The following is a 72,089-nucleotide window of genomic DNA, read 5'->3' as shown; positions in this document are numbered from 1 at the left end:
TGTATCATGTATGATAAGTGCTTCATGATACTGTGGTGTGTTTAGGGCTTGGACACATACCAAATCTCTTTCCAGCTGTCTTATATGTAGGCCATTGTTTCAAAGCTGTGTACTCAGATCTGTGTAAAACATGTTTCACAGTGGGGGGACATTTGTATTGGTCATGATACGTTGTAAGTTATCATGTTGCACATATACATTTTATCATGTAACTTGTCCATCTGCAAATTGACAGCACCAAGCCTGGTCCACCTAGCTGGTACATGTGTGGATATATTTAGGTATTATGTGTTAACAACATACATTTTCAATTTTCAGTGACTCAAACTTTTATGTTATTGGCAGATTGATGAAATTGAATACAAACTGTATGGCCGGGGTACTCTCATGCAGTTATGCCACCCTAGTCATCAGTGTTCCTGTGGCACTTTGACTGGCCACACAGGGCCATTGTTGCATGTATGAACACCGGTTGACTGTGGTCACCTCAGCTCAGTTCACTGTGTGCAATCAGCAGGCCCCTGACTGTGTCAAGGGTCAATGCAGCATAATCAAGGGTTTGAGGGGGCGTTGGGTGGTGATCTGCCACCCTCATGATGGATCAACAGCACTGCGATGCACAGTCCCCTTCAGACATACACCTGCTCATTTGTGATCCCATGGCCAAGTATTTGTTATTACCTTTGAGGTTCTTGATATCAACTTGCCCTATCATATACTGGGGACTGGCAGGTGGTGTGTGTGAGACATGTCTCATCAATCTCCATTGTTTTACACGATTTGCCATGAATCAGTGTGGTTATTCCTGGGTTGCCTGGTTAGGTCATTGATAGTTTGTGGAACTGGGTCTTGTCTGTAGACTCAGGGTACAGATACTGTCCTCCCTTCTTTGTGGATGACCACTATGGAAGCCTGGTGCAGGTCTAACAGGATTACTGACCCCTTCTGGCTCTTCTCATACATCTACTTCAGATGTGAGGCAAGCTTAGTGGCTGTCAACTTATAGGTTTGTATTGGTACCCTGTTGTGCCCTGATGCTTTGCCGGGCTTCACATCCCTGATGGCTCATACAATTTCCTCAAGGGAATTTGCATCTTCTAAGGCTTCCCTATCCTCTGTAGTGAGGCTTGGGAAGGGGGTGTTACCCAGAAGCTTGCCTGCTTTGCTTTTGTGGTGAAATACCTTGCATAATCGATTTTCCCATAGTAGTGGGCAAATATTTGGGCTATGGTTTGTCCACTACTAGCAAGTTCTCCTGATTCCTTCTGGATCCCAGGAACCCATCTATATGCTGCCCCCTACCTGTCCACCCGGCCAAAATGTTTCCTGTGTTTGCCCCAATTACATTGATGTGGTGCTGTGTTGCACTATGGTGCACATTAGCATCTTCCTGGGCCACTTCTCAGTATTCATTTTGCTTCAGGGCCAGGATGTGGGTTCCCTCTGATCCCTCCTCATCGGTTAAACCGGCCTCAAGGGACAAAAACTCTTGTTCAAGACCCTTCAATTTGGCCCTTTTTTGTTTTTTTCCTTGCGCCATCATGGTGAGACCCACCCCCTTGACTACTGTCTCATAGGCCGCCCACAACGTGAGTGTAGACTCAACTGAAGTTCTGTTTCCCTGAAAATAATGGTCTTTTACAGCTAACATCCAGTCTCTAAATGTGGGCTTTTTAAGATACTAAGGGCTCAATATGATGTAGGTAGTGTTTGGCCTCTCTCCACCATACACCAGCCACAGGGGAGAATAGTCAGAAATACTCCTGGTTAAGTTGGTGGCCTCCCTGACTTTTAACAGCTGGGGGGTTGGCTTGAGAAAGTGATCAATTCAGAAGAGACTATGCACCCCCAAGTAATAGGATGAAGTGCTGGGTTGCTGGGTTAAGGGTACAACATACATCTGCCAGTCCCTAGTCAGTGAGGAAGTCTGTTAATGGTCGTCTGAATGAGTCCAGGGCCAGGGGGATCATGGTGAATGCTATCACTCAGTGTTGCATTAAGGTCCCCTCACATGATCACTTCCCCATCTGGAAGACTGTGTAGCAGAGTGGCTAGGGCTGGTATTACCGAATCGTGAAGTTATATTGTGAAATCTATTGAAGGTATGTTTTAGATGCCCCCTCCTAGGTCTCAGAGAGCCCCTCATAGGGATCCATCGGATCAGGCCATATTTGCCAAATGACCAGGGGCAGCGTTCTCCGCAGCAAAATCACTACTCCTCCAGAGGAGGTTGTATGGCCCACATTAGCAGCCTTTTTATTTTCCCAATGGTCAAGGAAATTACACCTATTACCTAGGAAGTGAGTCTCTAGTAGAACAATTTCAGGGGAGTTTCGTTTGATGTACTGAAGCACCACTCCCAATTTTACTGTGATGCCTAGGCCTTTGACATTCCAGGATAGTATCCTTAGGGTTGACATACTAACTTTCGGCATCCCACTGAATGGTTAATTGACCACACCAGAGGGGTGCTCGGGCCAAATCTGCTTGGGGTTCTGACTGTGAGAGTGAATATCTTGTATGGCTCATCTATGTTGACTGGCTGTATGTATCTTGCCTGAACAGTAACTACAACAGCTATCCAATTACCCATCTTCAATCACCACTCCCTGCTACACTGCACTGCAGAATTCAAACTGCCCACCTCCCCAAATGTGCATAGCACCTGTTGCCCCAACCAAACTTCTAACTAGGAAGCGTCACTACCACCTTTTATTTTTCATTAAACTTCTATTTCTCTATCTAACGGTTGGCTTTACTGTGAGTGATCACATTCTGCTCTTCCACATGGAGCATATTGGCACACAAAGTAGTTTTGTTCAGAGCCAGGAACTACTGTGGCAATCAGTGGCTTAATAAAACTAGAGGGGGCCACCCTGCAAAGAACATAGAGGGCCCCCTTCAGACTCACTCAGAGCAGGTGCTCTGCTGAGGGGCCGCCTGGAGGGGACTGAGGGGCTTTTGTTATGCCACTGGTAGCAATGTGTTCTTTTTAAGACCAAAACATTTGTTTTTCTTTTTGCCAGTGTTTGTTACAATGGTGAGGGTCTTGCAGCTCCCATCACAATAAAGTGTTACAAAAAAGACATGTCAAAACAAGGCACTCATTGAAGAAACCAAAAGACCGCACAAAAAATGTTGGATTGGTAGGCTTTGCCAGTGTTTGTTTGTTTTGATGCTTCCCATGATCTTGTTGAAAATGGGTACACAGATTTTCCATTAGGAATATATTTTGGAAATACTAGCATGCATCAACACATTTTACTACATGATGCTTCAAAGAAATAGCACCTAAAATTTCATAGTAGCGGAACGTTTTTTTTCCTACTTGCATTTTTTACTTAACATTTTATTTTGAAAGCAAAGAATCATCATTCTTGCTTACAAGCTTCTGCAAACATTTGCATCTAATCAGAGAGCATTCTGGTAGCATAATACTCAGCCTGTTAAACTTTTCAAACATGTATACACCTTTTTTTGTACTGGAACCACTGTCAGTAGTGCAGTGTGACCTTAAAACATTTATTTTCAAACGCTCACCCTAATAATGATAGTTTTTTATTAATGAACCATAAATACAAGTTTGAACACATTACAATATCAGCACCCTTATTACCTCGCCTGCAGACAGTTCCTTTCTCTGTAAACTAGCAGCCAAAGGACATGAAAACTTGTTGCCCTTGACCCCAGAAAATATGTCCTGGGCATTGGGCAAGAGGAATTCCACATCCCTGCAAGTTTCACTATTCTCCTTTGCCATGCCACCAGCTGGTGCCTCTTTGGACAGTGTCTTAACCCACCTGACATTCGATCCAGCCAATCACAGCCAGCTTCTGGGCTTGATAAAGAGTGAGTTTTGCATGCTGCGACTAATCAAAGCTGCACCTGATAAGTCATTGCTTACTGGTGATCCCATTCCCTCAGAGCCTTCTTCACCTAGAGGAAACTGTGCCACAGCCTCTGGACCCAAAGACAGAAATGGTGAACAAGGTAAGCCGAGCTTTACCTATAAACAATGGAGGGGCACTGCAAGCTGCTTGGAGAATCACGTCCCAGTAAAGGATGTTTATGAGTCTTGCTATGATGGGGCAAGGGTGTGCTCCAGGCTTTCATGGTGAACCTGGGATGTGGTGGGCTCCCTCCACCTAAAGGATTTCTGGAAGTATTCGTGTTTGCAGCTCTTTCAGGATGTGATCATCCACAAACATGGCTGAAACCTTGGTACTTTGAGGAACCACTAATATCCATACATTATTACAGCAGGGCCAGCCCTTGAAGTCTTCCTACTTCTATCACAACTGTTCTACTGTAGCTTCACATCATTTGTCATACATAGCCACATGCTCACATTTGCATTCCACAACCTGCACAACATTCCCAATGAGTGTATTTTGATAGTGTGATTACTCATGTCAGCTATGAGTAGAGGGAATGACACAATCAAGCTTTCCATTGCATTCTTCACACATACAACTTACCAAGGGTCTGTGACTTGTTAGTGCATTGCTTGACTTACTTGCACATTCCTAGTTAATTGGGTGTGATACACCTAAACATTTATGTGTATTGATTCCTGTATGTCACTCTCTTGCTAATATATGAAAGTGGAACTGAGAAGTATGAAATCAGTACCCATGTGATATTGTCATTCAGACTTAGCTAGGTAAACTAGCAGACACAAACCTACCACTGTAGGTGCTTGCTAGGCTTTTCCTACCTAGCCCATACATCTATACAGCAGTCTTCACGTATATTTCTAGGATTGCTACAGGCATATGTCAAGCCAACACACTTGTGTGATATGTGTGTGGCAATGTTAAATGTGTTAGCTAGAGACAATGCCTACATTCAACTAACACATTAATGTGGCGGTGAATTACTTTAAAGATGTTTATTGTTCCTGACTATGGGGAAGATTACAGTAAAGTAGCACAGCATCCAGTGCAGGGCCATTTTTCTTTCCCCCCTTAGCATCCCACTGTTGCCACTATGTGTGCCCTGTATTTTTAAGACTGTGCACCTTGGGAATGGGTAGGGGGCAATAGCGTGTAAGGTATTTGATGCAATTGACGTACTGTTCAGGGTCTGAGCTAAAGTTTTGGCCCTTACCTTGAACAGTACTTAGGGTCCCATTGGTACCAAGGATGTGCCCACCTTAACCAGCTGTTCTCAGCAGGTGTCAAAAGTAGCAGCAATATATGGCACAGTTGTTTTGTTAGATTCCACTGCACCATTTTGTCTCCCCCTCCCTGTTTTAGACCCCCTCGTATACTAAGGGCAGTATTCATAGGCCCCTTCCCACACAGCACAGAGCGTGGAAGGGGCATGCAAAGGGGGCTGCTGTGGGTGTGCCACAGCAACACCCATTGCATTTTAACGCTGCCTCAGATTTATGAAATTTCGTAAACCTGAGGCACCGCCAAAATCTAATACCACCCCCAGGGGTGGCATTAGCAGGGCGCAACAAGGAAGAATACTTTTGTTCCTCCTCGTTTCTAGCTTTTTCTGCAGCATGGATAGAAAGAGCAAAATGCCAGAAACTATTGCTTATGTGTCCCTTCCTGCACATAAGCAATCATTTGAAAATGACGCTGTGCAGCACACACAGAAGTGCCAAAGCGCCATTAAGGATTGTTTATGTGCAAGGCGAGACACCTTCCCACACATAAACAATCACACCCCTCACACAAACATCGATGGTACAAGGATGCATGCATTGGCGCTGGCAGCTAAATTTAGCACCAGTGCAGGGGGAAATACGTATTCACTTAGATACTGTGCATCTCTGTGTTTCTAAAGTGACGCAGCGCAGCGCTGCCAATTTTGGCGCGGCACCGTGCTGCACCACCTTTCCTTAAAACTGGCCCTTAATGCCTGTCGCAGGCATTTTGTGGCACAAGGTGTTACAAACTAGTACAAGGTGTTACAAACTGGCACACTGCCTGACCTGCGCCACTGTGAATTTCTGCTGCTTAGGTATTTGCATAGTTGGGCCACATTAGTGTAAGATGCTTGACCCTAATGTTAAACAAGGACGCACCAGGCCTTCTTAAATCAGGGCCTATGTTCCAAAGTTGTTTACAACTGTTGTAGTATAGTCATGTTCTCTGAGATATGCACAAGTTACAATTGGTATGTGATGGTGTAAAAGAGTACGCCATGTCCATTCTGAGTTTACTTGATTTCATTGAATTATTTACATAGTGATTCTTGGAGTACAGTTTTATGTGAAAAAGATTTGTTCAATTAGTTCTCTTCTGTGTACTCCAGCAACAGTGTTTTGTTGTTTCACTCCTCCTGTTGTATACCATTGTTGTCATCCTCCTCATTGGGAACATCTACTTGTTCATCCCAGGGGACGTGTGTGCGTACACAAATGTTGTGCAAAATGGCACACACAAGGATAATTTTGCAGACAAGGGGTGGTGCATATAACTGTCCTCCACCTGTAAGATGTAGGCACCTGAGCCTTGATTTAAGGAGGCCAAATGTATGCTTCACAACATTTCTGGTCCTTATGTGGGCTTCATTGTAGGCCCGCTCTGCATCTGCTGTAGGATTTCCAAAAGGTGTCATGACCCGTGGCTGGATGCCATAACCTTGGTCAACTGCAAAGGAATGTGAGAACATGTGTCAATCATGCACATTAGTTAATTGCTAGATGCCATGTCCCATATTTGTTTTGAGTGGAGTGGTGTATCAGACTTACATCTGGTATTGTGGGTGTTCCTGTTTGGATTGATGGTTGCATTGGTCTGTGGAGGTGCACTTTCCAATCATGGGTTGGGCCTTAGGTACAATGGTGATTGCAATTGGAATTTTTATCTGACAGTTCACCCATGCCAAATGTGTGCAGTGTTCTCTACATTTGAGCCAGGGGCTCAAATCTACAAGCCCCTAGCACCTCCTTGCACCACAATAGCCTAATGTTTGTAATCACTATTGTGGGCCAACTAGGCAAATAATCACAGCGCCATGTTTACAAAGGGCCACTACCCATGTAGTGCAACACCTAGTGAACCTTTGAAACACATTATGCCTGTGCAAAGCATCATGTATGCAAGGGGTGTGTTCCCACATTGGGAAAAAGCAAAAATGATGCAGAGGAATATAAGAGGATTCAATGCATAATTTTTATCTGGTACTTTTGATGCCTTCACAGAGCAGCCATAAGTATGGGGCACATCATTGCTTTAAGTGTGCCTCTATGTACTGTGCAGGAATTGCACCATACATTTGGCAATCATCCTACACAGTCCATCAATGCCATCCATCATGTTGATACTATTGCACCTACTCTGTGCCATATATTGAATATGGCACACACATGTTGGGTGCTGAGGTGCGCAAGTAAAGTAGCACTGCTTTAGATGCTGCCCAACTTTTCTGACATATGGCCCTTAGTGCCTTCACTTTAGACCTGCAGAAGAGTGAGGTAGTGGACTTGTGTACCTATTTTCTGTGTTCTGAGTCATGTAACAGATGTAGGGCCCTGTGTGTTGCATGTGAATCCTACCCCTTTGCCCTTGAAATATCTCCCTTTCACAAAGTTTTGTTGTGGGCAATTGCTGGCTGGCATACATATAAGCATGAGGATCATATGCGCAGAATGGGACAGTTACATTGGATGTATTGTGATATATGCAGGTTTGTTCAGACAGCTGTGGGACAGGAGAGAGCATGCTGTGCTTTTCAGCCTTGCCCTGTATCAGGAGCTTAGCCCTGCTAAGTCCCATGTATCTTCATTCTAATGTAGTCAGGCCTCTCCCTGTACATTGTCAGTGGTACATCTGCGGCAGTCCATTGTTCGTACCCTTGTATCATGGTATGGAGATGTGGAATTTACAGGTATGTTTGTTGGTGTGCTGTGAGGTGTCCATTCCTGCACATGATCTTTCATTGATGGTGATGTTGTATTTCAACGTGGGTTGCACTATGCACCACACAAGGCAAAGTTGTACACAATGTGTATATCAATTATATTCTGCTGATATGTAGATGGTGATGGGACCACTTGGTGGCAATAGATATCAGTGCTGCCTGAGATTTCTACACCATAGTAAATGTGAGACAGTACCAATATGTGAGTTGTTTGACGTTTGAATGGCCAATGCAATTCACATAGAAGAGTGATTTCTTGGTAAGTGTTATGTGTGTGGAGGAGGCTGGCCTGGTTTGTAGTGGGTACCTTGGGTACTTGCACCTTATACAAGGTCCAGTTATCTCTTATTAGTGAACTGTAGTAGTGTTCTAGCAGCTTAGGCTGAGAGAGGTAGCTGTAGCAGAGCATCTTAGGCTGAACTAGGAGACATGCAAAGCTCCTGCAATACCACTATAGTTACACAGTACTTATAATCAATAAAAGACAATACTCAGTGTTACCAAAAATAAAGCTAGTTTATTTTAGTGACACAAGGCCAAAAATATCTTAGAGGCAATACTCCTTCTGGTGTAAACATTGTACACAATATATACACTAGACACCAAAATAAGGTAAGTAATTATTCATAGGATAGTGCAAACAATAGAAAATACCATGGAATGCAATAAGAAGAAATAGGTATAGGGGCAACACAAACCATATACTAAGAAAGTGGAATGCGAATCACAAATTCCTCCCTAGGCAAGTGTAGTGTGTAGAGAATCGCTGGGAGAGTAGGAAAACCACAAAGGTGAGTAAAATACCCCACCCCAGAGCACAGGAAAGTAGGAGTAAAGTACTGCAAGTTTCCTTAGGACACACTACAAGTCTTAATTAGAGTTATTGCAAGAACCAAGCAGGACTGCAAGCAACAATGGTGGATTCCTGGACTTGAAGACCTGTAAAGAGAGGAGACCAAGTCCAGAAGTCACAGAAGATTCCAGGAAGGACAGGAGCCCCTGCCAACCTAGAAGATGGTGCAAAAGAGGATACCCCGGTTAGAAGAAGTCTGACGAAGAGCACCAAAGAAGATGGCTGCGGGTTCCTGCATGATGCAAAGGATGTCCCATGTGGAGATGTTGGATGCAGGTGAGGTGCATCGCTGGATTCGTCCAACAAGCCTTGATTCAAGCAATGTCGCAGATTGATTTAAAATGGCTCTGCCTGTACCCAGGAGGGACCTGGGGGCTTTAACTCAGACTGAGGAGGCAGAGGGGGCTCCAAACGCTGGAGGGAACCCACAGATGACCAGACGGCACCCACGGAGGTCCCAGGTCACAAGGACAAAGAAGGTGCAAATTGCGGTTGTTGCAGAACTACAAAAGAAGGTCCCACACCGCCGGAAAACAACTCAACGAATTGAGCATAGCAGGATAGAGTGCTGGGGATGTGGGCCAGGCTGTGCACAAAGTATTCTTGCAAATAGAGCAAAGAGACCTCAGGAGGTGAAGATGACGCAGTGCACAGGGGTACTGTCGCAAATAGGGAAGGCAAGCTCTTACCTACTTGGACAGCAGGATCTTAGAACAGTCTGTGTCGAAGGGATCCACCACCTGTGTTCCAAGGAGCAAGCTCATCACCAGGAGAGGAGTCCAAAAGAAGCAGTTGTCATCTTAGAAGGTGCCTGCTGGAGCAGGTAAGGGACTCTGCCACTCCGCAGGAGATTTCTTCGGTCCTTCTGGTGCAGGGTGTGGACAGGGAGTCCCCAGATCATGCACACCATGGAACCCATTGCAGTTGCTGGCTGGAGCTGAAGTTGCAGAGTAAGGTATCCCTTCTGGATACTTTGTTGCAGTTACAGTGGCTCCTGGAGCAGTACGCGGTCAATCCGAGGTCAGAGGATGAAGTAGTAGTTGCATAGGATTTCTCATGTAAACTTGCAAGCAGAATCTGAAGAGAAACCCACAGGAGAGACCTTAACTAGCCCTGAGAGGGGGATTGGCTACCCAACCAGGTATGCACCTATCAGGAGGGGTTTCTGAGGTCACCTGCTGGCACTGGACACTCAGAGGCCTCCAGAGTGTCCCCACACCTTGGAAAACAAGATGGCTGAAGTCTGGGACACACTGGAGGAGCTCTGAGCACCACCCCTGGGGTGGCGATGGACAGGGGAGTGCTCACTACCCTTTCCTTTGTCCAGTTTTGTGCCACAGCAGGGATTGGGGGTCCCCAAACAAGTGTAGACTGGCTTATGCAAGGAGGGCACCATCTGTGCCATTCAAAGCATTTCCAGAGGCCCTGGGAGGCTACCTATAGGCTACATCTATTTCCAAAGGGAGAGGGTGTAACACCCTCCTCCCAAAGGAAATGTTTTGTTCTGCCTTGCTGGGAGTGAGTTGCTCAGACCCCAGGAGGGCAGAACCCTGTCTGTGAGGTGGCAGCATTTGTAGCTTCCGTACAAGACTCAGAGAGCTGGTTTGGCAGTACTGGGGGTTCATGGTGGAGCCCCCAGGATGCATGGAATTGGCTCCCAAATACGAGATTTGGAATGGTGGGACAATTTCATGATCTTAGACACCTTCCAGAGCCATATTCGGAGTTACCATTGTGAAGCTACATATAGGTATTGACCTATATGTAGTGCACACGTGTAATGGCGTCCCTGCACTCACAAAGTCCGTGGAATTGGCCCGGAACTGCATGGGGGCACCTTTGCTAGTGCAAAGGTGCCCTCACACTTAGGCCCATATTTATACTTTTTTAGCGCTGCATTTGCGTCATTTTTTGACGCAAAAACAGCGCAAACCTACAAAATACAATTGTATTTTGTAGGTTTGCGACGATTTTGCGTCAAGAAACGACGCAAATGCGTGGCTAAAAAAGTATCAATATTGGCCTTAGTAACTTTGCACCTAGCCTTCAGTAAATTAAGGCTAGACATATAGGTGACTTATAAGTTACTTAGGTGCAGTGAAAATGGCTGTGAAATAGTGTGTGCACTATTTCACGCAGGCTGCAGTGGCAGTCCTGTGAAAGGGTTTGTCTGAGCTCATTAAGGGTGGCAAAATAAATGTTGCAGCCCATAAGGATCTCCTGGAACCTCAATGCCCTGGGTACCTAGGTACCAGATACTAGTGACTTATAAAGGAGGTCCAGTGTGCCAATTGGAATTGGTAAATGAAGTTACTAGCCTGTAGTGACAAATTTAGAAGCAAAGACAGCATAAGCACTGAGGTTCTGGTTAGCAGAGCCTCAGTGACACAGTTAAGCACTACTGACAACACACACATTAGGGCACAAACTATGAGCACTTGGCTCCTGGCTTGCAGGATCCCAGTGAGACAGGCAAAACACACTGACATAAAGGGTTTTCACTATGAGCACTGGGGTCTGGGTTAGCAGGATCCTAGTGGCACAGTAAAAACACACTGACACACACTCACAAACAGGCCAAAAGTGGGGGTAACCATGCTAGAAAGAGTCTACGTTCTCACAGTGTGAAGGATCTGTGTTTTGTTTTGAACTTGTGGACACATGTACTTGTTTGAGTCCAGCTTTTGTATTCATAGGTGACATTGCTCCACCTGTCCGTCCAGTGATGTGTCAGTCAGGTGGTGCCAAGGACTTGTAGATATGGGCGTATGTGAGGGTGATGTGCGTTGCATGCAGTGTAGAGTGGCATGTGGCATATGTATTGTGGTCTATACATCTGTGTTTCCCTGTCCAGGTATGTTTGGTGTTGTGTTTGTATTGCTTGTACTACAAGTTTGCTGTGTTGTGTGTGTTATGATTTGTATGGTATCTTACCTACAAGTAGGCCATTGCCATATTGTCCATCCTGGAATTGCGTCTTCAGGCACTGTACTATAAATGAACAATTCCAGGATGGACAATGTAAGAATCATGGATGCTTCCTGGATATTTTGCAACGTTGTTTGTGATAATTCTGCGGTGGTCCACGATGGCCTCCATATTGATGGAGTAGGTATGTTTGCGGTTCGTGTAGAGGTGTTCGGTTGCTGCAAGAGGGACAAGTTGAACATGTTTGTAACCCATTGCACCCAGCACATGCGGGAAGCCAGCAATTTGGTAGAAACATTGCTTGGTCTCCTGCTGCAGTTCCTAGGTGTTGGAGAACTGGATGTGGTGGAGTGTGAGTCTGATGATGGCGTCCAGGACCTTGGTAAGGAAGGCAGAGAGGGATGGTTGGGAGATCCCACCCAATTGCGCTGCAGTCATCTGGCATGAACCTGATGCCAGCAAGTGGAGGACAGCCAGGAGTTTGGTATGGGTGGAATTGCTGTGTGACCCTGTACTCTTGTTGTGATGTCTGGTGCATATGCTGGAGCAGGCGTGAAATGAACTCCTGCCGCAGACGGTAGAGTCTGAACACCTCTTCTTCTCTGAGGGCCAGGATGCCTGCACACTGGCGAAAGGTCCTCTCCCGCCTTCTACAATGCATTTGTGGTACTGGTGGCACTTGGTGTCATTGGTGTCATCTTCTATGGGTGCCAAGCTGTAGGAGTAAGAGTTCTATGGTTTCCAGTTGCTTTCCAATGATCCTTCTGTGTGTTTCCCTTATGTAGTAGTGTGTGGACCTCACTTTAATGCCTGGTCTGATCAGGCTTTAACATTTTTATGCTAATCGGACTTAGAGTAATTTTTTGGGCACGCTCCTTTGCATGCGTCGTTTTTCCGTCAGGTTCTAAATATGGTGCTAGGACCTAGCACAATTTTTTTGTTAAATGACAGAATGTGAGGTGGCGCACCCAAAAAATGACACTCAGGCCCTCATCACAACGTTGGCGGGCGGCTGAGGCCGCCTGCCAATGTTGAACTGCCGGGCGGCCGCCAATGCAGCCACACTCCTGTGGGGTCTATTATGAGATCCCCGCTGGGCCGGCGGGCGGAAACTTTGTTTCCGCCCGCCGGCCCAGTGGGGATCTCGCCCGCCACACAGGAGCCGGCTCCAAATGGAGCCAGCGGTGTTGCAGCTGTGCGACGGGTGGAGTTGCACCCGTCGCGCTTTTCACTGTCTTCATAGCAGACAGTGAAAAGCTCCATGGGGCCCCCAGGGGCCTCACGACTCCCCTTTCTCCCAGATTTTTCATGGCGGTTCTTACCACCATGAAAAGGCTGGCGGGAGGGGGACTCGTAATGCCCTGGGATTTAAACCGCTGGGACCAATGTGGCGGGAAACTGCCGGTTCCGGCACTGCGACCGCGGCGCTTCCGCCGCAGTTGTAATTCCCCTGGAAGCACCACCAGCCTGTTAGCGGTGCTTCCTCCAAATGAGCCCTGGCGGTCGAAGATCGCCAGGGTTGTAATGACCCCCTAAGTCATAAAGATTGACGTCAGAATCCTCTAACGTCAAAATATAAATATGCTGTTAAGTTAGTGCTGCTTTTGAGTCGAACAAAATGGCACAAAGGCAGCTTTAACTTTTCTTAAATCTGGGCCTTAAGGACTTTACACACCCTTACGCATGTAGCTCTGTCATACGAGCTTCATAACAACTCTGCAACTCCCTTGCAGATTTCTTTGTGGAAAAAGAGGAAGCAATTTACCCAAATAAACAGGAGCAGTTTAATTATGTTATTCCGCTGGCACCTTACCATGATTCTCTCCCATGCTTGGAAGGATTCACTCCTATGACTGAAGAACATGTCCTATCTGCTTTGGAGGAATGACAACTCTGGCTTACCTATGGATGTTTGTCCCCAGTACGGTTGCCATTCTGTCAGTTACACTTGCCCTGGTGGTTCTTGTCTCTATTGAATCTATCCCTTGAATCTGCTAAGGTATGATGTAATGATGAATGACAAACTGGTAAGAGCAATTCTTTATTCAGGAAAATAAACCGTTAGTTACAGGAGCCAATGTCAGCAAATTCCTCACCCAGGACTGTCGACCGCTTCCAAACGCGGCCCACCAAACTTTTCACCTCCAGCATTCCCTTATGATGTAGATTGAATGTAGATCTACATTCGATCTACGCTCCACACATCTTTCCCCTTATCAAAACAAAAAAAACTAATTATCCTATTATTATTATTATTTTTTTTTTCTATACGAAACAACACATAACAATATATACATATAATTCTTTTTTTCTAAATTGAAGTACCATAACAACTACTTATTTACTTCCCATCACAAATTCATTGAAATGCCCTGGTCACTTCCTTTCTCTCTGACTTTTAAAAATAGGTATCATACTATTTCCACGATACCTAAACTCATTCTCATCAACACCACCAGAACGCACTTCATCTGATTGCAATATGGAATCGTCTCTACATAAGTACTCATTAGCTACATCTGGATCCTCGCACCTCTTCCCATTAGGAATACCACATGCTTTAAACAAACTCACATGCCACAAATTACGTATTCTCCCATCGTCAAGTTGAACAGCACCATCCAAAACCTTCACAGGACGCGACCATCGAGAATCCCCTTTATGTATCAATCCAGGATTCTTTATGCATACCTACTGTCCAACCACCAACCTCTGCATTGCTTTTCCACTGTTAACTCTCCTCAGCACTTTACCTTCATACTCTTGCACTCGTTCTGTCACAGAACTAAAATCATTTCCATCCAAACTCATTGGTTTTCTGTTCTTTAACCACCAAGGAATCAATCTAGAAGATGGTTTCCGACCCCTCAATAGCTCAAAAACTGAATGTGGTGTAATCATGTAAGATAACAACATACTTTGGATAGTGTCCTTCCAGGATAAATTAGATACCAAAGCTAATTGCATAGCTTTCTTGATTACTTTGTTAAATCTTTGGACCTGACCATTTCCCTCAGGATGATACAATAATATCCTCACATGATTTACACCACAGCTGTTCAAAAAGGATTGTATTTTCTTAGAGGTTAGTTGCACCCCATTGTTTGAAACAATAGTTTCGGGAATGCCTCCCTCGCAAACATGTCTTTTAAAAATTCAGTAACTGTATCAGTAGTTATATTGCCAACCATACAAACTTACGGCCATTTGGAAAAATAATCAATCAGGACAATAGCATATGCTTCCTCAGCAGGTAAAGTAACAAACGGCCCCATAAAACCTATTGCAACTTTACACCACGGGCCATCAGGCAGTTCAACCATTTGTAATGGCACCACTAATGGTTTTACAGATTTATCACTCAACATACATTTACCACATTCTCTTACCCAACGGTCCACCATACCATCCAGATCTGGCCACCAATAGATTTCCTTAATCTTCCTACTAGTACTTGCCTTGCCACCATGACCTTCATGCCCCACCCTGACAATAGTGCCACGCATACCATAGGGAGGCACAATTTTTCATCACCTCTCAATATAATGTCATTTGACACTGTCAAATCTTTTTTAACCTTCCAGTATGTACTGCACTCACCTTGCAAACTCAGTTCCGTTGGTCACCCCTTCAAAATAAAATCCCTCACTTGCAACAAAATCTCATCCTTCTGCATTTCCTTCATGCACACACATTCAGATATATCCCACCATCCATGCTCCCATTTTGCAGGAATATCACATCATCCTGAGTGAACGCAAAATCACACTCACCATCGTCAACCTCCTCAGCACTTCCTGGAGATAGTGGTAAACAAGACAACCCATCAGCCGCACAATTACTCTTCCCTGGAAATGCAAAATGTTAACCAGAGGCTTGTGATCTGTAAAAATTTTAAATTTGCGCCCCCATATATACATTCTAAATTGTTGCATAGCCCAAGTAGTAGCCAACAACTCTTTTTCAATCACAGAATAGTTCCTTTCTGCATTAGATAAAGTACGAGATGCATATGCAACTACCCATGAGTTCCCTTTCTATTGTTGAGACAATACTGCTCCAATATCATATCCACAAGCATCCACTGATATAGTACATTCAGCAGTCTTATCAAACGAGCTTAGACAAGATGCATTCACTATTTCTTCCTTTATAGTTGCAAATTACTTGGCATGTATTAGTTCCCAGCAAAATGTTGCATTTTTCCTCAGCAAAACACGAAGGTTCTCCACTTTGGATGCAAAGGTTTCCACAAAACGAGAGTAAAATTCAGCTAATACTAAAAATGATAGCAATTGTTTCTTGTACTTGGGTTCTGGAGCTTCACGAATAGCCTTCCCATGACTAATCTTAGGCCGCATACCATCCTCAGAGATAATATGGCCTAAATATTCCACCCGGCTCACTCCAAATGATCTTTAACAGTTAGTCCGAAGTCTCTCAGTGCCAGCAAAACTGCCTTTAAATTACTGTCATGCTCGATTTGATCTTTTCCATATACTAATATTTTGTGTTGGAACACCTTTGCACCCTTTACTTCTGAAAGTATTTTGGATAACTCCTTTTGGAAAACTGCAGATGCAGTAGCTAATCCAAATGGCATCCTTTTATACTGGAACATTCCTTCTGGTGTAATAAACGCTGTGCAATGTTTAGACTCAGGATTCTAATGTATTTGATGATATACACTTGCAAAATCAATAGTTGAAAATACTGTAGCAATGGAGGACATCAATTCCTGCAAATTTGGCAATGAAAATGCATCTATCCAAATAGCATCATTGAGTGCCCGCAGGTAAACACACAGCCTAAGGTCCACACTAGACTTCACTGATATTACAATTGGAGAAACCCAATCTGAGCACTCAATTGGTTCAATAATATCCCTGTCATTTAAATCCCATAACATTTCCTTTAATTTCCCTCTATATTTAAAGGGAACATTCCTCAACTTTTGTCTTACGGGAGCTGCATTCTCTTTTAACGCAATTGTATGTTGGAAATTTTTCATACTCCCCAAATGACTGCTAAAAACTGTTAGAAATATCTTCTTTGAGTCAGAGTACCAGTCATTCTGCAACTTATCCACACTCACAGTATACACTGGCGGACTGGCACTAGGATCTACTTTCAACCTCAATTCACATATGCGGCCAACCTAAAATCGTCATCCCACTTTCAGCTATGAGAACCTCCCCTGAACACTTCTTCCCAGCAAACTCAATTTCTGCCTGTATTTTTCCCACGCTCGCAGTTTTATGTCCTTTATAGCTACAAGGGCTTGTTTTAGTGTTTTGTAATTCTCTTCCAGGCCATAACTGATTAAATAACGGTTTCCCAATTATAGTGTAACATGCACACGAGTCCACCATGACTTCCACCTGAACTACATCAATACTTACACAACACTTGGGAAACTCATGGTCTCTTCCCTTAACATTACTACTTTCAATACTTAACACCATATTCTGCATACCTTCCTCAATTTCACCATTATCCATGCTCTCCACAATGCAACTCACCTTCCTCCCAAAACTTTTATAAACTTGTGCAAAATGTGAATTTTTTCTTGCAAGTACTGCAAATTTTGCAAACAGTCGGACAGCCACTAAAATGTGCAAAATGCGAACTGGCACCACACCTAAAACACAATTTTATATCGTTATTCGTCCCAGTTTTGTTACCCCCGCCAACAGAATTTGTTGCAACCCTTTTTTTTTCCTTACAATCCCTGTCACTACTCACAGAACATTCGGTGCCATTATCCTTGACTTCTTTCCCCATAATTTGTATGGGACTCTCTGTAACCTCAATACTTCTTGCCACATGAATAGCTGTTTTCAAGGATTTTTCTCGTGAAGACCATAGTTTCTCTTGTATTTTTTTAGATTTAGTCCTAATTAATAATTGATTCCTTAAAACTTGGTCATATGTCATGTGATCAAAAGCACAATAAACTGCAAGGCCTCTTAATAATGCCATATACTGGTCAATAGATTCATCCACCTTTTGTTCCCTGGAATAAAACTTATATCTTTCCGTAACTACATTAATCTTCCTGCCATACGTTTCCTGTAACTGTTTTAACACACACTTGTACACATCTTCTCCATTCACATTTTCTACACGTGGCAAATTTTTTAATTCCCTCAAACCAACAGCCCCCAACCGATGTTTAAGCAATGTGAAATGTCTTTCAGGCGAACATTCACCTTCTTCCAATACATCTACGTACGCCTCAAATAAATCCAACCACAATTCCACTGAACAGGAGGATCTCTTGGTTCATTTAAGAAAAATGGGGGAGTTTGAATACTAGACATTTTACACAACACATTAGAAAAGTATTTTAGAAATATATTTTTTTTAACAGTCCTATATGTATATATATATATATATATATGGACGACAAACTGGTAAGAGCAATTCTTTATTCAGGAAAATAAACCATTCGTTACAGGAGCCAATGCCGGCAAATTCCTCAGCCAGGACCGTCGACCGCTTCCAACCGTCACCCACTGAACTTTTCACTTCCAACATTCCCTTATGATGTAGATCGAATGTAGATCTACATTCGATCTACGCGCCACACACCATCGGTTTGGAAGACAGCTCCGGTTGTCCTTCTACAGAAAAAAACTAACATCGATCCCACCAATCTTAGCAATTATGGTCTGATCTCCTTACTTACTTTATTAAGAAAAACTCTTGAGTGTCATGTGAAGAAACAGCTCATGATGTTTTAGGATGATCATTCAATCCTAGATGCCTCCCAGTCATGATTCTGAGCAGCACATAGTACTGTAACTGCTTTAGTAGCTGTGACTGATTCTATCTATCTTTCTTTTGATGGTGGTGCACTGGCCATGCTGGAATTATTAAACCTTCCAGCAGCTTTTGACACAGTTTATCATCCAGTTCTGATTAGCAGACTGCATGAGATCGGTGTCTGTGGGATCACCCTGCAGTGGTTACCTGACTTTCTAAAAGATCAGACCCACATTATTACACTGGGTTTGTTGAAATCTCTGCTGGTTCCTCTCACCAAGGGAGTGCCTCACGGTTCATCACTGAGCCCAACGTTATTTAATATTTATGTTGCTCCCCTGGCAAAGCTGGTGACATTCCATTGTTTGGAAGTAATATCATATGCCGTTAATATGCATCACTATAGGACAAGATGTTGAGTACACTAGACATCACTTCCAAAACTGTATGAAAGATATCTCTGCCTGGATAACTAGAAACTGTCTTCTGCTCAATAGTGAGAAGATGGAGGTCCTCAGTTCTGGCCACCAACTGGTGGTCAATGGAGCTGGGCACATCCCCAGCCACCAGTCACTCAGTGAAAAATATAGGGATTAAAATTGACCAGGAGCTGACAATGAAAAATCACGTTGTTTCGGTAGAAGGGGCTTCTTTTGCCCCATGGGCTGCCTGAAGGAGGGTTTCCCTTGGCTCACTTCCTTGGCCAGGAAAACACTGATCCAGGTTCTGGTTATTATTGGCCTAGATCATAGCAGTACCTTGTTGATGACAGCAAGTGACACTCTTCTCATAAAACTTCAGGCTCGTATATAACACAGCTTCCCGACTGATCTTTGACCTCCCAGAGGGTTCTCCTTTGGCCCCTATTTTAAGGTTCATGCACTGGTTGCCAGTCAGGAAATACATCTTTTTAAAGACTTGCTGTCCCACAAAGCCCTTTTAGGAAAATCTCCTTCAAACTTGAAAACTAAACTATGCCATTACTGTCCGAAACACACATTGAAATTCAGTAATAAAGCACTCGGATTTGACTTTCCAGATATGGAGGTAGACCTTTTTCATACACTGCTCCAAGGGTATGGAACCAACTTCCTGTCCATCTGCATGGTTGTGCAGATTTTAGTCAATTTGAGAAGCTGCTGAAAACCCATCTATTCTAGATCTATGAGGATGGTTCCTGAAGAGGTTAGCGCCAAGAGTCACCATCGGGTGTGATTCATTGTGTTCTTCAAATGGTTATCATGTCATATCACCCTCGTAGTAATTTACAGGGTGGCCTCCTGAGGTTCTGGTACACCACTGATCACAGATTCGGCAGTATCTGTGATTCAGTGGTTATCAAAAGTGATGAAACAATTTAGGTGAACTGTAGGACAGCTACGAGGTCTACTGTGCATGCATTCTGTAAATATTATTTCTTATATTTCAGACTCAGAGCAATTCCAAGCAAATGTGTTTGCTTGATGTCTGGCCTGTACCTATGTAGTCTCTACTGCTCTGTTTTTTAGCTTCATAATTTCTTCCCACAAGTTGGGACTAAAGATGAAGAACAAATAAATGGTTATCTTGCTTCAACTGTTGCCTTAATTCAATGATCATTTTTTGGCATCTTTTTCCCTCAACCCTTAACTCACCTTTGGCTGCAAGTAGGCTGATATAGATTTTTAAACAAGAGCAGGACAAAATGCTGACAAGGGAAGCTTGAGGTTAATGGTTCTGTATCCATTCATGAACCACCTAGGAATCAGTGTCTCGTGAAATTGGTGCATGCAATGCTCAGTGGTTGAGAATTCATATTAACCAAAGCTGTGCAGACCGCATCACCTCTGATGGTTTAGCCTCACTCTCATTTGGCAACTCTTTTTTAATGGTTAGCGTGGCAACTGGAAGTTACCTACTTGTGTAATTCCATAAAAGCTTGTGAACTCTTATCTTGAGAAAACATTGTACCTACAACATCACCTGTTCAGTTTCTGTGGCCTTTGCTCAATCAATTCAATGCCTAAATGTGAAAGGTTATAAACATTTCCAGTAATGTGGCATGGATACCTCCCATAGGTGCTCATTGCTATGAGGGGATAACCTTGATGCTTTGTGTTTGTAATGTTGCATTTGGCTTATTTTTTGCCGAATAAACATGTTCAGGCTTCAAATAGGTGTGTGAGGGGTTTCTTCTCCAACTAATGGCTGATGGTGTGACATGGATCAATTGTGTGTTGTCTTCTTCTGTTTGCTGTAATAATCAAGTCATTCTTCATCATAATTTACCACAGAGAACAGTCTGTTCTCAAGTTGCTTGCTACGCACGTGGATCTAAAACTATTCCGACAAACTGAATTCCCTGCTCAGAACTACTCAAAGCCATTTTCCCAGCTAATAATCTTCTAATGTTGGCTCCCGCAAAACTGGAGCACCTCTGGAATAATGTGACATTTTTTTTTAAAGTTAACATTCAGATAATTAAAATGAACTAATTCTGGAAGTGAAAAACACTTATTCTCAACACTCATACACGGGGGTGGTGGTCACAAGGAGGTGGAATCAGACTCTGTCAGCCTCTGATCAACTTGTTGGAATTAAATATTGTCATAAACTCTTCCCTGAACAAAATGTATGCAGCAATCTACCATCGTTCAGCTGTTGTGGCTTACTTTATCTAACCCAAACAGATCACATTTTATTAAAATGGATATATTCCACATTTTCTTTGAGGTATTTGGCCAAACCAGGTAAAAACAAACTGCCTCATTATGAGTTTGGCGGTCTTCAAACCGCCAAACTCACAGTGGTAGTTGGACCACCACAATCCTGGCGCTCCGACCGCCAGATTACAATACTGAGGGTCAGAATGCCAGATCCAGGGATGCAGATGGCCTTGCGGCAGGCAAAGTCGTAGTCAGCCACCGCAGTGCCGAGTTTTTCACCGATGTGCTGATCAGGACTTTCCTTTCCGCTAGTCTTTTTATGGTGCCACACTGATTTCACCGGGCTGAGTGGCAGGAACATGGTAATATGGCGTTTACGCTGGTCAGCCCAGTGGAAAGATTGTAATACGATGGTGGCAGGGCTGCAGGCTTAATGGGCGTCTTACCACCGCCGTATTGGAGTATGGGCGGTCCAACCATCGAACTCGTAAACACCCCCAAAGTCTTCTTCCTAGCTTAAAATAATACATTCTACATATTGTCCAAACATTGTACTTCTGTTTTCATCTTAATGTTTTGGTCATACTATTTGGTTTTGTTTCTTAGCCAGAATTAGAACGCAGGGATTCAGGTAGTAAGGTGAAAATAAGTACATTTGAACGTGATAACAATATACACTTTTTGGGTGGCAGCCTACCACAGAGCGCAGCAGTTTGCTTTGCTAAAGACATCTTGGGATCATTCAGAAAGATGACCTAAGAATGCATTCTGCGCATTGCCTGCCATAGGCTTTGTGGTTTGTAACTCACATTTTTTTGCTTTCCAATTCATGGCTATATTTATTTTAGGCTGTCTAGCTTTAGTTTATACCTTCCCTTGCCCAAAGTGTATTTACAGTATTCTTCTGAGTGCCCCCTTTCTGTAAACAGGCCTGTAAATCTTGTTCTTACCTCATCATATTTGCCGTGTATTCAAAGACCAAGGTCAAATATCAGGTGCTGTTTTCCGAGGGTGCTTGTTCACTTTTCTTTCTCTGACTTCAAAGTGAGAAGATTTATGTGACAATATTGCTGGATACTGGGGATAGGAAAGAGTTTTTTTCTACCACACGAAAACATTTAAATGAACTGTGTCAGCATTTCAGAATATATCAGAACTAGGAACACATTGTTTGTTATTTCTAAAGTGTGTTGGTAATAAAAACTTTAATATAATCAAAACAAATCATTACACTAGGTAATGCAATTTCCACACATTTTTGTCTGTGCGCTGTAGAGTTTTATTAGTGAAATGACATGTCTGTGCAAATGTGATGGTCATTTCAATTGAAAATGTATTGTCAGAAATGTCAGTGTGCTACCACACCATGAATGCTCCACTCTGCGCTGTTGCATACTCCCCAGCACAGGAGCTTGAACAAGAGCACACCATACACAGAGCTCATATTTAACATCTTTATTCAGCATAAAACGTTCAACTAACTTCTCAATTTCCCATAGCAGTTAAAGACCACACCTTAACACCTCTCAGATTGATTGCGTAATCCCTTTCCTTGAGTCTGCCCCCTACCCATGGGGTATTTAATGCTCACAGTCCCAAGGCACTACATCCCCCTTGTTAAACAAAAAGACACACAAAGAAACATGAACAAATAGCAGCATTACAGTTCCTCGATCAACTCTCTGGGTGCACACATAGGTCTCCCAGACCAAGTGACATCAGGTAGTTGAGTTGTACCAGGGGTGGACCCCGCGTGTACAGGGTCTGACTTTGATCACGGTTTTCAGGTGGAACAGCTTCCTCTGGGTTTGCAGGGACTGATAAGCACCTAGACAGATGTCTGAAGTAGGATGGATTTGCCAGGTTATGGCACTGTTATTATACCTCCTTTGCTCTGCACAACTTTCAGAGGTTCAGCATCAAGCAGAGGGCCTATGTTTTGTTTCTGTTTTTGTTTACGAAAAAACCCAGTCACCCTTATCGAACACAACGTCCTGGGTCCAACGACATTGATCAGCATATGTCTTCATCTGACATTTACGAGCAGTGTCAGTAGCATGAACCTCATCATCTTTCAGAGTTTGCTCAGAGGTCCACTGCTGTTATTTAGTTCTTATAACTCTCCCAAACATCAGGGTGGCAGGACTCTCACCAGTGGTAGCATGGGGAGTCAATCTATGGGCACAGAGGGCTGGGCACAGAGGGCTTAGCACAATGCTTGACTCAGCTCAATGCTCTACATTGAGGCAACTGGATCACTTATTTTAGGGTCCCCATAAATTGTCCTACAACACAGTTGGCTTGAGGCCACAAGGGTGTGCCTTTCGGATGCTTACTAGTGAGTCTCATCAGAAATTCCTTAAACTCCTTGCTGTTGAACAGCGGACCATTGTCTAGCTGCTCAATAAGTTTATTGTGAGTTGTCAGTGACATACCCTCCACCAGAGGGAACCGGAATACTTGTCAATGACCAGCTTGAGATGGTGTCCATTTGCAAGGGACTCAAAGAGGTAGATAGCTTTACTCTCCAATATATTTGCAGGAAGATCGGACATGGTTAGAAGATGCTGGGTCATGGTTAGAAATTGGGGATTGCATAAATGACACTAGTTTAATTCCCTCTCTACCTTCTAGTCCAAGCGAGGGAACCTAACTCCATATCTCAAAGCCCTCTTGGTGGTTATAATGTCCTTCATGAGGAAGTTCAATGACTTGCTGTCTCAGACTCGCAGGTGTGACAATCCGAGATCCTCTTTGCACAATGCCTTTTTTGGTGGCTGACAGTTCATCTTGGACATTTCAGAATTTTTGAAACTCAACATCATCACTTAGAGGTCGAACAATGTCTCCATTGTGCTGGGACTGTGAGATTGTGCAAGCATGTCTTTATCAGCATTTGTGGTGGCAATAACCTGCTCAATAGACAGAGTCACAGGTGTGCTAGACTTTACAATGAAATTGATGTATTATTCAGCAATTTGTGACGTTGAGCTGTGCACTACAGGAGCACACGTGAGAATTAATCTGCAGAGTTTTGATTCTTGCCTGGCTTGTGTGCAGTCGTGTAATCGTACTCTGGTACATGCCACCCACACCTTTCACCGTGAGAGGGCCTTTTGGCCTTCAGATTTCCAAAAATGGTGAGTACCATCTGTTGGTCTGTGACAATCCTGAAATGCTTTTCATACAGAAGCACATGAAAGTGTTCACAGGCCCATATTACATCCAGATTTTCTTTTTCTGGCTCGTGTACCTGCCATGCAGTTTTTTCATCAAAAATTGCACTGCAAATATTACATTGATAGTATCAATGATGTTATCAAAGATGTAATGAGTGCCATAATTTGTTGGGTAATTAGCAGTGCATGGTGAGGGCGCAAGTTATAGTTACCTTAGGGCACGAGTTATAGTTACTTGAGGTAACTCTAACTATAACTGGTGAATTTCTGTGGTTTTGTCATTTAAAATATGAACCTAACTATAGATTCCCTGTCACCTTTACTTTCTTAATTGCATTTTGATGGATTTAAAAAAATATATATTTCCTAACTATAACTATATTTTCAGTAAATTTCTATGTTTTTCAAGGTATAGCAATTTTCATTACTATACGTTAATCCAACCATCCCTGCGCACAGCCGCGGTGGTTGGCCACAGAGGCCAACTCCCTATAAACACCCAACCTTGCACCAGGCATGGCTTTCTTCTATGGGCAGAGGAGGTTGTCCGCAAGACCTGGCCTGAAGCCAGACTCTGCAGCCAACCCCCTAGCCACCCAAACCAGCTCCTTGGCCATGCACAGCAGGAGTTGGCCACAGCCTCTAGGGGGTGAGAATAGATGTGAGATGGTGTATCTGGGTGTGAGAGTGGCTGTGAGAATGTCTGTTTGAGTGTGAGAATGCGTATATCAGTATCACTATATTTTAGTGGGTGAATCAGTGTGTGTGTGGGTCTGTGAATGGGTGCAAGATGGTGTCAGTCAGTCTGTGAGGGGTGCGTACCTATCTGAGTGTGTCTGTGAATGGATGCGTGAGGGTCTGACTGGGATTGTGAGTAGGTGCGCAAGGGTCTGAGTGGGCGCATGAGTGTCTGAATGGGTCTGTGAGTAGGTGTGTAAGTGTCTGACTGGGTGTGTGAGTAGGACAGTTATTGAAAGAGATAGAGGTAGAGAGAAAGAGAGTGGGAGGGAAAGAGATAGAGAGTTTTTTAGGCTTTGATATATGATATACCTAGAATGAGATCTCTCTGGACAAATTGAAAAGAAAAATGTATTTGTCATTTAAAAAGAGTAAGATCACCTTCCAGTATTTGGCCCCGTACATATATATTTAATCACCCTGGGGAGGTGGTGGTCCTCAGGGATGTAGGGGAGGCCCGAAGTGAGGGAGGCCCCTCACATATTAAAAGTGCTTTGACTCGGGGTGGTGGTCCCTGGGGCATGGAGGCCCACACTTATTTAATTAAATGTCCCGGGGAGGTGGTGGTCCCCGGGGTAGGCCACTGGGCCTCGCCCACATATTAAAAGCATTTTGCTCGGGGGGTGAAGCGGAGTCTCAACATGGCTGACAGCACTTCCTTTTTGAAGTGTTATTAGCCAATCAGATCTCAGCACAAGATCAGGAGGGGTCTGGAATACTTTGTGTCCCTAGAGATACAAATTTGGATTTTCCTTAATTTCTCTAACACTACTGAACGGGTTTACACCAAATAACAAAAAAGGCTCTTTCTGGACCAAGAGCTAGCTTTCTGCCACATTTGGTGGAATTCCGTCCAGTGGTTTGGCACTATCACTGTTCAATTTCTCCTACGGGAATTAACATTGGACACGCTCTGAATTTCACCCTCCTTTATCCTAGCCCCCGCTTCACATATCAACCTGAAACTTTCCAGACAGCAGCTCACGTGACTTTCAAATTGTTTTGAAAATGTTCCTAAAGATTCATCAAGCAGTGCCAAAGATATAGGCAAGCAAAAAACTGCTTTTTCAATAGAAACTAGGTCCCAGCTATAACTACTTAGTGGCAACCACCACTAGGTAATACATACATACAAATATATATATATATGCATATATATATATATATATATATATATATAAAAATTAACTGTGACCACAACCACTTTCAGTGAACCATAGGAACTGAACGTTTTGTTTTGTCAGATCTTGCAATGGGGCAATCAATGTGGCAAAATCACAAATGTACCGTGAACAATAGCTTGCCATGCCCAAGAAGGACAGATTACACCCTACAGCTCAGTCTTTTGTATCTGAACATATCAACATGAGTTGAAAAAGTGTACCTGCAGTTTAATTCCAGTTTCAGTTGATGGTATCCTTTGTTCAAGTCAAGACTGGAGAGGACTTTGGCTCCATTCTGCTGCACGATCATATCTGTGATGTGCGGACTAGGATGTCTTTCTCTCTTGATTGCTCTGTTGGCCTGGCACATATTCACACAGATGTGCACTGCACCTCCACTCCCCTTTTTTTGCATTACCACAAGGGGCAACACCTATGGTGTGGGACCAGTAGAGCGCTCAATAGTATCATGTTTTTGCAGGGCTTCTAGTTCCTTCTTGAAATGCTATCCTGATGTGTCGCTGTACAACAGGTTGGATGTCTTCATTGATGTAGAGCTGCATCTCCATTGTCTTGAGCCTTCCTAGGCCATGAAACAGGGGTAGGCTCTGATGCACAATGTCAGATTGCATATTTAGGCTGTAATTTATAGATATCAGTCCAATGTCAGCAGCAGTTGCAAAACTAAGTGAGCATTCACTCGATGGGGTACCTTGAAGAATGTGGATCTGGGCCTGGACAGACGTCTTCTTGTGCCGCAAGGTTGCTGTGAATGATCCTTGACTTTGTAACGGGTTGGAAGCAGCCCATGCACACACCTTCATATTTTACATTTTAGAACACCGGAACAGTTGTCAAACTGTGAATTTGTTTGATTAGTATGATGTTGATCGATGTACCACTATCAATCACAAAGGTTATGGGACAACCATTGACCTTGATGTCCATATGAGTTATTTTGTTTTGTTAACTCACTTGTGTATTGTATTCGTTTGCCTTCTTTGCACGCTGCAAGGCCCACATGTGCATGCTGCTCCTTTTTATTTATGATCCACACACATTCATCACTCTTCGACCATATAAAAGGTGCTTCAAACATAAAACAGAATGGATTTGTAAGAGAAAACATGATTACATTGGTAATACATAGGTCAGAAATGAAGGCTGTCTTGCTAAGCAAGGACAGTTAGAATTTTGTTTTAAATTAGGGCTTTCGGTGTTCCATTTTTACTGATTTTTACAGATAAATACAGACAGAAAACTATTTTTGCCCTGTCTGTATTTAATTTTAAATACAGAAAAATATGGTAAGTAGAATTTTTTGGATGATTTTCTCTACTGTCAATCATGAATGTCAGGTCGGTAGGGGTACAGAATGACAGGTAAAGGGATGAGAAAAAGACAATAGATTTCCTAATTAAGCTTAATTAAGTGCAGATCTACAGTTGTTTATGCTAAGCTACAGTGTAAGTGTTTTCAGGTAACGCTCCTGCACTGTAGAATGTTTAAACATTTTAGACATTCCAGTGCGAGTATACATTTATCAGTTAGATAAGTGTGGAAAAATACCAATTGCAGCTTCATTTTTACAGTAAATACAAAACTGCATCAAGACAGTGCTAGATCAACAAATGGCTCACAACCATCAGACTTAAACCTGATTTCGAGCAAAGAATAACTTCCTCAACCTCAATCCAGTGGATTCTCAGGAAATGTCAGTACTAAGAGGAGCAAGACAGGCTCATTCTGAAAACAGAATCACTCCAAATAATTACTATTTGGAACAGGAATCTCACTATCCAAAGTATATTAAACAATGTTGTGGCATAGAGGTTAAATGTCCTCATTCAGCAATACCAGCTACTACTGCTCACCCTACCTCTGACAATGTAAATATCAGGAGAACTGACACGAGCATGGCTGAAGTAAAACATTTCTTCGATTTCTTTCTTGAAGTCTACACAGAATTCTTTGAGCTCAGTTCAGTTTGAACATATTGCATTAAGTTGGTTAATTTCAATGACGTAGTCATTAGTTCTACTTACATTAATTTTGATGGTAGTCAAAGGTCTTTGAGCTCTTCTAATTACCCACTTACATGCCTGTTGCGGCTAAAGGGGTCCACTTGGTTTCCCTGCATGTATTTACCTTCAAGCTGTGGGTTAGATTAGAGTTTGGCAGACAGGGTACTGAGTGACAAATGTGACAGAGTAATCTGTATACTAAACTCTCTGTCTGATTTGTTTGAGATAAGCAGACCCTCAGCTTTCTGCCAACCAAGCTTCAACTGGCTCTTGCAATGAAATGTTTTCACTGAAGACCAGACAGAGGACCTGATTATGAATTCGGCGGATGGGATGACCTGTCCGTCGCACTTCCAACAGGAGGTTGCTGCCATACTGGCTACCTCCCCGCCATCCTATTACAACTTTCCCGCTCGGATGATGGGCGGAAACCAGAATGGTCGCCGGCTCATAATAGAGCCTGTGGCACTGCTGTCACCTCCAGGGCGCACCAGCACCCTCGCATTGATCACTATCTGCACAGCCAAACGTACCACCAAACACTTAATTTAGTGGTCAGACGGCCAAACTGGCAGTGTTCAGGACTGCCTTCGCGAGGCTTGTGGTCTCAAGAGAGCCAGCCTCATAATGAGACTCAGGGTCATGGCTATTGGAAGAGGGGCACACACTTATCGCCCTATATAGGATGGATGGTATCATGTTCTTTTTTACTGTCCCTCACCTGTTGGTGACGATCAGAAAAAAATAATGACCCCCACGCCCAGGGAAATAAACTTTTAGTCATCAGTTTTTCAATAACTGACTACCACTTTGGGAGTTTGTTCATGAAAAACAAGCGCTTTGAAAACATTACAGTTGGTGAATGCCCATCAGAATGATGGCCATCCATCACACTTTTTGGACCCTAAAAGCAACCACCATGAAGGCAGTTCCTATCAAGGTACAGAGATCATCAGTGGGCAAGTGATGATCTCTAAATTTGGTGGACAGTAGACAGTCAGGACAGGGGACTTAAAGCTCTCCACAACCCTAGCAAACTTTACTCTGTCTTTTAAGTTTAAGGGCCTAATTACCAGAATGGAAGACCGAGGACCACCAAACCAATGGTGACAGTAGCACCACTGCACTATTGGCAGTCCAACCACCAGATTACAACCCTGGCAATCAATGGATCCCGACGAGGTGGTGGTGATTGGAGTCGTGGTTAGCCACTGTGGCATTGAGTTCAACGCTGCCACACTTTTCACAAGTCCTCTTTCCGCCAGCCTTTTCATGGTGGAATCCCTGCCATGAAAAGTCTGGCGGAAAGCTAGCGCTGGGGGCACAGGGGCATTGGCAGTGCAGGGGTCCCTTGTCAGCACCTTCAGAATGCGCACTGTCTGCTCTGCAGACAGTGTGCATTCCAAGGATGCTGTTGTGTCATGGCATTGGCCTCGACTCCCACAAGGGAGCTGAGGCCAATGTCGTAGCACTGTTTCTGCCAGGCTGACCAGCGGAAACATCGTGATACAATGTCTCCACTGGTCAGCCCAGTGGAAACATCGTAATATGCCTGGGGTGGAGGCTGCCGGCATGATGGTAGCCTCCTCCCCCGGGCTTTGGCACTTGGCTGGTCCAACCACCAAAGTGATAATGAGGCGCTAAACAGGGTCCTATGTTTGCACCTCTTGGTTCTTTCCAAGGAATGTTTATGAGTTTGTTATTGTGTTTATGAGTTCTAATCCTCCTTCCTAAAGGTAACTCCTTTTGGGGTTATTTACAAAGGTAATATACACTTGTGAGTAATTTATACATGTAATTTCCTCTTACACTTTTGGTAACTGTTTTAATTTTGGGCTATTCACAAAACTCAGAGTGGAAAGGTACTCAAAAGTGTAAACTTACATGTCTCCACCTCCAGGAAAAGGGGTTGAAGACAAATTTACAAGTGTAAGTTGCTATCATCAAAAGTAACAGTACTAGGTCCAGTACCACACATGGGCAGTCACTGGTAAAGCACCACCCTCCCTTGGAAAAAAATTAAGTTAGGGACGTACAGCCTCATTACGAGGCTGGTGGTCCTAAGCCCACCAGCCTCGCAGTGGCGGTCAGACTCCCACAGCTGTAGTGATCCAACCACCACATTAAAAGTTAGACGGTGGACCCACCTAAAAGCTGCTGTACCTGCCGGGATCATAGATCCCAATGGCATGGTGGCGGTCTTTGTTGTAATAGGCCAGAGCGGCACTGAACTCAGCGCCACCTTCTGATTAGAACCTTGTTCTCTGCCGGCCTTTTCATGGTGGTTTCCCCACCATGAAAAGGCTGACGGAGAACAAATGCAGGGGGTCACATGGCAAGGTCAGTGCAGGGCCCCCCCTGCCCAGCACCCTCGGAATGCGCACTGTCTTCTTTGCAGACAGTGCGCATTCCGAGGGTGCTGGTGAGCCTCATCTATTAACTTCATTTTTAACCAAATCTTTAATTGATTGAAATATTTTATATATAAATAAAAAATAATGTTTCACAAGTTTAAAGTACACAATATATTTACATTTAAATCAATTATAAAAAGTTATATATTAATAAATATTATTATATTATTAATAAATATTAAAAGTGATGTGTAGAATTAAGTGTAGGTTGATCACATTTTAAGTAAAATGAATGTTACATTAATTTATAGATTCAAAAAGATAGTTTAATATTTTATACTAATACGTTTTATTTTAGATTGTCTTCAACATCAAATTATATTGTTTAATGTTTTTAAATAATTTAATTTCCTTTTTTATTTTATTCTAAGGGGGTTATTCTAACTTTGGAGGAGTGTTAATCCGTCCCAAAAGTGACGGTAAAGTGACGGATATACCACCAGCCGTATTACGAATTCCATAGGATATAATGGACTCGTAATACGGCTGGTGGTAAATCCGTCACTTTTCCGTCACTTTTGGGACGGATTAACACCTCCTCCAAAGTTAGAATAACCCCCTAAGTGTCTAATTCCATTATTTTCCACAGGAGGTAGTACCAGTAATTGTCCATGTGTGGTGCTGGACTCTGAGACGGAGTGATTTGCTACTGCTTTGGATACATTTTTGATTAAAGTAACTGCAGTTTGTGACTAATAATGGGCGAACTAATTTGTGAGTAGATGCATGTCCCTCCCTAAATTCCTCCATAACCCTTGCTAAACCCTTCCTTGTTCTGCCCTAAAACGCCCCACTTAACTGTAAGTATGCCACTTTTTCTAGCCACTACCCTAGTCACTCCCACATTTACTACTAAGTAGTAAACTTACATTTTTGACAATCACCCCATAGAAAATGTGAGAGGTGGAGATTTATGCTTCTAGGTTTGTTGTATGTTTAGTAATAATATTGTAATACTACTACAAAATATGTACTACAAAATGCAGTTTGTGAATAGGCACACTTGTTTTCACTATCCTTTCATGACGAGTTTCACTTTCTTACCCCATGATCCGTCCACCACATCTTAGATAAATATGCATGTGCTCAAATACAGAGTTTGGTGTAGCAAGAGCTTCCCCATACAAATGCACGGCTCATGTCCAACCAAATTCAAGCTTTCCCTGCTCCATTTAAAGGTCTATAATCACTAGATTTCTAATCTTAGCTGGCTTCTTAGTTGGAAACCAGTGGCCTGGCAGCTTGTGAGGCTCAGGATTTCCAGGTGGCAGTGTCCCTGACCTGTTCGGAGCCAGACCTCCACCACTAAGTTTCACTACCTCCATTCTCCATGGGTGGCCTTGCAGACCGGGGCATGGAAAACAAACAATATCCCAGCACAAAGGAAGAAACCTCATGGCACACCTGGGTCATTGTTATTTTGTGCTTATTGTTATTTTATATTGCTTTTCTGTACCAATATTGGGTGTTTAATTCTGAAATGCAGAAGAATACACGGCCTCAGATCAAATTAACAAGAAGAGGAACCTTGACCCAGCCAGGTATTAACTGAACTGCCTATTCATCTGTTTAAAACAGCCACCTTTGTGCAGTCCTTCATCTTAATCTCCAGCGACCTACTACTTTATCACCAAATTGGTTTCTGGGTTTGCGAAGGTACCACATTTACCCTCATCTCAATCTGTGGTGACATGATGATGTTATTGACAGGAATGGATTTCCTGTGGATATCTCTGCTGCCATTCACACAGTAAACTAACTCTGCCTTCTAATTAGGCTAGTAGAACTTGTGATTGAAGGAACCACCTTGAAGGAACTTTCAAGTATTACCCCCACCCCCATTTCAAATCAACTTCTTACTCTATCAATTCCAGTATACCATAATTGTCCCTCATCTATCCTAACCTCTTCAGCACATACCTCAGTCTGCTCCTGAATCTCATAAAGGCCTTCAACTTAACATGATTTAGCTACCCTGATGCCAAGGTACATTGAGAAGCCAAAAAGCAAAATGATTCTTCTAGACTAGACCATTTTCCACAAGCTGTCAACTGTTTAAGAGAAAATGAAATATGAAGGAATTGCACTACATCAGAAAACAATATAAAATCATGTGCAGTGAAAGAGCAGTGTAGGCCTAAGCTTTGTGTTGACCCCAGAGAGATGAAGAGTTCACTTGAAAACAGAATGCATGATCAGCAAGAACATAGTTAAAGGAAGGCCTGTGTTTGTGAGTCTAAAGGAATGTATAATCTTAAAGCACACAGTCACATATTCTGTTGTCTCAGTAAATGACAAACATGATTGAAGAACTGGAGCAGGAGATTGAATTAGCCTAGGGTATGTAAAAACTGACAAGAGATCTTAGGATCAGAGTGATAAGGCACACACCCAAATACACATGCATTCAAGAGTAATACGTTTGTTTGTTATTGTTAAGTATTGTTAGAATTGCAATAAACAATGTGTAAAAAATAGGTTATAGGTTTAAAGGGTCACTTGTGATGTGATTTTCCAACAAGTTTGTAGTTGAACTTATTGATTAACCTTTTGTATTTGTTGGTACTGCTGTATAAGTGGCTGCCTGTGAAGCAGCAAACTGAGTCCAGCTGTCTACATGTGTGAGGATAGCTACTCTTCCTGCCGAAAAAGTAAAAGGCTGTGTTTTATCCTAAGTTTCCCTGCAACACAACAAATGAATACCAATGAACCACTGAAAGCCAACTAATCTAAAACTAAGATTCTCATTTGTGGGGAATGGAAGATTCTGATATGCCCCAGGGACTTGAGCTCTGCAAAATTAATTGAAGAAGAATCCTGTGGGATTCCCATGCAGCACTGATTTTTTACAGCATAGGAACACTAAAATATATACATTTTTGTTATGTCATTTTGTGTTAGTTTTTGTTATGTTATACAGATTTGTAGGGCAACCTATGTCTCTGGAGGAATACTGGAGCCTCAGAGGGAGAACGGTCTAGACCGGCCTGAGGTGAATTTATTGGAAGAGAGACTGGTTTTCAGTTTTTTTTCAGAATTTGAGATTAGAGCCAACAGCTCTGATGTGGTAGGAGAGCTTGTTCCAGGCTTTTGTGGTAGCGTAGTGAATGGCAAGCCCTCTGGCTTGGTTCAAGCAGGTTGTGGCTTGGCAGTTTGGGCTGGACTGTTCCCATTAGAGTGAGTTCAAGGTTCATTTACAGGGTGAGATCGCGCGCTGGAGCAGCTAAGATGGCCGCTCGATAACGACGCTCCCGAGCTGCCGAGGACGTTTTTCTATCGGAGGGAGGCGTTTGTGACAGCTGGCTATTTCTTTTCCCAGAATTTGATGTTGGAACAAGCAGGGAGCAGTATGGTAAGTTTTTTCTTTTTTTTAAACTCTGGTATTTTACAGAGTTTAATCTTTTCAACCTACTGCTCCCTTTCTGACAGGAATGCGGCCGCTTTTTGAGAGGATTTTTTTTTTGTATTCCTAAAAAATATTTTCTGTTTTGTCTTTTGGCTACTTTAATTAATGTGAAGAACTTAATACTTTTTTGACACTCTTGGATGCCACTCTTGAAGCTGTTATATTCATTTTATTCTGGATTTTCTACTATAATTTTCAATATTTGTCCTCTGAAGTGACTTAATCGACGTTGCAGGAACATTAACTAAACTATTGTATTAAATATATACTATGTGGCTGAAATGGAAGCCCCTCACACTTCCAAAATATCTGTATCCTCTGTCTCTAACTCTAATGGTCGTAAAGACTCCGGGGGCCACAAAAGAGTTAAAAAAGACCCATCCTCTCCATCTAAGTCTCCATTGCCCCTCACATTGGATGACATTATGGATGAGCTTAAGCTAATAAAGCCTTATGTTATGGAGACAAATATTGCGTTACAGTTAATTGAGAAGAAATGGTCACGTCTGGATTCTAGACTTTCTGAGGTGGAACAGAGGATTAGTGACATACAAGATACTACTACTAAAGTTGATAACTTGACTAAGGAAGTCACACTACTTAAAAAACAGACAGAAGATTTGGAAAATCGCAATCGGCGAAATAATCTTCGCACTTATGGCATTCCGGTAGGCTCAGAAGGCCAAGATTTGATAACATTCTTGCAACCTCATATTCCAAAGATTGTTGGTCTTCGGAATACTACTGCTCTCAACATCCAGATAGCCCATCGAATTGGTCCCTCTTCTCCATCAAAACCAAGAGGAATTATCGCCGACTTCCTACAGTACTCAGATTTAATGACTGTTTTGACTATCGCCAAACAACGTAAACAAATGTTGTGGTCGGGCCAACAGATTTTCTTTAGCCAGGATGTGGCCTCGGCGACCGATAAACGAAGGAAGGAATTTCTGGATCTCCGACCAGCCTTAAGATCTATGAATGCTAGATTTGGCCTTATTCACCCTTGCTTCTTTAGGGTCACCTTCAAGGACAGAACAACTACTTTTGAAAATCCCTCTGATCTGAAACAATTTATATATACTCACAAAGGGGAGGCAATGGAACTCAGCAAGACTTGATTGGTTAATGTGAAATTCTTATATAATTTATTTCTTCTTTACAGATATTGAAACCATTGAAATCTCAGGTTGAGAAAATCCCCTTTCCAATTGTGTCTATATTCCTGTATATCTTGACATCATAGTGTTCTTTCCCTTGTTGGCAAGTCACATCGTCAGTTGTTCATATTGTAATGTATTTATTCTGTTTCCTCATCTCTCCTCTCTCTTGTTATCCAATCATTATAGTTCCACTGGGGTGCTGTTGCTGATTGGCCTCTTTTTCTTTTCTTGCACCTCCCTTTCTCCCATGCAAAGTATTTTTATTTTCTTTAAGACAATTATGATTGAAGCTTCTTGGCTTTTTGTCATATTTTCTTTCTTTTATCAATGGGGTGCTTTTGCTACCCCTTTCTTTTTCTCTCTCTCTGTTTTTTTCTCTTTCTACTTTTCTTTCTTCCTTTATTATTTTTTATGTCCTACAATGCAAGATTGGCATCAACACGTAACCTCACTTAGATATATGTTCATAAGTTTCCCTTCCACCTTCTTCTATGATTCAAATTTTGTTTGTCTCTTAGGTTTCGGTAAGGTTCTGTTGTCTAAATGTCTTCCACTAGTTACATGACCAGTCTTCGCATTATCTCATGGAATGTTAAGGGTTTACGTAATCCAGTTAATAAACAAAGAGTGCTCCAACATCTCTCTAAATTGAATTGTCAAGTTGCTCTTGTACAAGAAACCCATCTTAAGGAGCAGGATTTTAAAAGTTTGAATAGAAATTGGGTTGGTCATGTTTTTGGTTTCTCTGCAGCTCATAATAAGAATGGGGTAATAATATTGTTTCATAGATCTTTACAAATACAAGGTATGGAGGAGATTAAGGATGATATAGGAAGATGGATTTTACTGACAGTTAAGATTAATGTTATTCTGTCTCCATTTGCAATGTTTATGGTCCAACTGGAGTAGAGCCTCAATTTCGGGTTAACTTTTCTTCTTTATTATTATCTTGCAACTCTGAAAATCTTGTGGTAGGAGGTGATTGCAATCAACTTATGGATCCTTTTATATATTGTCGCTCTCAAACTTGTTATATCCCTAATAAAATGCCAAAAATATTGTATCAAGCAATCTCCTCCAGAGGTTTACGAGATGTATGGAGAATTGCTCACCCAGATTTATTAGAATTCACGTTTTATTCTCCAGTACACCACTCATATTCTAGAATAGATTATATGTTTGCTAGACAAAGTGTTATACAAACAATTTCACATGCTTATATTGGGTCTATTCTTTTATCAGATCACGCCCCAGTAATAATTGATATGAAACTTACAGGAAATTCCTCCTTTTCTAATCGCTGGAGGTTTAATAACACTTCATTGCAAGATCATTCATTTATTGAACAATTTACTATATTTTCTAAGGATTTTTTTATGCACAATGTACCTTCTGATACTCAGATGAACTTTATATGGGATGCATTTAAATCTACTGCTCAAGGCTTTATTATAGATTATGTTGCCATTAAAAAGAAAGAAAAATCTAAAGTTTCCTCTCAACTGCTCACACATATAAAATGTCTTGAGCATGAATATTTCTCATCTAAAAAACCAGACACCTTATCCAGGATGATTGATGCTAAATTCCAATACAATAAGCATTCCTTGGAAAGTGCATGTGGAACTCTACTCAAAATAAATTCCAAACTTTACGGGGTGGGAAAAATAAAGCGGGTAAATTATAGGCAAATTATTTAAAGATCAAAAAACAAAAGTCTAAAATTACTGTTATCACAGACACATTTGGAAATAGACACACTAAAGATTCAAAAATCCTGGAATGCTTTACCGACTATTATACCACATTATATACTCCCGAAAATACTCCTAATATGACTAAAGTAGATACCTTCTTCCACTCTATTCCTTCGAAACAAAAAGTAGATTTGTCACCATTAGACTCTGACCTATCTGAAACAGAAGTAAAAAATGCCATTATCAAGCTTCCTAAAGATTAGGCTCCTGGCCCAGATGGCTTTTCAATAGAATTTTATTAAACTTTTGCATCTATTTTAGTTCCAAAGCTAGTAACACTTATACAATATTTCATATCAAAAGATCAAGCAAAGGGCACTTTTTCTGAAGCTGTGTTGTGTTTGATTCCTAAAAAGAATAAGGATTTATCCGAATGCGGTAATTACAGACCTATATCCCTTATTAATGTCGACTGTAAAATCTTTGCAAAAGTTCTAGCCTTATGGATGAATCATTTTATCCAAGACTTAATAGATATTCATCAGTCAGGTTTTGTTAAGGGGCGATACACATCGGATAATTCTAGAACTTTTCTTAAGATTATCCATCTTGCCTCTAAATCCAGGGATCCTATAGCTGCCATAACTCTAGATGCTGAAAAAGCCTTTGATCGAGTTTGTTGGGATTTTATGTTTGGAGCATTAAAATGGCATGGTTTTAGTCCTCATATTATTAAACTTATTAGACTTTTATACTCTTCACACTCAACATCAATTTTAGTCAATGGTAAACAATCCCATTACTTCCCCCTACACAGAGGTACTAGACAAGGTTGTCCTCTATCACCTCTGTTATTTATATTAGCCCTTGAGCCCCTTATAGAGAAAATACGTAGGTCATCTGATTTTTATGGTTCTAAGCATAAAGACACTGAGATTAAATTCACAGTTTATGCTTTACTTTTTATCTCTAATCCTCACAATACTATTCCGGATTTTTTTAAATTATTACAGGAATACTCAAGTGTCTCAGGTTAGAAGCTTAATGTAGATAAATCAGAGGTTTTGCCATTAAATGCTTACTGTCTACCAGACATGTTTAAAGATACTGGGTTTACATGGAACTCTAAGCATATCAAATGCCTGGGTATATCCTATTCCAGCTCTCTCAAAGACACTATTCGAACTAATCTCAAAGAGGTAGAGTCAAGGATTGTGAAATTACTTGACAGATGGTATCCTCTTTATTTAACTTGGTGGGGAAGACTGGCCACAATTAAAATGATGTTGTTGCCCATTTTAAATTTTTATTTATCTATGCTCCCAGTTAAACTTCCTTCTAGTTTTTTTTTTACTATAAATGCATTATTTTTATGGAACAAACGTAAATCTCGTATAGCTCTAGTTAAACTGCAGGAATCTAGAGATAATGGAGGTGTACATTTTCCATGCCTTAGAAGATATCACTCTGCATTTGTTTTAAAACAAGTATGGTTGTCCCTCTCTCCCACTTTTGATAAAGGGACCTCTCTATGGAGTCAATTGGAACACTCACAAATTACACCATTTACATTTAGAGATGCAGTTCGGCTTTCAAAACCTCCTAAATCTCTTTGCTCTCCGATAAATAATAACTCATTCTATTTCTATTGCCAGACCATTACTTCTTGCCTCTCACTCCTCATATGAGAACCTTAGGCAAACTCATATATGGTACAATGATGATATTCAATTTCATAATAGAATTTTATTATGGAAAGAGTGGATGCACAAAGGCATTATAACTTTAGATCATTTAATTCTAGATAATGCTGTACTTGAATTTCAAGATATTCAATGGACATTTCATATCTCCACTTATTACGCTGTGCAATATCAAACTCTCTTAGCTATCCTTTATAACTTATTGTCTCACTCTTTGGAGTCTCCCACTTCTACACAGCCTAATTCCCAACCGTATAATTTTTCCTCACAATTCCCAGCGTCTTTTATATGCTGAACCCTTACACTTACCAGTCTTGTGAGACCAAAATCTAAAATAGAATTAGCAAGGCAGCAGGATTTCAATCAAAACATTCCTATATCTACATGGAAAAAAACATGGTCAAAACTCCATACAACATCCCGTTCAGCATCTACAACCCAAACGTTATTTTACTTTTATAATAGGTTATACTATACTCCTGTAGACCTTTATAAATTTAAACTTACTACAGATAGCAAGTGTTGGTCGTGCTCTAAAGAAAACAGTCATTATATGCCCATGTTTTTTGAGTGCCCTGCAGTTCATACTTTTTGGGAACAAGTTTGGGATAAAGTTAATCAGATTTTCTCCATTAATGTACCTTTCAATTTATTACATGTTTTTTTGGGTAGTACTTCATCTATTTGGTATTCCCAACCACTGCTTGCTAAATTGGCTGATTTGCTCATTGCTAGTGGACTGCAAATTATAACTTCAAATTGGAAAGATACTACGAAAATATCTGTTGTAACTTGGTGGAATCTGATCTGTTATAATCACAGAATGGATCGAGCAAATGCTAATACTACTCAACTATTAATTAAAAGGGACATGCTTTGGCTTCCTCTCACCTCTTTCCTTTCGCAACACAAGACCTTTCATACTACTGTTAATACTTAATGGTTGCTTTATTGTAACTATGTGATTTTTAATTTGCATTGTTTTAATTTTTCTTTTCTTTCCTTTCTCTCTTCTCTTTCTTTCTTTACTAAAACATAACAAAAAATGCTATTATTCTACGGTACAATAATATAGTCTGGTTGTGTATACAAATTGTTTCTTATAGATATAATTATCTTTATGATTATGATTAATTTTCTTTTTATTGTTTTTTCCTCTGGTTACAATGTATATATTCTATTGTACCAGTGTATGCTAACTTATTCAATAAAGCATTATTAAACACACACACAAAAAAAGGTTCATTTACATACGTCTGTTTCCAAACTAAAGTGACATGGTGTGAGAAACAATGATGTACTGGGATGGGGCCTGAGTATCTACCAGTGGCTGACATTTTTTAGTGTGTTGCCCTAAGTGAGATGGGTATGCCCAGACATGGGTTTTGTGCATACTATGTCACTGGAACAAAGCTATGAGCCCATCTAGGGGAAAACCAGTCCTGGTTTGCTTGTGCTCTGGTTCAGGGAAGACCAGACCTGGCATTTGAAGCTGGACTGTGGCCAGTGGAGCAGGATCAAGACTGATTTGCATATGGCTGCATCCGGAGGTGGCACAGTGTGTAAATAACAATGCGCTGGTATGCAGCCTGAGTATTTACCAGTGAGGGAGATAAATTCAAGAATTCCGTCCATCACTTTTATGTATACATTACTGCATGGCCCCAAGTGGGACATGTATGGCCAGTGGTGGGTTGCATTCATACTGTGTCACTGGAATCAAGCTATTCCAGGCTGATGACCCCTAACTAAGGTGAAACCTGCCCTGGGTTGCTTGTGTTCTGGGTCAGAGAGAAACTGACCTGGCAGTTCAGTCTGGACTGTCCTCATTGGAGCAGGGTCAAGATTGTCCTGCAATTGGCTCAGTTCAACTTCGGTTGCATACTGTGCAGAAAAAGTGGACTGTGATGCAGTCCAAACAATTACCAGTGCCCGAGATTAATTTAAGTATTCCATCCTTCACTTTTTTGTATATTACAGTGTGTTACCAAGAGTAAAATAAGTATGTCCATAGTTGGGTCCCATGCTGATTGTGCTATTTGAACAAAGCTATACAGCCATTCCTAGGTTGCTTTTATTCTGATTCAGGGTGGACCTGGCCTAACAGATAAAGATAGGTGTTTCATTGTAGTAGGAATAAGATTGATTTATGTTTGGCTAGTTAAAAATTGAGGTTGCATGGTGAAAAATTGATGGACTCGGATACAGTCTGAGTCATTACCAGTGGCTGAGATTACTTCAAGCATTCCATCATCACTTTTTGTATACTTTAGTGTGTCACGCTATGTGGGACAGCCATACCCAGATTGGGTTCCTGTGCACACTAAAGGCTTGATTACGAGTGAGGCGGTCTTGCTACTGCCACACTTGCAGTGTTGATCCACACGTCTCATAATAAACCTGGCGGTCGGACCACCAGCTCTGCCAGGGTCTTGGACTGTTTGGAGGTGGTGGAAATTCTAATCGGACAGGGCAGCGCTGCCTGGGGATTACAACCTTGTTCTCCATCAGCCTTTTCATGGCGGTAACACCTCCAAGAAAAGGTTGGTGGAGAACAGGTGTGTGGGTTATTGGGGGCCCTGCACTGCCCATGCACTTGGCATGGACAGTGCAGAGGCCCCCCGCCCAGCACTGTTGCAGTGTTCATTGTCTGCTTTGCAGACAGCGAATATTGCGAAGGTGCTAGTGCACCCTGGGTGCTACAGCATTGCTGATGGCTTGATTACGAGCCAGAGGTAATGCTGTAGCATGTTTCCTGCTAGAAACTTTGGTTTTCGCCCAGTGACCTAGCAGGAAACTCTTAATAACTCTGGTGGAGTCTTCGGTACGAAGGCGGCAGCCACCCTCTCAAGAGTTTGTCAGACTGCCTTTCCCATCCGCCAAACTCAAAATGAGTGCATGGGCAGTGCAGGGGCCCCTCTGCCCAGCACCCTCGCAATGTTCACCGTCTGCTGTGCACCCTGCCTGGTACAGGATTGCAACCGGCTCGATTATGGGCCAGAGGCAATTCTGTAGCTTGTTTCCCCCTAGGCCAGCAGGCAGAAACGTATGTTTCCGCCCACCGACCTAGTGGGAAACCCTTAATAACTCTGGCAGACAGATGAGCCCTAACTAGGGCAAAACTAGTCCTAGGTTACTTGTGTTCCAGTTCCAGGAGGTCATGGCCTGGCAGTCCAGGCTTGAATGTTCCAATTGGAGCAGAGTTAAGACTGATTTGCATATGGCTTTGTCCAAATTGAGGAGTCATTGTATGCAAAATAGCAAAGGACTGGAATGCAGCCCGAGTAATTACCAGTGACTGAGTTTATCTAAAGCATTGAAACCAACACTTTTTGTATACTTTAGGTTGTTGAGTTTGAGGCAGTACCTGCTCATCCAGTCTGCCACAAAGCAATGCAATTGATGGAGTTTGCTTGGGTGGTGAAAGTGTTTTATGATAGGAAGACGATGATCTGTGTGTATTCAGCTTAAGAGATGATGTTGATTCCATACAAGCGGATGGTGCTGATGAGGGGGTCCATGTAAATGCTAAACAAGGGGGACTAAGAGAGGAGTCTTGGAGCAGTCTAGAGACCAGATTGGTAATGTCAGAAAAATAAGGGCTTGTGCTGACAAAGTGGGTGCATTCGGAGAGGAAGAAGCTGATCCATCATAACACTGGGCCGTGAATTCCAGCCTAGTGGAGAAGTTGGATGAGGATGGGGTGGGACCCTGTGTGAGTGCTGCAGAGATGTCTAGTAGAATGAATACTGCTGTGTCAAAGTCGCAGTAAAAAGATCCTTTATTTCGGACAAAGACATAAAAGCAACACTTACATAAAACATTACATAGTTCACTAATTCTTACAGGGCAACATTTTTTAAGCCTAATCGCATAACTTATTAGCAAAAGCAGGTCTAAAAACACAATTATAAAATGTTTGCATTGAAATCTAACATGATGTGCACCATAAAAGTAAATTAGAGTGTTCAAAGTTAAAAACTAGTGCAATAGTTGCAACAACTGCAACAACAAGGTCAATAGAGGCTTCTAACAGGTTCTGTAACACAAACCCACGCTCATAGCGGTGTACTTATCTAGGTCCCCAGCATCAAACTAATGTCCTTTAGTACGTCTAAGCTGGATCAGAGTAAGGTACCAACCGTGACAGGATCTTAGGTGTGGGGGCATTCCGACTTTGGTGGTCCAACCCGGGACCACCAAAGCTGTGGAGAGGACGCTGTCACCATGCTGGCGGCATCTCCCCCGTCATATTACAATGTCCCTACCTGGCTGTCCGGTGGGAACATTGTATTACGATGTTCCCACCTGTTAGACCGGTTAGACCCTTAAGGGAGTCAAAGCCAATACTGTATCACAACGGAACCCTCAGAATAGGCACTGTCTGCTGTGCAGACAGTACGCATTCCGAGGGTGCTGGGCAGTAGGGTCATGCACTGCCCATGCCATGGGAATGGGCAGTAGATGGTCCCCGGTGGACCCCAGCACTGTGTTTCCTCCTGCGTTTCCATGGCTGAAGAATGCCTCCATTTGCTAGTGAGGCTTCCAAGGGGTAATGTCCCCTGCCTGAATCTTATGTAAAGGGATCTAGTGAATGGAAAGCCAATTTTGTCAAGAAACATCTCAAGCATTGGTGTATGCTTTATTTCTAACAACCGATCAATCAGTCTACCATGTTGGATTGATTGGACTGTTTTCCCTCTTTCATTTTCCCTGAAAATCAAGCTTCACAAGTTTAATGGAGAAATTCGTGATGGATCTGAGATAAATCTACAAATATGGCAAAACCAGGTGGAATAGAGTCTGATTAACATATTTCAGCCAGGGAACTGTCACTGAACCTAGATTACCTAGGATGTTTTTTAGTCCTGGCATACAGGGTTCTATCTCATCAATTATCCATATCCATAACCAATACAGGATCGGTGCACAGATGTCTAGTAGATTGAGGACTGCTATGTTACCTAGGTCCATGATGAGGCGGATATCATTGGTGACTGCAGTGAGCTCCGTTTTGGTGCTGTGATTGGGTCTATGGTCTAAATGGTGGTTTGTGTTGAGGTGGTTGACCTAGTGGGTGTCGATGAGCTACCTTAGACTTTGGCTGGGTAAGGGAGATGGGCCTGAACTTGGCCATGATTAGAGCGTCTGCCGATGTTTTCTTGAGAAGTGGTAGGATGATGGCCTGTTTCCAGGAGTCTGGGTAAGTGGTTGTGGATAGGGGTTGAGTATTGGTGTGAGAGTTGTGCAGATAGATGGGTTTGAGACCTTTGGCAAAGATGTAGTGTTGTCACAAGACCAAGCCAAGGGGGCTCCTAAGTGGATGGAGTGTATAGGGTTAGTGCTTTCCTTAGATGTGATGGATGATGGATGTCCAGAAGTTCAGGGTGGTGTCCATGGAGTTGCTGTCTTCAACGTAGAGGCTGTCAAGAGAGAAGAGGGCTGGTTGGGGGCTGAAGTTGTGAAATGTTTTTTATTTTTTCTGAGAAGTATTTGGATAGTTGAGTGCAGAGTTTCTGGGGGGGCTATGGTCATGGAGTTGTCAAGGGGGAACGTCAGCTCTTTTATGATAGCGAAGATTTCTTTGGTGTAGTTTGAGGACTTGGTGAGGCTTAAGAGTTTGGTGGTTTTGAGGGGCTGGTGATCCAGACGGCTGATTTGTTGGAGCCTTTGTCAGTGTTATGGAAGTGACTCCACTGTGGCTGGCTTACAAAGGTTTACCGCAAAAGCTCTAAACCATCAACCATCCTAGGCCTGTCATGACTTATAACCCAAATAGGTTTAGAAGCACTGCTTTACCTACTCCCCTTGTTTTAAAGAATGCTAAATGGAGCAGTGGTACAACCTAAGTCTATATAACCTTATTAACCCAGCCCTCCGAGTAAAGCACTAATACCCATGACCACACTTTTCTCCTTATTGGCACCACAAACAGCCTACAGGTACATCTATGAAACTTTATCATCCTTCATTCAAGCAAAACTTTAGAGATATTCACACAATTGAAAGCCCTGCAATCAAGCCTGTCACCGCACTGACAGTCATGCCCTCCAAGACATCACACATCTGTGGATAACTCTCTTCTGTTTCCAAACAGCTTGATTTTGCAAGTTCTTTCCATGGAAGATTAGAAATATTCAAGCCTGCCTTGAATTCTGTAAGAAGTAAAGTCCAGATGTTTCTCCAATGGATGACTCTATCTAGATCCATCCAAAAGGTGTCTCAATCTTACACATATGGGGTGGTGGAAACACCACTAATTGTGACACGTTGAAGCACAACATGATTGCAGAGATATAGTAAAACCAATCCTCTGGACTTCACAGATGGCACCAAAACACTTTTCACCTAGGAGCCCACACCCTTTTAACCCCATACTATCATCCTGTCTAGGCTTAAATTATTATTTCTCTCACTCCGCTGCACTCCATGCTTAAGTGCAGCTCAATGCATAACTGACATAATAAGAGCACCTATCTGGTCAACACACATAGCACCAAAACACTTGCAACGTTGGCAGCACAGTATATCAACACTCTTCTATTTAAGCACAACCTTCAAAGTAGAGTGATACTCATCTACTAAAAGTGATACACCACCTCAGAAGGGGAATGGGGCACTACAAAATGAGCTACATACAATGCAGTGCTTAACAGTCACTAACACCACATCTTTGTGTTATCCACAGATCCTTATGGAATGCTCCTGTAACTATGTAGATCACTTGTCTAAGAAGGGCAAGTGTTCTGGGCAATTATCTCTTGCAAGAAAAGGAAAGTTAAATTCAGATATAAGCCCGTTTTCTTATAGACAAACATTTGGCAGTATCTATTAAGAGCATGAACAAAGTTTTAGTACATGCTGTGCCAACCACAGGTTTGAATGATTGAAGAGCAAGAGTACTGACTGAGTTTGCTTGGGTGGTGAGAATGTTTTATGATAGGGAGAGGATGATCTCTGTGTCTTCTGCGTAGCAGTTGATGCTGAATCTACATTAGCAGATGGTGCTGGTAAGGAGGTCCATGTAGATGTTCAACACAGGAAATGTTTAGAGGCAGGTGTACCTCTCGTTGGAAGAAATATTACTTTCCCTAGCAACATGTGTGGGGGACCGAAGGCACTGACAGGCAAACCTTGTGTATCCAAGAAGCACAGTTCACATTATGGGGTAAATTCTGGTTCAGAAGGCCAAACACCACATGGCTGATGCGGCAGAGGCATCACCTCCTCAATGATAGCTACTGCTGGCCTAGTAAATGAGCTTCCTTTCTGGCTTCCAGCCTTTTTCTCTAGAACTGGCTGCTATGCCCATGATGGGAGGGAGCAACTTCAGTGAAGAAAGCTGTAATGATAGGTCCACCAAGTTACAATAGTTTTTTAATCAAAAAAACATACTCCCCAAAGATGTGAGCTTTCTTTTGAAAACAACACTAATGTCTCTCATGTCCTGAAACCTTTCTTCCAGAATGAGATGGACATCTGTGGCCTTTTTCTATGGTGGTCTGTCTTGGTTCACATGGTGATCCAGAACAGAAGCTGGTGCCATTTGTGTCTGGGGGACTACCTTAAATATAACACCCTTCCAAACCATTCATGAAGGCATTCTTATGGTGTAGGGGGTTTACGTGGGAATTTGGGTTTCCCTGGCATTTAAAACATGAAGAGAATGAGAGAAAAGAGTGTATGAGGATGTTTTGGGTCTCTTGCCAATTTTTGACCGATGTCTCATTATAGCTTTGCATCAAATCACCCCCAAGTGGGCTTTGAGATTGGCTGAATTCAATGCATGTTTGGTGTGTGTGACTGTAAGACTGTGAGCTCTTCAAAGATAGTAATCAGGTGGTTCAGACCTTGTGTGATGTATAGTATATATATATACATATACTGTATATATATATATATATATATATATATATATATATATATAAATATATCTTACCTCGTGGTGTACATCCATTCAGTAGTTTTGGAGAAAATTAAGGCAAACAAATGTAGATATATAGGGATGCGGATCCTCCTCGATCCACTGCGGCTCGATCCACAGACCCACATGCTACAGGAAGACTCTGTTTGGGACAAATAATGGCTTTGAAATGTGGAAAATGATTATTTTTTCACGCTTAGGGAGATCTGCGGATCAACCACGGGGCTCGTAGCAGCCCACAGTAAGAATTTGGGGGGTGGAGCCATGGAGCTTGGGAAACATCAACAGAAAAAACATACTAAATTGTAACAGAGACACTCTCACATTCAGTATTACACATACAGAGACACTCTCACACCCACTCTGACATGCAGGCAGACACTGTCACACCTACAGAGATATTCTTACATTCACTGTCACATCTACACAGACACTCTCACACTCACACTCAGAGAGACACTCACACCCACGCTCGCTTCCAGGCAGACATTGTAACACACTCTGACAATCACACACCCGGACAGCTACTCTCACACTCAATCTGACATGCAGGCAGACACTGTCACACCCACTCTCACACCTACAGAGATACTGTTACATCCACTGTCATATCTACACAGACACTCTCACGCTCAGAGAAACACTCTCACACCCGCCCTTGCATCCAGGCAGACACTGTCACACTCCTTCTCAGAACCAGAAACAGACTCTCACGCTCAGTCTCACACTCACATAGAGACTCTCACATGTAGTGTCAAACTCAGAGACACACTTTAACACTCTCACACCCTGACAGCTACTCTCACACCCAGTCAGAAATGCAGGCTGACACTGTCACATCCACTTTCAAACCCACAGAGACGCTGTTTTATCCACTGTCACATCTACACATACACACTCACACTCACTCCGACACTCAGAGAGACACGCTCACACCCACCCTTGCATCCAGGCAGACACTGTGACAGTCCCTCTCACACCCAGACACAGACTCTCACACTCAGTCTCACACTAACATAGAGACTCTCACATGTAGTGTCAATCCCAGAGACACACTCGGACACTCACCCTCACACCCAGACAGCTACTCTCACACCCAGTCTGACATGGAGGCAGACATTGTCACACCCACTCTCATACCTACTGAGATGCTGTTACATCCACTATCACATCTACACAGGCACTCTTACATTCACTCTCACACTTAGAGAGACACTCTCACACCCGCCCTCGCATCCAGGCAGACACTGTCACACTCCCTCTCACACCTAGACACTGACTCTCACACTCAGTCTTGCAGTAACATAGAGACTCTCACTTGTAGTGTCAGACCCAGAGATACACTCTGACAATCACCCTCACACCCATACAGCTACTCTCACACCCAGTCTGACATGCAGGCAGACACTGTCACACCCACTCTCTCACATACACAGACATTCTCACACTCAGAGAGACACTCCCCTAACCAACCATGCATCCCAGAAAACTTTTTTTTCTTTTACGAGATACGCAGAGCTATTTGCAGATCCGAGCGACAGTTGAAAAAAAATAAGTATATAGATATAAATATATATGTACATGGGTAATGGATTGGCTCTGAAAAGGGCCTTTGTGTTTATGATGTGTAGGTGATTGCCACCACAGTGAACAAACATACGGTCTGGATGTTGGCCATCCTTAAGAGTTTTAACCAAAGGAAGTCATTGATGCCACTTTAACGCTCTCTGGCCAATCCAAGTAATATCCACATTAGACAAACATGGGTCCCTGTCAATACCACTTCTTTTTGCACTCTCTCTGCCCCAAAACACAAAACTGTGACCCACAATCCACACTCTGAACATCTTGGAGGTAATTTGCAGTAGCACCCAGGAGAAGGCTGCAAGTAAATGAGGCTGGTTTGAAATGAAATTTATTTGAATTGGATGGTGGTAGGTATAGCCTGGATGAATGGATTCCATTGGCTATTGCAGATATTTTTTGGGGTGAAGGCAAGTAGTGAGGTTATGTGCATTGTAAGTGTATGCTGGATTGCGGTTAGAAAAATTGGAAAACAGTAAAAATAGCTATGATATGTTCACTGTGAAAGATTCATCTACACCTGCTAAGCATGCTCTAGTCAGAAACTGTTAGGAACTTGTGAACTGCTGCAGTAGAATTTTGCAGACTGTATAACCATGGTAACCGAGCTAGAGGTGCATGCGAGGGAAGGTAATACAAAAAAAGACTACACCGTGACTTTGTTTTACCATATATAGAGGCAGTAATGATTCATAATGATTATTATTATGTTATGATTTGGGTTTGTGTCATAAAACGTGTTTATATGGATGTGTATTTTTTTTAATAGGATCAAAATATTATTTCAAAACCTCCTCTTAGATCTGCGGATCTACCTGCAAATGTACACAGGGGAGCAGCACCGAGCCCCGCAGCTGATGTGGCGAAACTCACATAGGATTTGCTAACTTTTCACGAGTACTTCAAAGGGTTAACTATAGAAATCAGTCACAAGATGTAGAACATTATATTAACATGAAAGGGAGTTTGTTATTGGTTTACTGACTGAGTAACCTTGAAAGGAATGTTGAAGAGGTTTCAATTACTGTTTGCCTGCTATGAGGGTGGACGTCCATTCTTAAGGTTGTTTTTTTAGCATTTTTCAGTGAGAAGAAATTCTAACTGATACTGAAAGAGAAACATAGAGCACAACAAAGAGAACCATCAGATATGTGTAGTGAAATGTACTTTATTTTACCAAATATAAGAGAATGAATAAAATAATAGTAGGTGAAAGAAAGTGAGCAGTGTGTTCACAAAATTCTATAAAAGATATAAATACTAAGTTTGTGATTTATGTAAAGGAATTATACAAGTAATACAATGCATAAGAAAGGTTTTGAGCTGAACTTGGATGAGTATATTAAAGTGATCCCTCGTGTATGCTGAAGCTAGTATCGAGAATGCACTAATGAGTAATTTAATGGTTAAAATGTTACATAGAGCTCTAAAAATGTACTGTGTTTGTCTATACAGAAAAGGGTATGTATAAAAGCAATATTGAATTCATGCAAAGAGTCACACATGTATTGAGAGATTAGGTTATTTCACTATGAGTTAGACATCGATATTAGTGAAGTATATTACTCGAAAAGCTAAGAAAAAAGATTGGGTGAGAGCACCTTGAACTGTTTTTTGCTGTAGAAGGTGAAGGAGTCAGATATACTGTTTGTAGGCTGAAGAGGAGGTTGACACGTCTATAGAAGAGAAAAAATGTGTTAATATTTATTGTGTTAATCCTGCACTTGCTATGTTAAGGTACATGTTTAGTTCCTAATGTATACTGCTAAGCAGATACAAAATAATACAAATATAAAGGGAGACTTATACTAGGTTAGAGGCATAAACAGCCACTTGTATGATGATGTACACATAGAGAATTTAAGTACACAGGCTGCATTAAGAGATGCATTTAGGATGTTATATACTGAATGCAATATGCAATTTTCTATATTGATAATAATATAGATTCTTATTTATATAAATTGTGGTTGAAATATGGTTTATGGTACTAATTGCGACTATAGGTACACAGTTGTATTTTAAATTTCACTTGGTATTAGAAAATGTGTTTAAGAAGGTTTATACTGTGTGTTGTGAGAAAAGTCACCCTTTAAGTGAGATGCATGTAGACTGTAGAAGAAAGTGTATTTTTATGAAAAGATGAAACGTTGTTCTGAGCTTTACTGACTGAGATGAAAGTTTGTAGAAGCCTATGCCCAGGTATATACATATTTAGCTAATAAGGAAAAGATTCAGTCTGCCTTGTATCTAGTGAAACAGTGATAAAGTCACTTGTGTATTCACCAATGCACACACTAACAAACCAAGCCATACACCAAGGGTCACACTGATAGATTCAATAACACAATCAGGGACACACTGATGCGTACACTGACACACCTAGGCACACACTGATCTGTAGAATGACACACCTATGCACACTGTGATGTATGGAGACATACCCAGGCGTGTACTAGTGAGTAGAGTGGCACACCCGGCATGCGCTGTTTCATGCACTGGCACAACCAGGTGGACACTGATGCATTGACTGAGACACCCAGGTGCACTGTAATTCATATACTATAACACCCAGGTGATAGTGAACCATACACTGACACATCTAGGGTTACACTGAGATAAACACTGAGACACTTAGGTATGCTAGAATACATGTAGTGGGACACACAGATACACTCTTATCTATACACTGACAGAGCCAAGCACACACTGATGTATACACTGAAACATCCAGACACACTCTCTAACTTAGACTGAGACACCCAGGGATGCAATAATGCGTGCACTGACAGATCCAGGCAGACATTGGTGCATGCACTGACACAGCCAGGTGGACACTGATGTATTCATAGAAACATTGCAGATGTACACTGATGTATACACTGAGACACCCAGGCACAGAGAGATGGATAGAGTGACACTCACTCACCTAGGAGCAGCACAGTGATGTACATACTACCAAACACAGGCACACACCAATGCATAAACAGATACCTTAGGCAAATATATAGATATGCTGAGACACTTAGGTGCACAGTGATATATATAGAGGTATACGGGTAGGTGTGCACTAATACATACACTGACATACCAAGGGACATATTGATGCATACAGTGAGACAGGTAGCTACACACTAATGGATAGACTGACACACCCAGGTATATAGATAGCTATGCAGAGGCTGATATACCCAGCCATATGGTGATGTATATACTGATGCTCCCAGACCTGAATATTGTCAGACATCTTGACAGAGATTTATACATACAGTAAGAGAGTAAGCGAGAGACGTGCATAGAGTGACACATGTGGAAGGACATTAATCCATATAGAAAAGATTTGAAGAAGACAGTGATACAAATAGTGACACTTATGAATATTGTGGCACAGGTAGACACACAGCATTACATTGACTGGTACATGTAGGAGAAAGTCTTGTGTTCACTGATGCACTAATACAGAATCTATAAAGGGAAATTACGAGTTTGGTGTTCACAGGACCGCCATGTTGGTGGCAGCGGTCATACCACCGATGGACCGGCCGTGATGACTGGCAAATTATGACCATGGTGGTCTTCCCAACAGAACACATCCAAACTACCACCAGTTCTGTGAGTGCGGTCAGGTCGCTGCATATGACGGTACGCACCTTCAGACCGGCAGGGACCATGTTTCTGTCAGACACATTACGAGGCTGCACACCGCCAAGGTTTCTGCTGCACTCGCTCCACCACGAAAACTCTGGCGGAAACCAACTTTATAAAAGGAACTCTCACCTTCAGAAACTCATACCTGCCCAGAGCCACCAAGGAATCTGAACTGGAAGTCCTCCCACTGCTCGCACAATGACTCCGGAACCAGCGACGAAGAAAACAACCATAAGTACACACACCTACCGGTCACTGGAGGGAAAGGCATCAATACCACATTCACAGCCGGGATGGCTAGTGATGGCCACACACACACACAAAACCACACACCCATACAAACAAACACACACCTACATACACACATGCACACACATACCACACACATGCACACCAGTACTACACACATCATGGCCAACACACACGTGCCATGCACACACCAACCCACACACACCAACCAGCACTGACTAACACAATCATACACAACACCAGCGAGTCACACCACAGCTGCAACTACACAAACTCTAGGCCAAGCAATCTTACTGCACACCTCCACATGACAACACATACTTATAAGAAGACGTAACAACACCACACAACCAATCAACACAATCATACTGCCATACAACAAAGCATAAGTCACACTACGCCCACACCACACACAATCCATATGACATAACCACCAGCACACACAAAAATCACAAAAGGGCACACAACACCACCATTACACATCTCTACACAAACAATACACAATTCATATACATACATGCATCTAACAAACACAAACATATACTACACACAATATACAGCAATGACAGTGGGGCAAATGGCAGAGCCACACACACACACACACACACACATGCAGGCCAGACACAACAGCTAGTACAACCCTGACACACAAGCATGTCACAGACACACAAATCAAAGCCCACAAACACCTACCAGCCTTGTAGAAAGAAAGGCAGGACAAGTATGTTACCATTGGATCCAACACTGGGTTGGGCCAAATGTATTAAGAATGTGAAATGGAAAATATACAATAACTATGTACAGTAATGAGTCCATTGACCAGTCCACAGTTCAAAGTGTCAAACGCACTAATGGCACTTCACTGTGCCCGAGGTTGACTCCTGACTGCAAAATGGCCTGCACAGGGTAGGGACATCAATGGGGCAGGCAGGCACCTCAGGGATGAGGTGGGAGCATGGAGGAGTTTGAGCTTGAGAGGGGGGTGTCCTTGGGCTTGGGTTTGGGAAGGGAGTCCTTGGGCTTGGGCTTGGGAGGGGGGTCCTTGGGCCTGGGCTTGGGAGGGGCAGACTTCTTGGCAGGGGGAGGGGCATGGACACTACCAGGGGAGGAATTGGAGGTGGAAGGGCTGAACTTGTGGAGGGACACATAGCGCTTGGGGGTATCAAGGGGTGGGAGAAGGGTAGGGAGCAAGGAAAACTCAGAGAGGAAAAGTTTCGTAGACAGAAGAGGGCAGTCATGGCAAAAGGGTTTGGGAGTGGAGGGAAAGGGAGTGGTTGTGATATGTGGTCTTGGTGGATGTCTAGGGTGCAATTGCTTGCGTGGAATGCTTGTGAGTGGTGGGTGTCTTTTGGGTGGGGGAGTGTGGGCATTTAGGTGTCTTGGGAGGGCAGTAGGAGGTGCTGTTAGATGCCGTGGCTGTCTGTTGGGATGATGTCCGCAGGTATGGTACATGTGCTGCATGTGGGGGTATCAGTGGTTGTGGTGGCTGCAGATGTGGTGACTGGGGTGGATGTCTGCAGGTCTGCTATTGTGCTGACTGTGGGTAATCTAAGACTGGTGGCTGGATCAGTGAATGATGGTTTGGCAGCTGCGGGTGTGTCTGGTGTAGTGTATGTGAAGTAGGGGTTGGTGGGGGAGTCAGTGCAGGGAGTGGATGTTAGTGTGTCTGCAGGTGGATGTTGCTTTTGTGCATGCCAGTGGTGGGCCTTTAGGTGCTTGTGTTTGTCTGAGCTACCCTTGTCTGTTGAGATGGATGCATACCTCTGTGTACTTGTGCTTTTGGATGGGTATGGGGAGAGGGGTTTGGGATTGGGAAGAGGTAGTTGGAGGGGGGACGGAGGACAAAGGGAGACTGGCTGCTGTCAGAGTGAAGGCCAGAGCCTGAAAGGATCTCTGTAGGCCAGCCATGGCACCGAAAGGGCCCTCCGGGAATGCATTGCTCTGTTGGACTTGAGCTGCCAGTCCCTGGGTGACATTCACGATGGATTGACCAACAGAGATGGACATCAGGAGGTCAATAGCCTCCTCACTGAGGGCAGCAGGGCTGACTGCAGCAGGGGCAGAGGTGCCTATGTAGAAGGAGATGCCCACACTGCTGGGTGAGTGGGCACAGGCAACTAGGTGGGGAGCAACAGGGAGGGCAGTGGTAGTAAGGGGGTGGCAGACAAGGATGGTGCTGAGGTGATCCCAATGGTCTGCCATCGCCATGGAGTGTCCACCAGAGGAGGATTCTGAAGAAGAGGTGGTAGATCCAGTCCCCCCTGTCGCACTCCCCTCGCTCTCTATCCTACTGGGTCCCTCGCTCTCGCTAGTGGCAGCTTGCTGGGTCCCATGGACTGTTGCTTCCCCAATCACCTGTGCCCCTCCTCCTTCGCCAGATGATGCTGATGCACACAAGGAAAGAGAGAGGGAGGGAGAGAGAGACAGATAGAGGGAAAGGGTCGACATATACCTCCCATACTCACAGCTAAACATGTTAATCTGTGACAATAAATATCATAGCTAGCCAATGACATTTGCCAATACACATTGCCTACATCATGTCATTACATGTCACTACTACCCACACCTGTATGCCGACTCTCACACCTACATCAATACCTAAATAGGACAGCACTACTAGAGTCATCACCATGATGCCAACCAAAGCCCTTTTAGCTGGCACAGCATGCCCTGGATGCAGTATCAATAGTATGCCTAAATACACATCTTACCTCTCCATACCCCTTTCACCCATTGGGTATTCTGCTGACTGAACACAACACTTCAGCCCTCTACAGTAACAACACCTGATTAGTCCATGTACTCTGCAACATCTCAATCACAGTGTAGACAACTCCACTCACAGACCATGCTGCACCTATCTGTCATATTATATGGCTGGCCACTCTGTACAGTGATGCCATTATAAAGAACAACTCTGATTTAGCTATTACAAGTCAGACACCCAAACAGTTCACATCTGATGTGTACAATGTGAATCTGTGGTATAGCCATGTGAACAGTCAGACCCCATCACAGAGCCAGTGCAGCTGACACCCAACACATATATCACTACTCAGCATACCGCTAAGTGCATCTACAACTGGCTTTTTACCACATTTAACACATCCAAACACTTCCAGGGAGTGTAGTGTCACAACACATGTGCCACTGGAAAACACATATGACATCATGGACCACTTCCAATGCCACCACACATGCGGGTACACCAGTTTGATTTGACTACGGACCATGACAACTCCAGCCTCACACACACCATTCCACAAATGGCAAAACCTATCACTGAGCCCAGACAACACACATTTCAGAGGGGACATTTTTGCTTTCCTTAGGCACACATGGACAAACACCACTGGCTGTACACCAATTATACATCACACGACCACATAAGGCAGCCTGAGGAGACTGAATACAAATATTGAATCTCATCAACATGCCATGTGTCATGCAATACCCAAACCACTCCTAATCTGTCACTACCTATTGGCCAAGTCAAGCTGTAATAGTCACAGGCCAACAGATATGCACCACAATATCCACAATGACAAGATGTAGGCAGTTGCCCAGCATTGCAGCATAGGATTTGCTAGGGCTTTGTAATACATGCCATGTACACACCATGGTGACAAATTAGGGATCCTCCAGGGTACCTACCACCTCTAGTACCATCCCATAGGTTCAAAGGCTACACCCCCCAGGTATAGCTCCCAGGAAAGCATGATCTATGCAATCAGGCCTCAACATGTTTCAGTATCCCAGTTTGGTCACCTACACATACCCTACAGTCAGCAGATGACCTATATATTCCTAGTCAGCTATCTGGGGAATACTCCTGTCCCAGGAGGGCCATTTCTGTGGTGGAACTGTAATGCCAGTCCCAAATCTGTAAATACCAGATACAGTACATGATGTACATAGTCCCAATGATAAAAGGAGAGTCAAACAGTAGCACATGCAGGTAGGCTACACTCATGGTAGTGGACTGACACCTCAGAGCCACTAATGTAGATGGATGGAGCTGGTCATGCACGATGCTTAGGGTGATTCTAACACTCCATTGTATGGCCAGGATGGAGTCAGACATGTGCCTAAGTCATCAGTGCATCTCAACATTACAGACATGGAGAGGTATGGAAATGTGAGAGATGTACATCCACTGACAGTAAAGAATGGAAGCACATCTACGAAAGATACTTTGCCAGGGTGCTTAATACCCATTACCAAATGTCGATAAACATGTAGCATAAACAACAATGTCACTTTGCCTGAAGTGAGGCACCTAATCCCAATTAAGGCCTGCCAAGTCCCAGGATACAGTCAGAACTCACCCCTTTGTGGCTGCTGTGCAGCCCTCAAACACCCATCCACCTCCAGGTAGGCCACTGCCAAAACGTAGGCCATTAGCGGGGTCAGGGTCTGACAGGACCCCTCACTCATTGGGAGGACATCCCCAGCTGGGCCTCCGCGGTCTTCTAGACCCAGTGTCTCAGGTCCCCCCATTGCTTGCAACAATGGGTGCTCCGCCGGCTATGGACCCCCAAAGTCCGCACTTGTTTGGCGATGGCACGCCATACCCCCTTTTTCTGATGGGCGTTTACCTGCATGGGTGACACAGACAGAAGAAGAAAGTCATGTAGACTGGCACCATTCTAACAGCAGTGGACTATAAACATCAGACACACTAAATGCCCAAACATACCCATCCTCATGGTTCACACGCCTTAACCCCATGCCCCCTGCATGCATGTACTCCCTGACCAATACACTTATGCCATTCACCCTCACACCCACCCCTATCACAGTATGGCATTGGGCTCACCTGCTCCTCTGGTGCACAATACAGCTGATAATACAGGGGTAGGATTCCATCCACCAGCTTCTCCAGCTCTTTGTGGGTGAAAGCTGGGGCCTTATCACCTACAGGACGTGACATGGTGGCTTCTAGAGACAGTACACAGCAGCTCAAGCAGTGGAGGTCTTGCTTGCAAGAGTGTCAGAAGTCAAGTGAGCAAGGCTGCAGAAAATGGTGGCCATGGCTGCCGCATAAAGGACAGTCACCGCTGGTGGTGATCGCCATTGGTCCTCGTTACCCGTAGACAGCAATGTTAAACAATGAGAAGTTGCACAGAGGTTGTGACCGCCTATCGCCATGACAACATACGCTGGTGGACTTAGGGCACTTCCATCTGTTCTGTGCTGCAGGACAGGCGGCTGCCATTTAATGCACATATCATGCCTTGCTGCAGCTAAAAAAGTGTGCCATGCACGTATTTTGACCAGAATTCAGAGCAGTGACATGCATGACATAGTGATGTCACATGGCCGGTTTTCAGATGACGTGCATGTCCAGATAGTCAGAGCCTCATAGGAGGTGTAATCAAATGGGTATATAGCATGACTACATATATGTTCAGTGCAAGACAGCTCAGTGTACCACATATGGAACATTACACATGTGATGTGTGACAAAAACTATTGATCACAGCCAGCAATGTGCAGCAAGGATGGTGCCAATACTGCTTCAGCATGCCCAATATACTGTGTTTCAGCAGTGCGAGGCATGTCTACAGTGTTAGGCATGTGCAATAAGGATATCTTTAGCTAACCTGTGTGTAGTGCTTATCACTTTGTACATTCTCTCCTCTCTATCCTAGATGCCCTGTCAGAAGGAGATTGCGATATGCACCAGTGTACCATCTGCTAGTTGATCGTGAAACCCTGGAGGACAGGCATATCATCCTGACCTATCATCTGAATCGTCAAACCATCATAGATCTATGTACCAAATTGGACCCAAATCTATTACCTGCCATACGTAATCCCTATGCCATCCCTCCCACAGTCCAAGACCTGTCAGTGCTACACTTTCCTGCCACAGGCTCCTTTCAGAATACAGTGGGCTTGGCAGCAGTGAGGTCACAGCCCATGTTCAGGCCTATGTGAAGGCAGACTTCTATGAAATAGGACACATACATCCCTAATGTGATTGGGGCTATAGATGGCACCCATATGGCTTTGGTCGCTCCCAAGGACAATGAACAGGTGTATAGGAACCAGAAAAACTACCATTCCATCAATGTTCAGATGGTGTTTGTGGCAGACAAGTACATCTTCCAAGTGACATCCAGGATCTGTGCATGACTCCTACATTCTGAGGAACAGCAATGTCCCCCACATGATGGCACGTCCACAGAGAAAGAGGGCTTGCCTTACAGGTATGTCTGCATTTGGATGTGTGTTTCTGCTATGGCACCTGTCATCACATTCTTTTCTGTGTCTGTACCTGTATTGTAAGAGGTCCCACCTCTGTGCACACAGCAGGTGACCCTGGCTATCCTAACTTACCCTGGCTGTTGACATCAGTGAAGAACCAGGCCACTGAAGGGGAACTCTGTTTCCAAGAGGCCCACAGCAGGACGAGGTGTGTAACTGAATGGGCATTTGGTCTATTGACGGCCAGATTCAGGTGCCTAGACGTCTCTGGACGTGCCCTCCTCTACACTCCCAAAAAGGTATGCCGGATCACAGTTACCTGCTGTATGATCCACAATCTAGCCTCGAGACGTCAGATACCATTACTAGCTGATGACGAGGAGACAGCTGGACCAGTGACTTGTGATGCAGACATGGAAAGTGATGAGGAGGCAGATGATGAATGTGCAACTGACTCTAGGACAGAGCACATCAATCAGTACTATCAGTAACATATAGGTATGTTGTGTGTGTGTATATGCAAGTGTTGTGTTTCCACATTGCTTGGTGTCAATGGTCATTCTGATTTGGATCATCAGTGGTGGTGTAAAGTGGTCCTTCCCCTATGTGTGTGTTGTGGGAGGTGACTGATTGCATGTAAGGTGAAGAGTTGAAATGTTTCATCTCTAACGTGTGTATTCTATGCAGCTTGCAAGTATTACATCTTCTAGGGGCAGGCCAGTATTGTGTTATGTGTCCTGCATTCTCCTGTTCTCATGTCATTCCAGTGAGTAACTGTGTCCTGTGAATCTTTGCCTCTCCTACCTATTGCTTGAGGCATTCATGTTCATTAGCCTTTGGTATCTGTTTACAGAGTAGAGTTTTGCCAATGACTGATGCCAGCTACAGTGTTTTGTGATGTATTTCCTGAGACTGGTGATGTAGAAGTGACATCTGTGGTGCCCTGTTTAGTTGGCAATCCACACTGGGCACGACAACTATGAACTGCATATGTGCTTTTTGTGCCACCATGCCTACTATCCTGATGGAAGTCTCTGTCATGGTCTTTTTACAGGTTGGATAAATGGATATACTCTGGTGTGTGGCTGGACTAGTGACTTCTTTACATCTGCCCTGGGACATGTCTGTTGTACTGTGTCTCCTGCAGAGGATGCCTCCCTCTGTTGCCCATTACACTGCCTGTTGGTTTAGTGGGGGCATACCCACATAACATTTTGCTGACCAAACATTTGTAGATGTACACATAAAGGCACATGTGCATTTGCTGAGATCTAGTGTTTATTTTGCATTAATTGTCCAACAGGTGATGAATGGGTTCTTGGTGGATGAAATCATCAGAGTAGGTGACACAGCTGTAGGTAGCACATGTCGAGTGTCCAAGGGGAAATGGGAAAATGGAGAAATGTAATTGAACAGTCAACAGGGTGGCACACAAGGAAGAAACATCAGGAGAAGGTCTTTTCCTGGCAGTGGGGTTTGTCTGCTCCAGCCAGATGTCTGGGTGGACGTACACGTTTGCGGGATTTTTTTCAGCTATAGAGGGAGAGGTGCCTGAGGGCTGTGGTTCCCCTGACAGGGCCTCCATTCCAATAGCTGCCACATATGTTGAGGGCTAAGATGTGATGTGGCTAGTGGAAGGGGCCTGCTGGTGGGTGGAGGAAGCATGCAGGGTGGTGTTAACGTCCCTGAGCACCCCTGCAGTGGAGACCATGGTGGCATTGTGGGCCTACCACTGCTGCATGACTGCCTGGTGGTATTCCCTCTACAGCCTTTGGTTTCCCCCCCAACATGTCAATGATCTGGCCCATCCTGTCCTGAGATTGTTGATATGCCCCACGGACTTGGGAGATGGCTTTCTGGTCAGGTGACTGCCTTGGGTGCCCTGTCCTCTTGCCAGCCACAAGTTCCCTCTTATGCCCCCTGCCGCCATATGCCTGTGCCCCTGGCACAGTGTAGCCACTCCCAATGTCAGCAGGACCTTCATTGTCTTGGGTGTGAGGGGTCGACTCAGGTCCCAGTACTGTGGGCCACACAATAGTTTGAACAGTCCTTCGGACTGTTTTGGGAATGAAGGGTTGGCTGTGATGTTGGTGCCACAGGGTGGCACAGGGGGTTGATGTTGGCAGGGTGAGGCAGGGGGGGGTAGACTTACCAGGGGTACCAGATGGGCCAGGTAGGTTGTTACTGTTCAGACATTCAGTGGCATTGTCCTCATTGGGGCCTTCATCCTGAGGAGAGCTCGCAGTCTCTGGTATCCTCTCCATGGTCACACTTGCAGGGGTACCTGTGGATGGAGTGAGAGAGGGTTAAATGGTGGAGGCGTGAATGGTTGTGTCTTTGTCTGATGCATACAGTGGCTTGACTTGATCCCCAGAAATGCCAGGTGCAACACTGCTAACACAGTTTGTGGATAGTGGATTGTGACATATGTACCATGCTCCATAGGGGTTGTTGTCGGACAGGCTTGGTAACTTTAGCTCAGTGGGTGGGTCCTGTTCCTGTGTGATGGTTCACACGATAGGTGTGCCCTGTTAGCAGGTGATAATTCAGGCTTCCTAGTTGTGAGTGGGTATGGCTGTACATTGCAGCATGGTGTCCCAGTGGGAGGATGTTATATGTGTATGCAAGATTGCTTGTCCTGTCTGTGCATGATGTGCATGTAGTATACCTTCTTACTTTCTTGCCCAAGATAAGTCCATTTCAGGGTTGTTGATCTAGGTTAGTGTCCATTGGTTTAGTGACAGTGCTGTGTCTGTGTTTGATGTTGTTTGGCATTGTGTTGTGCCATAGCATTCCTGGCATTCTCATGCGGTGGTCCTCAGTGGAAGCATCCAGTTGGTGTAGCTGGTGCAATAGTCATACATGCAAGTGATGTGATGTGATGTGCACATTGCAGGTTTTGATGGTGATGGGCAGGTGCATTGTGGGAGTTGTAGTGATTTTGATTGGCAGTACTAACCATGCACTTGGCAGAGACTGTGTGGGGGGGTGTAGTAGAAGATTGAGTGAATTAGGGAATGATTGGGTGGTGAGGAGGCATGCTGGACCGGATGATTTTGTGCCAGGGGTGTGTTAGTTACTTACAAGAGTCTAGTCCTCCTGGTATTCCAGTCAGGCATTCTGTAGGAGGCTGGCCTGGCTTATAGTGGGTACCTAGTGGTACTTACATCTTGTGCCAGGTCCAGTTATCCCTTATTAGTAGATTAGTATTTTTCTAGCAGCTTAGGCTGATAGAGGTAGCTATAGCAGAGCAGCTTAGGCTAAACTAGGAGACATGCAAAGCTCCTACTATACCACTTATATCATATGGCACTATATCATAAGAATTACAATACTCAGAGTTACTAAAAATAAAGGTACTTTATTTTAGTGACAATGTGCCAAAAATATCTCAGAGGATATACTCCCCTAGGAGGTAAGTAAAAATACACAAAATATACACACAAACCAAAATCAGGTAAGTAAACAGTTAGAAAAGTAGTGCAAACACTGTAGAATACAATAGGATGTAATAGGCCTAGGGGCAACATAAGCCATATACTAAGAAAGTGGAATGCGAACCACTTAGGGACCCGAGGCCTAGTGTAGTGTGTAGAGGGTCGCTGGGAGTATAAGAAAACACTAAGGCCCATATTTATACTTTTTTAGCACCGGATTTGCATCGTTTTTTTATGCAAAATTGGCGCAAACTTACAAAATACAAACTTAAATGCAGTGCTAAAAAAAGTATAAACATGGGCCTAAGGGTGTCCAAGATACCCCAACCCAAGACCCTGAAAAGTAGGAGTAAAGTGACCCTACTTCCCCAGAAACACACTAAAGTTGTGATAGGAGATTCTGCAAGGACAACAACTGACTGCAAAGCACTGAAGACGGATTCCTGGATATGAGGACCTGCAAAGGAAGGAGACCAAGTCCAAGAGTCACGAAAGTGTCCAGGAGGGCAGGATCCCACTAAACCCCAGATGAAGGTGTAAAATGGCTGCCTCTGGGTGGAAGAAGCTGAAGATTCTGCAACAACGGAAGATGCCAGGAATTTCTACTTTGCACAGTAGATGTCCCACGGCGTGCTGGAGGATGCAGAGTTGTTTCCACACAGAAAGACTGCAAACAAGCCTTGCTAGCTGCAAAGGTCGCGGTTGAAGAAAATGGATGCTGCCTGGGCAGAAGGGGCGCTCAGCAGCACAGAGAACCCACGCAGAAGCATGCAGCACCCGCAGAAGCACTTGAACAGGGGTTCAAGAAATCTGAGCACAGCTGTCATCTCAACACTACAAAGGAGGGTCTCATGAAGCTGGTGGTCAACTCAGCGAGTTGAGCAATGCAGGATGGAGTGCTGGGGACCTGCGCTATGCTGTGCACAAAGGATTCCTTGCAAAAGTGCACAGAAGCCTTAGCAGGTGCAGTTCACGTAGTACACAGGATTACTGTCTGGCGTGGGGAAACAAGGGCCAAATTTGGACAGATGGACCACTGGACTGTCGGGGACACTTGGATCCAGCTCCTGTGTTCCAGGGACCACACTCGTCAAGATGAGAGGGGAGCCAGAGGACCGGTGAAGCAGAAGTTTGGTGCCTGCGTTAGCAGGGGGAAGATTCAGTCGACCCACAGGAGATTTCTTCTTCGTTTCCAGTGCAGGGTGAAGGCAGAGAGCCCTCAGAGCATGCACCACCAGGAAACAGTTGAGAAAACCGGCAGGATTAGGCACTCCAATGTTGCTGGTAGTCTTCTTGCTACTTTGTTGTGGTTTTGCAGGTGTCCTGGAGCAGTTAGCGGTCGATCCTTGGCAGAAGTCGAAGAGGGAGATGCAGAGGAACTCTGGTGAGATCTTGCATTCGTTATCTGAAGAGAAACCCACAGGAGAAACCCTAAATAGCCCTCAGAGGAGGATTGGCCACCTTACCAGGTAAGCACCTATCAGGAGGGGTCTCTGACGTCACCCGCTGGCACTGGCCACTCAGAGGCCTCCATTGTGCCCTCACAGCTCTGCATTCAAAATGGCAGAGGTCTGCGACACACTGGAGGAGCTCTGGGCACCACCCCTTTCCTTTGTCCAGTTTCACGCTAGAGCAGGGGCTGGGGGCTCCCTGATCCTGTGTAGACTGGTTTATGCAAGGAGGGCACCATTTGTGCCCTTCAAAGCATTCCCAGAGGCCAGGAGAGGCTACTCCTCTCAGGCCCTTAACACCTCTTTCCAAAGAGAAAGGGTGTAACACCCTCTCTCAAAGGAAATCCTTTGTTCTGACTTCCTGGGCTGCCCAGAGCCCAGGAGGGCAGAAGCCTGTCTGTGGGTTGGCAGTAGTGGCAGCTGCAGTGAAAACCCCAGAGAGCTAGTTTGGCAGTACCCAGGGTCCATGCTGGAGCCTCGGGGATGGATGGGATTGGCACCCCAATACCAGATTTGGCATGGGGGGACAATTCCATGACCTTAGACATGTTACATGGCCATATTCGGAGTTACCATTGTGAAGCTACATATAGGTATTGACCTATATGTAGTGCACGTGTGTAATGGTGTCCCCGCACTCACAAAGTCCTTGGAACTTGCCCTGAAGTATGTGGGGGCACCTTGGCTAGTGCCAGGGTGCCCTCACACTTAGCAACTCTGCACCTAACCTTCACTAAGTGAGGGTTATACATATAGGTGACTTATAAGTTACTTAAGTGCAGTGTAAAATGGCTGCGAAATAACGTGGACGTTATTTCACTCAGGCTGCAGTGGCAGTCCTGTGAAATAATTGTCTGAGCTCCCTATGGATGGCAAAAGGAATGCTGCAGCCCATAGGGATCTCCTGGAACCCCAATACCCTGGGTACCTAGTTGCCATATACTAAGGATTTACAAGGGTGTTCCAGTGTGCCAATCAGAATTGGTAAAAATGGTCATTAGCCTGCAGCGATAATTTTAAAGACAGAGAGAGCATAATCACTGAGGTTCTGGTTAGAAGAGCCTCAGTGACATAGTTAGGCACCACACAGGGAACACATTCAGGCCACAGACTATGAGGACTGGGGTCCTGGCTAGCAGGATCCCAGTGAGACAGGCAAAAACAAACTGACACAAATGGGGGTAACATGCCAGGCAAGATGGTACTTTGCTACACCCTCTGAATGCAGGATGTCCAAGACCTTCTCCTCCCACTGTGGAAACTCTGGGGAAAGAGGTGGGGGCCCATCACCAGTCTTCAGCACGGCAATTTGGTGCTTTGACGTCATGGAACACACCTTTCCCCTTAGGTCGTTCCATCTCTTCCTGATGTCCTCCCTTGTGCGTGGATGGTTGCCCACTGAGTTGACCCTGTCGACTATTCTCTGCAATAACTCAATTTTCCTGTATCCTGTACCTGTGCTTTAAAACAGTTGTGGCTCTACCCTGATGATTTCATTGACCATGACCCTCAACTCATTGTCTGTGAAGCGTGGTTGCTTTTGATGGGACATGGTGGTTGTGTTGTGGGTGGGGGTGGGTGTTGTGTGTGTAAGGGCACAGTGTAGGGTCCTTGATGGGGGGGGGGGTGTTTGGTTGTATGTGCTGGTTGATTGTGGTGTTTGTGTGCAGTAGTGAGGTGTGTATAGTGTTGATTGTGCAGTTGTGTAGTGTGTGCTGAGTGTGAAGTGAATACGTGCCTATGGTGCATATGTGCTGAGTAATAAGTTTATGGGTCCTCGCTGTCTCTGTGTTTTTTTTGTCGCAAAGGATTGTAGGTTGTGTGTAGGTGTGTTATATACTGCAGTGAGTGTGTGTGTCTGGTATGTGTATGTGTATCAGGTGTGGGGTTTTCAAACTGTCCACTGGTATTGTGTGCTGTCTGAGGTGAGTTTTGAGCGCAGCAGTTCAGACCGCCAATGGTTTTCCGCCATGGAAGAACAGTTGTGGTGAATTGTGGGTCGTAATCTGGTGGGTGGAAGGTTGTCAGGCTGGCAATGCTGGTGGTAGAACCACCTATTTCCCACCCTCCAGTATCCTGACGGTGTCAGATTTGTGGCTGTTTTTAGTGGCCTTCAGTGTGTGACTCTTAATACAGTGCTCGAAATACCTCCATCATGGAAGTCTTTTGGCAGCTTCGATCATGGCAGTCTTACCAAAAGACGGGCAAAGTCATAATGTTGCCCATAGTCTCACAGATACAGGGAAACAGTGGCATAGTGTATGTTTGTAAATATACTATGAAGTAAACTTTGTATTAAAAAAGGTTGTTGTTGACTTTTTTCCATATGTGTAAATCAATTTGTTATTTGGTTTCCAGGTATTGTTTACTACTTAAGTAAAAAGATTGAGAATGGCGACAAAAGAGAAAAAAAGAAGAAAAGAAGAAACAACTGTACTACCTGCCCAAAACTGACAGTAAAAAACAAAATAAGGTGGAAAATGTTCAAAACAAAAAAATAGATACTGGTAAGAGTACTAAGGATTTTTTTTTAAATATGCCATAAAATGCAAAATGATAGGAAGAATTTAATTAAAAGTGGAAATTCGGAATGTTGTGATGAACTCCAACAAATGGATGTTATAAGAATTAGCAAATCCAATATGAAGCCACAGACTTTCAGACAGCAACAATTTAAGGAGTTAAGAGTAAAAATGTTTCGAAACGGAGTATTCAAAATTTGTGGAAGAAGATGAAGTATAGGAGAAGAAGTGTTAATATAAAACAAAAGCATCATATTGAGAATGTAATTGACAAAGCATTTGTTGTGAATAGGAAACGGTTTATTTTATTACTAAATATAATGAAGACAGTAGATAAAACAGTCATGTCCATGAGAAAGAGAAGTTTAATAAAGAGAATTATTAACAAAAGTATTTTTTTGCAAATTTTTAAAGGTGATTGGACGCACACATCTAGTACAGAACAGTTTTTTTAATGAAGAGAGTTACTTCCACGAAAATGCATTAGTACATGCAGTTAACACAACTGGTCATCGTTATGAAGTGAAAGAAGGTAATCCTGTACAAAATTAGATAGTTGCTATAAATGTAAAAGAAATAATACCTGAAGAACTACAAGGAAGACATAAATAGGCTCCTGTGTACAAGTGGAAGTGTAGCAGAATTTGTAGTATCTGTCAGGAGTCAATTAATAAATTGAAACAATTCTTTAAAAAAATGTCATGGGGAACATTATAAAAATGAAACTTCTTCAAGAATTAGAACTTTGCAGAGTTAGAAAATATACTAACTAACACGGGCATTTAATGGCATGTCTTTCAAAGAAAGTGTGTCAAAGTAATTTTCATCTCTTTAGAATGCTAGCTGTGCATCATTCAATTATGCAAAATTTGGTAATGAGACTATATTATGTGAAGAATCCAGCTTTATGTTTAGGAGATTTGAATAGAGCTATCTTACATGGTACTATAGCAGAGGTTGAAAAAGTTTTTGAAGCCACGGAGTTCCATTTCTTTGGCCCTGAAGAAATGAATAGGGAAAATGACTAGGTACTGATTGAAGCTGTAGAGACACAGAAATGAATATTGAAAAATTTAGAAAACAAACAGACAAGTTCAGTTCAGTTCAGTGTGTTCTGAGAAACCAGAGTATATTTGTGTCTTTTGTCGACGTACTCATTACAAAAACCAAACTCGATGATGATAGGTAGCAGGAATTTGGTGCATATTTATTTATAGAAGAACCCTTTGATTTAGCCACAAAGCAAATAATATGGAAGTAATGTTATGATAACTTACAAGAGAATAAAATGCCAGGTAGAGCAACTCATAACAAATTAGAATTGGTACCTGTGCCAGATGAACTTAATGAATTAAATGTGTATGACTCAATTTTAATACAAATTGTACATCCATTTCAAGCAATTGTTCTAATAGAGTCAAAAACAGGGAAACTGCCAACAACAGAACTACAAAAATGTCTAAAGGGAAGAGTAGCCCTAGATGTAAAAAAAAGTGTTGATACTGTAGGTGTTGGAAAATACATAAATTAACCACTAATTTTTCTAGTACATGGAGTTCCTGTGAAAAGTAAAACAATCTGACAAGAATTAGTAGATGTCAATAAAGTGAAAGAAGCTATACATGCATTTGAAAACAACAATTTTATACTAATGTTGATATTACTGGAAATGTAACCTGTGTTGAAGATGAAGTAGTACAATCTAGTGGACAGATTGAAAAAGTGGACAAGCAGAAGTCAGAAGAAATATATGAACTCTATAGTATTCATACACTGCATTCCAAAGATGTTCTAGAGCAGTGGTTGCCAACCTGTGGTCCGCGGAACCCCAGGGGTCCCTGACACATTCCGAGGGGGTCAGCAGGCCTGGGCTGGGAGAAAGGCACTTCTCCAGCTGAGGCCTCTGACAAACAGGTGCATGCGTATTTTCATATTTATTACTTCCGTTGTTGAGCAGTTTTTGCAAAGCTCCTTGTACTGCCAAAATAAAAGGGTCAAGCTAACCCAAGTGCTTAATGTATCTGATGGAGAGATGGGAGTTTTGTGCAGTGCCAGTTCTGACTCAAAGGTAGTGCAGACGGTTAATAAGCCTGCTGCGAATTATGTGTATCATGCAAAGAACAGTTTTTTATGTGCATGGCACAATGGGTTACTGCTTTTGTCAGAGAGATTCTTTTGTTACTATGCAGTTCATATTCGTAATCTAGCACAGTGAGCTGTGAACTGCCATTAAAGAGCTGCATGCAAACCGCATGGCACAAATTAGAAAGTTGTTTTTTTCCTAGTCTTTCATTTTCCTTATGCTGCTAAAAAAGGTTTGCTTGTCTAGAAATACATTCTTATTGCTAACACAGTGATTAATTTGTGCTTGTTGTTTCCGGTGCTGAGCACTGGCACTTATTTTTGAGGGCTGGGGCTTATTCTTCTGCCTCAAGCATTTGCTGCAAGCAAAAGACACATATAGGAAAGACGGAGGAAGGAAAAACGAAAAAGCGTCACAAAGGGAGAAACTACCAAGCTGCTACAGTGAGCTAAAGTGGCCGGGAGTGGCTTTATATGGATTGAAGAGTCCCGAGATGGCTTCAGGATTATGCTGCCTCAGTATTCCGTGTTCTAACATTTAATTGCACCAGCCGCACGTTTAAGAGGAGGGCTTTGGGCACCGTCACATTTTTATTTACAAATTAAGCACTGCGCTTACGTCATCGCTAATCACTGTGCTGTGTTCTGAATCTTAAGTTTGTGCTTCTCCAGACCAAGTGCTCTTAGAAAATGCCTACCAGTGTGGATGACATGTGAATCCTAAACCTTGTAGTCCCTTGTAAAATTCCCTGACACCCTACAGTGAGAGGTGCTATAAAACAAATCAAGTACATGTGAAAGAGAGGCTAGGGAGAGATGAGAGGCCCTTATGGTTTACTTCCTTTCCCCTTCACTTATTTATGTGGAAAAACGTTCTCAGATCTTGCATACCTAAAAAATAAAAACAGAAATCACTCCAGAAATGTAGAATCTGACCTGAGGATTCACCTTTCCTAAATAAAACCAAACATTGATAAGGTAGTTGCCGAGATGCAGTGCCAACCTTCCCAATAAAATGTTTCGATTTTTGCTTATTTTTTCGATATAAAAGAATTTTATCTTCAGTAATTTGAGTATTTATTTGGTGTGTACTTGTTATATTTTTTGCTAATTACTGTTTTAATGTTTGAAAATTAAATTGTAAAAATTGCTGGGGGTCCCCGGCTTCCAGTAATGATTCATTGGGGGTCCTCAGGAGTCAAAGGGTTGGGAACCACTGTTCTAGAGGATTATATTGATTTGTTTCAAATGAAACAAGCTGGAGGAGCTCCTTTGAGTGTCTGGGAAAAATGTTTAGAGGTTTGTTGGTTTCCATCAATATTTCCTACAGGAGTAGATGGCCGTTATGATAACCGACCTGTACAAATGCCAGCAGCTGAATAGAGGTCAACAAGACAAAATTCAGAGGATTCTAGATTTTGACAATGCATTCCGTATATAGTCCATCTGTTATTTGAGGGTGATTTGTCTGGACTCTCATATGCCATTAACCATATTCTTAAAACAGAAGTTAATCTCCAAAATCTTTCTGCGAGTGATTATTTGGATAAGATACAAGAAAAAGATGAAAATCTAGAGTATAACTTGATCAATTTGATGGCTTGTCAACGTGGCACTAAACAATACTGCTACGGTCCTCATGGAGAAGTTAAATGTATGATACGTAATCTTGGTTTGTAACACTTAGGCCAAAAGACCGCTGCCGGCATACCAACATTCCTGCTGGGCCGGCGACTCTAACGCTGCAGTTGCACCCGTCGTGCTTTTCACTGTCTGCTAGGCAGACAGTGAAAAGCTGGCCGGGGCCCTGTTAGGGGACACCTGCACTACCCATGCCAGTGGCATGGGCAGTGCAGGGGCCCCCAGGGGCCCCAGGACACCCCTTACCGCCAGCCTCTTCCTGGTGGTGAAAACCGCCAGAAACAGGCTGGCGGTAAGGGGGTCAGAATCCCCAGGGCAGCGCTGCTTGCAGCGCTGCCCTGGCGGATTCGCCCAGCCGGGGCAAAAACGGCGGGAAACCGCCGGCCCCGGTTTTCCGACACCGGCTTTGACGCCGCGGTAAGAATGGGCTTGGAAGCACCGCCAGACTGTTGGCGGTGCTTCCGTCATTCTGCGCCCTGGCGGTCCTAGACCGCCAGGGTCAGAATGAGCCCCTTAGTTGTGCAGAGTATGCATGGGATGATTTACTAATATTTCTAAGAGCAGCAAACTCTAACATAAAGGATATCCATTTGAAGACAGCAGAGGTACTTTGTTGTTTGGATCTGACTAATGTTTGTAGATATTTCAACCACAAGTATCAATCTACGCTAGTTTTCATATGCAATAAAACATATCCTCCTCTTGGAGACGTTACAGATTTTTTTGGGAGAAATCATCAGACAATAGGAGCCCCTCATATACACATGCTGTTATGGATCAAGAATGCCCCAAAATTTGGAAATTACCCTGATGAGTGTGTTCTGTCTTTTATAGAGCAATATGTTACATGTGCCATTCCAGATGACAGTCACAATAAACATTTAAGACAGCAAGTTCTATGTTTCCAAACACATAAGTGTAGCAAATATTGTCACCGAAGATATAGCTGCAAAGGAAAGTTTTATACTAGATTTCGTTTTGGATTTCCAAGGCCTATCCTCTCTAAGGGAAGAGTAAACAGCTTTCTTTCTGCAGTAAAGCACAGACTCACCAGGAAATCACCAAAAAATACATACAATCTGAGAAGAGCAGAGGCTTCCAATTATATTAATGATTATATAATCCTGTCATCCTGAAATTATAGAATGTGAACATGGACATAGAGTTTGTTGCTGACAATTCTATTGCTGTTGCTCAGTGTGTCACTTCATACATCACTAAGTCAGAAAAAATGGCAATGAAAGAAACATGGGAGGACATTCCTGCAGAGAAGTCTCTATCAAAGAAATTGTACAGTTTCAACTTGAAAATGCTGCCACACAGAGAGATAGGTTCATATAAGTGTTGTAATAGGTTGTGTTCAGCTAGCTTGTTCTCAGTCTAGAGGAATTGTTTGGGTTAGCATAGGCCATGCAAACACACGATTTGTTTTCTCCAGAAATTCAATACTTAGCAGAATTTGATCCAGAGAGGACAAATATTGTAATAACAAATATATTAGACACATACTGTCCAGAAAGAAGTATACACATTGAAAATATGTGTCTTTATAAGACACTATGGGGGTCATTCTGACCCTGGCGGTAAAAGGCCCTTACCGCCGGTCAGAAGACCGCCATAACACCGCCGCGGCCGCGGTTAACCGCCACGGTCATTCTGACCCACAACGGCCAAACCTCCAAAATTCCGTCCTCCACTGCAGGCCGCCACATCAGCGGGCAGCGATAAACTGGAGATGACCAAACCTCCACCGTCACGCCAACAGAAATACGCCCATGCCATTACGACCCACGAATCCACACGGCGGTCATTCAAACGCGGTATTCCATTGCCGCTACACACCGCCGCGGTCAGAATACACACACATCACCAAAACACAGCCACATTGGACAATTTGAAATACACACACCTGATACACATACACACACCACTCCCACACAATCAACCAACTATAAAACACACACCCACATCACCCACAAACCCCTGCGACCATAATTACTGAGAGAAGGAGAGAGAGACACAGCAGACAATCCAAAGCAAGACACACTGAGGCACACTACACCATCACACACACCACATAGTAGCACAAAGCACCACTCACCAACATACTTACCATCACATACACCACCCCACACCTCACCCACACCACCCCATGGCACCCCAAAGGCACCCACGCTTTTCGGACCAAGAACTCCGGGTCATGGTGGAGGAAATCCTAAGAGTGGAACCCCAGCTCTTCGGCTCGCAGGTGCAGCACACCAGTATAGCTAGGAAGGCGGAGCTATGGCAGCGGATCGTGGACAGGGTCAACGCGGTGGGACAGCATCCCAGGAATAGGGAGGACATACGCAAAAGATAGAACGACCTACGGGGGAAGGTCCGATCGATGGTCTCCAGGCACAACATCGCGGTCCAGAAGACTGGCGGCGGACCCCCACCCACCCCTCCCGAATTCACATCGTGGGAGCAAGACGTCTTGAACATCCTGCATCCTCAGGGCCTCGCAGGAGTAGCCGGAGGAATGGACTCTGGTAAGTCCAATCTCAACTACTATATCCCCCCCACCCCACCAGCATGCCAACCCACACCCCCACCCTCACCCCCAACCCCCCAGCACACATCGTCCCTGACAATGTCTCACCAGCACAACCCACCCATCCCAACACCAACTCCTGCATGCCAACACAAATCATGGGCACCCATCACCTAAGCATGACCACTGCACTAACCCCCCCCCCCTAACTACCCTCACAACACCTCCCTCAAGGGAATG

Source organism: Pleurodeles waltl, chromosome 6, assembly GCF_031143425.1.
Source record: "Pleurodeles waltl isolate 20211129_DDA chromosome 6, aPleWal1.hap1.20221129, whole genome shotgun sequence".
NCBI classification, from domain to species: domain Eukaryota; kingdom Metazoa; phylum Chordata; class Amphibia; order Caudata; family Salamandridae; genus Pleurodeles; species Pleurodeles waltl.
The sequence above is the reverse complement of the archived record's forward strand: the minus strand, read 5'-3'. Positions refer to the sequence as shown.